The sequence below is a fragment of the Solea senegalensis genome, linkage group LG4, assembly GCF_019176455.1.
Source record: "Solea senegalensis isolate Sse05_10M linkage group LG4, IFAPA_SoseM_1, whole genome shotgun sequence".
NCBI lineage: Eukaryota > Metazoa > Chordata > Actinopteri > Pleuronectiformes > Soleidae > Solea > Solea senegalensis.
Window position 1 is genome coordinate 1,902,971 of NC_058024.1, and position 70,772 is coordinate 1,973,742.

At 43.1% G+C, this 70,772-nt stretch overlaps 5 protein-coding genes and 1 long non-coding RNA gene across 7 annotated transcripts; 3 read left to right on the forward strand and 3 right to left on the reverse strand.

The window, feature by feature from the left end:
• The first annotated feature begins 3,136 nt into the window (after positions 1-3,136).
• On the forward strand, positions 3,137-6,205 carry dynlrb1 (dynein, light chain, roadblock-type 1). Its single transcript, XM_044024291.1, has 4 exons — positions 3,137-3,262; positions 3,529-3,604; positions 4,571-4,738; positions 5,413-6,205. The coding sequence occupies exons 1-4, from the start codon at positions 3,260-3,262 to the stop codon at positions 5,454-5,456; spliced, it is 291 nt and encodes a 96-aa protein (XP_043880226.1). The 5' UTR covers positions 3,137-3,259; the 3' UTR covers positions 5,457-6,205.
• Positions 6,206-6,787: 582 nt separating this feature from the next.
• Positions 6,788-16,386, forward strand: map1lc3a (microtubule-associated protein 1 light chain 3 alpha). The gene is made up of 4 exons (XM_044024289.1): positions 6,788-6,955; positions 8,994-9,049; positions 9,926-10,032; positions 14,850-16,386. Exons 1-4 carry the CDS (start codon positions 6,916-6,918, stop codon positions 15,010-15,012), a joined length of 366 nt encoding a protein of 121 aa, XP_043880224.1. The 5' UTR covers positions 6,788-6,915; the 3' UTR covers positions 15,013-16,386.
• Positions 16,387-17,292: 906 nt separating this feature from the next.
• Positions 17,293-26,324, reverse strand: eif6 (eukaryotic translation initiation factor 6). 2 transcript variants are annotated; one of them, XM_044024285.1, is made up of 7 exons: positions 26,300-26,324; positions 21,655-21,802; positions 19,950-20,035; positions 19,693-19,868; positions 19,208-19,384; positions 18,763-18,947; positions 17,293-17,931 (listed from the first exon to the last, which is right to left on the reverse strand). In XM_044024285.1, exons 2-7 carry the CDS (start codon positions 21,759-21,761, stop codon positions 17,922-17,924), a joined length of 741 nt encoding a protein of 246 aa, XP_043880220.1. In that variant the 5' UTR covers positions 21,762-21,802; positions 26,300-26,324; the 3' UTR covers positions 17,293-17,921. The 2 variants fall into 2 exon arrangements, with proteins under 2 accessions (XP_043880220.1, XP_043880219.1); XM_044024284.1 differs by lacking the exon at positions 26,300-26,324 and adding an exon at positions 22,775-22,890.
• A 2,138-nt stretch (positions 26,325-28,462) lies between these two features.
• On the forward strand, positions 28,463-30,992 carry LOC122768359. Its single transcript, XR_006360295.1, has 3 exons — positions 28,463-28,626; positions 29,841-29,958; positions 30,722-30,992. It is a non-coding gene; the product is annotated as an uncharacterized LOC122768359 (long non-coding RNA).
• A 4,205-nt stretch (positions 30,993-35,197) lies between these two features.
• mmp24 (matrix metallopeptidase 24) lies at positions 35,198-58,136 on the reverse strand. Its single transcript, XM_044024281.1, has 10 exons — positions 57,775-58,136; positions 51,803-51,951; positions 50,931-51,047; positions 49,419-49,518; positions 49,100-49,304; positions 47,292-47,453; positions 43,392-43,597; positions 39,782-39,920; positions 38,119-38,385; positions 35,198-37,523 (listed from the first exon to the last, which is right to left on the reverse strand). The coding sequence occupies exons 1-10, from the start codon at positions 57,922-57,924 to the stop codon at positions 37,159-37,161; spliced, it is 1,860 nt and encodes a 619-aa protein (XP_043880216.1). The 5' UTR covers positions 57,925-58,136; the 3' UTR covers positions 35,198-37,158.
• A 7,604-nt stretch (positions 58,137-65,740) lies between these two features.
• LOC122768352 lies at positions 65,741-67,023 on the reverse strand. Its single transcript, XM_044024286.1, has 2 exons — positions 66,302-67,023; positions 65,741-66,096 (listed from the first exon to the last, which is right to left on the reverse strand). The coding sequence occupies exons 1-2, from the start codon at positions 66,948-66,950 to the stop codon at positions 66,083-66,085; spliced, it is 663 nt and encodes a 220-aa protein (XP_043880221.1). The 5' UTR covers positions 66,951-67,023; the 3' UTR covers positions 65,741-66,082.
• Between the last annotated feature and the right edge of the window lie 3,749 nt (positions 67,024-70,772).

Genomic DNA, 70,772 nt, shown 5'->3' on the forward strand with positions numbered 1-70,772 from the left:
TCAGCTGTGCCATATGTTGGTCACCTGATTACAGCTGATGGGTTAAAGCCACACCCAGCGAAACCTGGAGCAGTGAGGAACATGCCTCCGCCAACAGACAAGGAAGGTGTTCGTCGCTTCTTAGGGTTTGTGACATACCTGTCAAAGTTCATACCAAACTTAAGTGAAGTGGATGCTCCACTGCGTCAACTTGTGAAGGGCGATGTTGAGTTTGCATGGCAACCAGCGCAACAACAGGCGTTCGACAAGCTCAAGCAGCTGCGCACACACCCCCCTGTGCTCAAGTTTTACGATCCAGAAAAACCTGTGGAGATATTTTGTGACGCCAGCAGTATGGGACTAGGAGCCGTGTTACTGCAGGACAACCAGCCTGTAGCCTTCTCATCCAGATCCCTGACTGATGCAGAGACGCGCTATGCGCAAATTGAAAAGGAGATGCTCTCTATCGTCCATGCCTGCATCAAGTTTCACCACTACATATTTGGTAAGCACGTCACAATATACAACGACCACAAGCCACTTGAGGACATCTACAAAAAGCCGTTGCTGTCTACCCCGATGCGTATACAAAGGATGCGCCTGCGACTACAGTGGTATGACATCACAGTGAAGTACAGGAAAGGAAAGGACATGGAGCTGCCTGACACCCTTTCCAGAGCACAGCTAGCAGACAGCGTGCCAGAGGCAGCTGGCTTAGAGTGTGTTTCCATGCTCAACTTTGTATCAGTGAGTGATCAGAAATATACTGAACTGAAAGAACGCACACAAGAGGAGTTAAGCCTTCTCCAGCTCACAATTCAGCAAGGCTGGCCAGACAACAGACGGGAAGTACCTACTCTGGTTCAACCCTATTGGGACTCAAGAAGCCAGCTAGCTGTGTCTGATGGCATAGTGTATAAGGGACTACGCATAGTGGTGCCCCCCTCCATGCAAAAACACATGTTAGAGCTCATACACCAGTCCCATTTAGGAATAGTGAAGAGCAAACAGCGAGCACGTGAAGTGTTATACTGGCCAGGTATGAGCGCTGAAATTGAAGACTTGATCAGAAACTGTTGCAAGTGCGCCGAAATCCAAAACAGACTTCCCAGGCAACCACTTATACCAACAGAAACACCAGAGCTGCCATTTGAGGAAGTTGCCTCTGATCTGTTTGAGTTTGAAGGAAAACGGTACATTGTACTTGTAGATTATTATTCAAAGTACATTGAAGTGGATGAACTGAGAGATCTGTGCAGCCGCACTGCAATAGAAACACTGAAAGTTCAGTTTAGCAGACATGGAATCCCTGTCACCATTAGGACAGATAATGGTCCACAGTATTCATCTGAAGAATTCAAGGAGTTCTGTGAGAGCTATGGCATCCTGCACAAGACATCTTCACCACACACACCACACTCTAATGGTGAAGCAGCGCGTGCAGTGCAAACAGTCAAAAGGCTTTGGAGTAAAGCACCTGACAAACACCTTGCCCTGCTAGACTACAGAACTACACCGCTTGAAGCAGTAGGCCTGTCACCAGCCCAACTGCTCATGGGCAGGAGGCCGTGCAACAAACTGCCCACTGCTCGTGTACTACTTACACCCATAGCTCATGACCCTGTTAAAGTCAAGCATCTACTAGACAAGACTAAGCATACTCAGAAGCTTTACTACGACAGCAAAAGAGCAAGCAAACACAGATCTGCCCTACAGCCTGGAGATGAAGTTAGAATGGCTCCACATCCTGGAAGCCGTAAGTGGATGCCTGGAATTGTAGTTCAGCCACACTGTGCGCCACGGTCCTACATCGTGGAAAGTAGAGGTGTAATGTTTTGCCGTAACAGCCAACACCTCCGTACCAGCACTGCAGCTGCCAATCAGTCACGTCATATGGTGTGTGATGAGCCTTGGCGTGAGACCTCTAGACCGCCCACAGTGAGAGAGCAGCAGCCCCCACCAGCTCCACCAGAACCACACCCTTCATCACATGAGGTAGCACCATGCCCCCCACGAACCCGACCAGGTGAACCATATACCACCAGACGTGGCAGATTGGTGAAACCCCCTGATAGACTTAACTTGTAATTTGATGGACTACTATGTCGTTCAGCTCCTTCCTAACACACAGGGACAGGTGTGGTAAAGACAAAGTTGTCTTGTTATGTTGAAAGAAAAAAAAACTGTAGAGGAAGTAAATTTATTATCATTATGTTATAAGGACAAGAGAAGTTTGATGTAATTCACTGTTACATTGTTAATACTAGTGAAACAGCGGTGGTAGCAGTTTTCTTTTGTTGAGGAAGGGAGATGTAATGTATTGTTGTGAGTTCGCATTTGCCTTTGAGCTTCCGTACTGTTTTACCTGTGTGTCCCTCACTGCATACTGTATTGTCGTGTGTGTGCGCGCCAACTAGTGAGTAGTAAAACTCAAGTTCTCTGCATTACCGCCTCGTTATTGTGTCTCCACATTATATACTCAAAGTGAGTATATCACACTCCGACAAACGTCGCTGCCAAACTATAAATACGTCAGATCTTCATACACAAACCACATGTTTAAATGACTAATTTCTCGCCTCAAATGATGTTAAAACTTTTTATTCCTGGACACAGAAAAATATTTATTTCAGATTTATATTTCTATTATCGGCTGCTATGCTCCGCCGAAATGTATTCTGGGATACATGGCCATCCCAAGTACGCTTAAGTCACCTCCGATGCATACTTGGTAAAAATGGGCGGAGCGAGAACACTCCCGGGTTTGAGAACCGTCCTCGCTGTTCGCTTACTTGAGAATTGGAACAGAACTGGGACTGAGGCTGATGACGTTTTCACAAGCACGGGAGTACGCAAGTACGCACAAGTATGGATATTGAGAAACGGCCTTGGTTCTTAGTTTGTTATACATGATACAGGTAACATTTGTTTCCCCCGTTTCCCGTGATTGGATTTCCCGGTACACGGGGAAGTGGTTCTGATTGGATTTCCTGGAAATATCCGTTTCCCAATAAACACTTGTCCACACCACTTTTCAGTGAAACCGGAAACATTTTTGTTGACTGTTACACGGAAATTGACATTGTTCATGTACTCAAATACGATTTAAAATATTATTTTTAAAAGATTTTACTACTTTTCTCCCACATTTTGTCTTCGGCCATGAACGCAACTGTGACCCGGAAGTTGACGACATCGCTTGTCGTCTTTTCGCAGCAACACAAACAGTGCACCGTTAGCCGTGATTTATTCGGCCCTTTGGAACAGACACACTTAAAATATGGTGAGAGGAAACGACTCAGTCACGATCTTTTTTAATTAAACGTGTTCCCGCTGTGAACGTGCAGTTTTAAACGAGGGATCGTAAAGAAGATGCTAACGGAGTTAGCTCGACCGTGTTAGCCGGGCGTTGTCATGGTTCTCTCACTGTGTGTGTGTGTGTGTGTGTGTGTGTGTGTTTCGACTCGTCTCGTCTTTTTTCTGATTAAAGGTTGATTTTGTGTTTTGAGACTCGGCCGATGTTAACGCTAATGCTAACTGTGTTTTCAGGCTGAAGTCGAGGACACCCTGAAGCGGATCCAGAGTCAGAAAGGAGTTCAGGGGATCATCGTCGTCAACTCAGAGGGCAAGTGTGCTTCACACGTATTGATTACTATCTGGATATTAATGATTAAAGCGTCAGTTTCTCCTGCGGTTCTGTTCACATGTGGCGCTTTTCCATTATACAGTTCTAGCACTACTCGAGTTCTAGCACTACTACTGCTGGGTTTGTTTTAACTACCTGCTCTGACGAGGTTCCAAGCGAGCTGAGCTAAAATGTGATGTCGACAGACTGCCGGCCACTGATTGGTCACGATTGCAACATCCGACACAAGAATCAGAATTAGGGTTGTGCGTTTATATCATCTACAACAGTATCTTAATTGTTGCATGCCTTTTTGAGAGGCCACACATTTACTGCATGATCAAACCTAGTAGGACAGCCTGCAGCGCATTGAGAACACATGTTGTGTCCACGCTTCACAACAACAAACCAAGCTAACGTTGCTGCATGTATGGTTGAAGTTAAGTGAACAAACAGCGCCAGGAGACAAAACACAAACTCTCCCAGCCTCGGAATCGACGTTGTAGCTAAACGTGGATCATTCTCACTCGCATGGAGGTTTGGCTTCAAAAACACTGATGTCGCCCAAAAGACGCCAATCTGCAAACTGTGTCGGAATGTGGTTGCCGTCAAAGACAGCAAAGACGTGTATCCTGTCCCTATTGGGTAGAGTATCTGAATTAATTGGGAGATGTTAATCATCTCATGCATTAAAGAAGGAAATGTTTATTTTCAAGATCAGATTTTTGTCCCCAGTGTTTTACAAACCAGCACCTGAAATGTTTAGATGCTAGATCTGTACAGATGAACTTGACCTGCTCATAGCTACTACTGTCTTACATAAACATGACAAAATGCATCCTGATCTGTTAGGATGCCACTGAGATATACACATATGAACCTTGTTACATTTAAATTGCGGCAGAAATCTGTAACAGGATTTATTTGACATGGAAATGAACCTGCTCCTCCTCCGTCTCACCTCAGGAATCCCCATCAAGTCGACTCTGGACAACTCCACCACGGTGCAGTACGCCGGACTCATCCACCAGCTGGTGACGAAGGCCAGGAGCACTGTACGAGACCTCGACCCCCAGAACGACCTCACCTTCCTGCGGATCCGCTCCAAGAAGAACGAGATCATGATCGCTCCAGGTGAGAAACTGGACAGGGAAAAAGAAAAAGACTCACAACTTCAGATTAGGAACAGTTTAAAAGGATTATTCTGTTTAAGTAATGATTTTTTTTTTAGTATCTGGTGTTTTAAAGTGTGGTTTTATGTGGTTCTGACTAGGGCTGCCACGATTAGTCGACTAGTCACGATTATATCGACGATTAAAATCGTCGACAACTAATTTAATAGTCGACGCATCTGGGTTTTTTAAAAAACTTTCTTTTCTCTCTCAAAACTGCTGCGGCACTTTCCACTGCCGCGTCTGCCTTTCTGTCCTTGACACAGCTGTGCAGTAGTGGTAATCTAGGTCAGCCGTGATGTCACCGGAAGTTATACCAGACGGGCTCTCTGGTATCATGGCTACCTGGCGGCAACGGAGCTCAATAGTGTGGGAGCGTTTTAAGAAAACAAAAGAAAAAAGTGTGCAATGCAATGTCTGCAAGACACGGCAGCACACATTTGTGTCACTTAAATCAATCAAAATGTAGACTTTCAAACACGGAAGTTACAAAATGATGCATATGAACTTAGTAATGGAGGCAGCAGTGGATCAATAACCCCTGTGTGCTGTGGTGTAAAATCACTGATTTTCTCCATGGGCTTTTGTTCGTCACATGACCTGCTTATTTTAAAAAGTGTTAAATTGTTTTCGCAGATAAGGACTATTTCTTGATCGTCATCCAGAATCCGTCAGACTGAAGCAGAGGAGCTGCTGCTGATGCCTTTCTTTCTGTCTGTCTCTCTGTCTCTTTCATTTCTGAATAGCTACACTTTTTTGTCTTGGATGAAAACAAACATCTCGTTGACCCGACACTTTGATGAACTCGCTGTAAAAGAAGTCAGGAGTTGAAGGTGGATCTTACAAGTGTCTGCGCCTGACAACGAGCTGACGTCTTTCCCCGTGATTTAGCATTCCTGACGCAGAGTCAATCTCACATGTATTCAGAAACGCATATGTATGGCAAAGGCTTTTTTTTTTGTCCATCTAAATGACAAATGATGGATTATTTATTGTCATTATTGTTTTGTTGGCGGGAGTATTACAGTGGCGAGCAATGCGACAAACATCGACTTCCTGTTGGGTATTTGTAACAAATGATATTAAAACAAACACGTGGAAATGATCTGATGTCTCTTCTGTCACGTATTTGTGCCACTTATTGTCAGTGATTTAAAGTGTGTGCAGACACATCCAAAAATGATGTAAACACAGATTATTACGCTGCTGTCCATTTACATCGCAAGTCTGAACTTAGAGTGACGTCACCGCCACATACGACTGAAACAAATACGACACAAGTGCTATTAAACCGCAAACGAGTGCTTGTATGGCGGCAGCCTTCTTGGAATCCCATGCGAGTTAGAAGTTCAAATTCAGGAACCCGGAAATTTCTGTGTTGCGACTACGTAATGGAACACTCCATGTAATAAAACGATGAACAGAAGAAGTGTCCGAACACTAGTTATTGCTCCAAAGAATATTGTTGCCACAAAGCTCTATATACTGTAAATACAGACCATAATACCAACTCTTTATTTGATAGTAATGAGTAACAAAGATACTAGTACAGATTAGTGAACTTTGTACTTCAGTAAAGTTACGAAGTACTGGTACTTGCATTACAACGCTGATAAATAATAGTAAATATCATTAGTAGTAATAGTATTTAGGTTTTTTGTTATTCAATTCATATTTTCTTTCAGTCGGTCACATGATTTTCTTTTATATTTAATATTTAATATTATATTTCAGCATATCTTTGGATACCCGAGTATCGACTGGTATCCCTAACGAAGACTAGCACGGTGTGTTTGTATTTACGACTTGGTGGTTCCCAGCTCTGATGTAAATGGCACTTCAAAGGAGCCTGGAGCATTACGTCATTCACGTCAAATAACGGCGTTAATAACGTCACTATACATATATATGTTTACAAAGTCGGAGAACCAATTGGTGCGCGTCCCCTTTAAGAGCAGCTGGTGACGTCAGCGCTTTACTTGCTTTTGTTTTTAGACAAGCCAGTTTTTTTTTTTTTTGTTTTTTATGTGTGAGCTTCAGACTCAGCGGAGAAACAGTAACCGTCCAGCACTCAAGACACCACGGCTGCCGCACCGGAACACTTACCGGGTTATAACCGCGTCATAACAACCCGCAGAGATGCCGTCCGATAGACCCTTCAAACAGAGGAGGACGTTCGGTAAGAAAAGCACCGGGGGCTGGGTTGCGTTTCTGTCTGCCTGGAAGTCGCAGCTGAGCGGCGTAGCCGCGGAGCTAGTCCGGCCTCAGTTAACCACCTAGCTTAGCGTTAGCTTGAGCGGAGGTTACATGGTGTTTACATGTTTGTGGCCGGGGCTGTGGCGGTTTGTCAGCGGATTATAACCGTGTTTTATGGATTAAAATGATCAAAATGATTGACAGACAGATAAAACAAAGTTTTAAAATGTACAGTCGGTTACTTGATGAACATATTAAACGTGTTAAAGTCGAATACAACTCTGACCACGTTCAATAAACAACATTAATAAGCAGTAACAGTACTAAATACTCAAGTAAAACCACTTACAGTTAATACAATTAACCCCAATTTGACAAGTTAACGATTTACTTAGCTGCTGAGTTTAATGATTGAATTTTGCCTGGGTTTGGTTCAGTCAATAAAACGCATAAATAAATCTTCATTTTATGGACGCAAAACCTCTCAAGAACAAAGTGCCAACATCAATTCCCCTCATTATCAAAGGCAACACCTAAATCTCCAGTTCAGAGAATATTTGCATCACTGGTCATCAGTTATAACTAGTAATAATAATAACTAGTAATAACTAAAGATTAAGTGATAGATTAAGCCAACTGTTTTGAGAGTCAATTAATCTACATTATTCACATTTTCGGCTTCTTACATTCGAACATTTACTGGTTTCAAACTACAATTAAATATGAACATGACTTTATTTTTAGAACATCATCGTTTTTGAGACTCGGTGATTAATTGGAGTGGGGTGGAGTGGCTCAGTGGTTAAGACCGATGCTCTGTGTGCAAAAGACTTCATGGTCGCAAGTTGAACTCCACCCCTGGCAGGTTGTATTCCCTTGGAGGTCGCTTTGGATAGAAGCGTCTGCTAAATGACATGTAAATGAGTTGATGAGAATAATCTACAGATTATTTGATTATGAAAATAATAATAACAGTGTTCATATTCTGTAAAAATATATAATTATCATTAGTATGTATGATTAAACAATATTGTTACAGGACAGCAGCATCTAGGCTGTTTTTTTTCTCTTTTTCTTCTCCATCCATCACTTTTCCCTCTGGGTCACTCGGTCACGTTAGCCCCATTAGCCTTGGAGCTAGCCTGGGCTGTGTGTGTGTGCAGTTAGCAGCTCACAGGAAAACAACATGTGCTGACACTTTATCCCAGTTCACGTGTTGTGTGATTTATGTGGTAATTTGACACCAAACCATGGCCCCTTGTGCTGCCGATGGGAGGAGACGGAGGCTGTTGCATAATCCTGCCTTACAAAGCAAAAACATGGCAGAAGCAACTGAGTCATGGAGGGGAATCCGTAATTAGGCTTAAAATTTAAACATTTTCAAAATATAATTTTGTTGATTACACATATTTTCTAATCAATGATGATTTATAGTGCGTTGTAGGGCTGAAAAAACTGTACACTATAGTGGCGGTGATTCACTGAACATCATATGTTGGGTGCACATTTAAACACAGGATCCAGGCAGCTTTCCAAGTTCCAATATTTTATTTTCAAGTAACGGTAGCTGGTGATGAGGGGTAATGGTGGATGATTTGTCTATATGAAAATGATAAAGGAAATATTTCAATCTAGCAAGTATCAAATATACAATAAGAAATTAGGTTGTCTTAGACTTACATCAATAATGCATCCACTCTTACTTTCCTCTCTTTAAAAAAGGATTAAATTCAGGAATCTAGTATAATGAAACACAAACAATAAGTAAATCTTCAAACAATATGTAGTATCAACCAAATGAATCATTAAATGAGTAAACGTCCATAAAACTCACAGCCAGTGTTCCTTTTTCTCGTGGATTGTTTGGAGGGAAAATAGGGGGGTCAAAGGGCGGAAGGGGCGGATTATATAGGATTAGGGGTGTGGTCCAGGTAGGTGTGGCAGTGATGAGGCAGGTGAGGTGGAGACTTGGGATTTTAACAAGGGCTTTGATGTTGACTTATCATTTCTGTTGTTCACAGTTGACCGATGCAAAGAGGTCCAGCAGATCCGTGAGCAGCACCCCAACAAGATACCTGTGAGAGAGACACACACGCACACACACACACACACACACACGCACACACACACACACACACACACGACACACACACACACCAAATCAGCTCAATTGGCTAGACTCGGCCTAGCAATGTGATAGCATTAATCAGCATGGCTGAAAGCAAGCCACATTTGATTGGCTGTGGTGGCCGAGCGAATTTGAAATAGAAAAATCCATCTAGATTAGTTTTGTGAGACCTGGTCTGAAGATGACCCGTGCCAAGTTTCGTTCAGACTGAACAACATCTGTTTGAATTTGAATGGGTGCATTTAACTCGGCGTCACTGATTTGAAGGACGCATCATTTGTCTTGTGATTTTTCAGCTTCTTAAATGTGAATATTTTCTGGTTTCTTTGCTCCATATAACAAAGAAATCATTAAAAACAAAACAAGACATTTTAGGTGAAGTCTGAAATATTGATCAGTTTTCCAAACCTTTGAATGATTTTTGTTATTTGGAAAAATATTCAAATAAAAAAACCCATAAACTAAAAAGAGACACATTTTTTATTGCGTAAGACTGGATCGCAAAGACTTTAGTGTTGTTCAATAACTGGTTACTGAAGTTAAGCAATGTTTTGTCTTAATTATCGTTAAACCGTTATATTTAAAAATCGTCCAGAAATAGAAAATCTGCATTCATTATCGGCTGCCCCATTTTCTAAAAATTCTTGGCATTGGTCATAGAAAAACCAAAGAGTAATGGACAGAGTCATCGTCCGTCCATCTTCATTTTCCGACAGTGTATGCAGCACATTTCTAAAAGGAACTTAACTCTGCGATTATTCTTATTGGCGCGCTCATGTCGGAGGCCGTTGACTTACGGCACGTTTTGCTTTGTGGCTGCTGCAGGTCATCATCGAGCGCTACAAGGGAGAGAAGCAGCTGCCCGTTTTAGACAAGACCAAGTTCCTGGTACCCGACCACGTCAACATGAGCGAGCTGGTCAAGATCATCAGGTGAACACACCGAATTATTTCATGGTGCGCAGGAGGGGCACAATTTCCAAAACGATGCAAACGTCTTCTTCCTGGCGTGAACCTGTGGGTCAGGCTGGGTCTTTGAGTTACTCATGGCATGGTCATCGTTGATGACCACACTTCAAACATGGACATGTCAGAGTATCTTACTGAAGCACTCCTCAGGGATTAGTTTTACATGGGCAGGCGGAGTCGTGTAATTTTACCATAGGACATGTACATACTATGCTGCTTCGTGATATGACAAGCGCAGACAAAAGCTAAAACGCAAAGCTGGACCAGGGACTAGCTTACTTGTTTGACGTTTTATTAGCCACATAGCCTTGACCGATTGCATCGCGAGGTGCTGATGTAACGGTTAACCTAAAGCAATCATTAGTCCCGTGCTTCTGACAAGTACTTCTGACCTCTTGGTTCGGAATGGTGTTTGTTGTTCACCGAAAAAAAGCAACCGCCTAATGTGAAACTGAATGCTTCATCATGCTTTAAAATCTGCCAAAAACTGCTTGTATCTAGGGTGTTCTTCAGATTACCAGGAACTCTAGAAGAACACAATTTGCAGCAGTTTCAGTGTTGCCAATTTAGCGGGTATTCAACTAGCTCCAAAATCGAGCGACTTCTGGTGTTAGCAGAGGGGCTGCTGCTGGTATTCACAATGAGAGCTCAGACGCTGGTTTAACATGTTACACGGACAAAGCAACTTTATTTTTAACAAGACAGTGAAGACATGGAGCAAGGCAGCAATCTTCAAGTGGTCGTACTGCTTGACGCTGGGGGAACCGTCGTGCTCGTCGGGGCAGCCGTCGTGCTCGTCGCGGGAGGCGTGGTGCTCGTCGGGCCGCAGGCGCGTCTCGGGGAGGCGCCGTGAGGCGGCAGCTCGCCGCCGCTGCGGCTTCGGGAGGCGCCGTGGCTCCAAGCTGCTGGCGCGCTGCCCGTTGCCGGGCAGGAGGCGTCGGGAGGCGCTGCTCGCGGGCAGGCGCGAGTCGCGGGCGCAGCCGCCGCTCGCTGCCGGGGAGCTGCGTTGCTACGTGGCGCGGGCGTCCGCGGTTTCGCGGGCGATTGCTGGCGCTCGTGGGCGGCAGCGCTGCGTTCGTGGCGGCAGCCGTCGTGCTCGTGGCGGCAGCCGTCGTGCTCGTGGCGGCAGCCGTCGTGCTCGTGGCGGGAGGCGTCGTGCTCGTGGCGGGAGGCGTCGTGCTTGTGGCGGCAGCCGTCGTGGTGGTGCTGCTTGTGGAGAGGAAGAGAGATTTATTTATATGTTTATTTCGGTCATGACATTTAGATCAATTCAAATACTGATTTAATCCGATGTCAGATCTGTTTAAGATCACGTCACCTTTCATTAGGTTTGTAGATTTAAACTCAGAAACTAACCTCGGACTGATGCTTGATGGGCCAGCAGTTATGGTCGTCTGGTCACCAATGGTTGTTGAGGGTGCCATTGTGGTGCTGGGAGATGTACCTCCGGGAATATCGGGAAATTCCCACAACTCATCGATATCTTCAAAAAGTGTCCCATCCTCTCCCCCACTTGGAGCCTCTGTTGTTATCGGGGTCTCGTCTAGATTTGGAAATCCCCACAACTCGTCGATATCTTCGTTATCCCCGTCCAAAAATGTCCCCCCGTTTTCTTCCCCGCTTGGAGCCTCTGTGGTTATCGGGGTCTCGTCTGGATTTGGTGGTAGAGAATCGCCCCCGAAACCCCACGTATCAAATACTTCTTCCAGATCTCTTGGGTAACGTTTCTGCCCACTTTGAGCCAATGCACTGAAACAAGTCGCCAGAGCTGTGGTCATTTCTCCCTCTGGGTCCTGATAAATTATTTCAAAGAAGGAATCCTGCAAAACATTTTGGCATTAATCACCCTAAACTGAAGAAAGGGATAGTGTGTCAGGCCATCCTTACCATCTCTGCTGCTATCTTCACAAACACGACACCTGATATAGTTCTGTGTGCCCTCCAAGTGACGCCATCTTTACCCAGAGCCTTTACCCTCTTTATTTTTGTTCCTGGAGGCAGGATTACTAAAACATCTCTTGCTCTGCACGCCACCAGTGGCGTCATTCGCAGCGGAGGAGGACGTTGACAGGTGGCCACGCCAGTCATGGACGTTTGGAGTAAATGGTTGAAGTAGCGCAGCTTCAGCTGGTGAAACCTGGTCCCGTTTGACGTCTGAAGAGAACAAGTTTTAACCGTTACGTGACTTGGGCGATAGCAGATTTCAGATGCAGTGATCGGCGGGGGGTTCACTTGGAACAAGAGCCAATTACCCATGATGCAATGTGGCAGCTAGCATACGGAAACTTCAGAAACAGCCATGGGCCCATGGTTTGAATGGTCACGTGACAGCGGTTCTGTCGCAACAGCCTCCTCCCATCTGTAAACAAACATTCTGGTCGGTCTCAAACAGTAACACTGGTTACAAAAAACCCTCAAAAAAAAAAAAGCAGTCAACCTGCAAACTGGACTTCACAAATGCTCAGCACAAAAAAGGTAAAGAATTAGATTTGCGTCAATATTTTCAAACAAATAAAACACAATATTTTTGAACGATTAAATCCATATTTATTGAACAAAACCAAACGAACTCACCGTGCAGCCGCAGGTTGGCGTGATGAATTCGTGAGAAGCAAACCGTCATGGATCCGTTGCCGCAGCCATACCGAGGAGGCCCGAATCCTGATGCCTCACCGTCATCCCCACCATCCCTGTGTTCTAAGACAGAAAAGACATTCTCAGGGTTTCCTGGATTGATCAATTTTGGTTTGTGTAAGATCTTCACATATTTAATGTGTCATGTAATTAAACACGTATACAAAAATCAAAGATTTTACATCTACGTTTGCAGCAGTCCCGTTATCTTTGGGGAATAATTGTCACCCAACACTCCGAGAGAACCAACGATATACTGGAGACTTAATTAGGGACCAAGCCACGAACGCTAGGGGCCCAAACGGCTCCTTTACATCACATGTCATTTAGCAGATGCTTTTATCCAAAGTGACTTACAATGGAATTGAGTACAATCAGCCATGGGTGAGCCACTCCACCCCCAAATTTGGCTCCCTTCTATTAGTCCTTCAGATTACTATTCCATCTGTGGCTTTGCGATCATTTTTGAGGGCGTTAACGTGCATAAAAACTCTTGAAACTTGGAGGTCAGGTCTGGCGAAAATGCGATATTGGCATAGTTCCCGGACCTGTGCGTTGCACAAGGGCTCCATTTTAGCAGCCCCTCAGGTGAAAACAGAGGCAAAATTGAGTTCCACCGAATGTCCCGAAACTCAGCGGGAAGATGTTATAGACCAAGATGAATAAAAAAGTCGACTGTAACCACATCGCATTTTGTCGTGAGCTAGACACAAAGGCAAATGTTGTCGTAAGGTTTTGCGGATTCAAAAGTGAGGTCAGGAAACTGACGCGAGGGTCCTAAGTTTGTGTTGGGTTAAAATGTCAGGACCAAGGTTATAATAGTTTGATATTTCAGTTTGTTTTGATTAGTTTTAAAAGCAAGTTTGCTAGTTTTGATTCATTTTTATTTTTTGTAAATGTTTAGTGCTGGTTTTTCGTAACATGGGAGCATTTGCCGGGTGCAAGATGCGAAAGGTCCTCAAAGTATTCTGTGTCATAAAAACCAACAAAAGATGCCACTTTAAGAACGTACGAGGACAAATGAACGACCCTCTCTGACTCAAGTGTTCAAGCTGGTCGGAATGGGTGTGAGAGAGGCGGATACAGAGAACAGGGTGAGATGGAGGAGGTTGATTCACTGTGGCGACCCATGAAGGGAGCAGCCGAAAGGAAAAGAAGAAGAAACACAATGCAGCGACTTCAGTGCTGTGATTTATTTTCCTCCAACGTCTGCTTATTTTTTTCCATTAAAACAAATCAAAACGAAGCACAGCAGAAAAGTGTTTGTCAGCAACACCTGAGTCAAAATGACAGGTGACCTCAAATAACCCGGGTCGGTGTCAGCCTCGGTCACATGGCTCCTACACCTGTGTTTAAACTCTGATTTGATTCCACGCTGAGACGTCAGAGACGACGTTAAAGCACATTATATTTACCTTCCACAAACTTCCACACCGACACGGGGGAGAATCCTCGGACGCCCCGGGGCTCGGAGTGGGAGAGCAGCAGGTTCAGACCTCCTCCATGTGCCTCCCAGGTTGGCTCCTCCGCTGTGTTGAGCCGGGCTAGAGTCACCAAACTGACCCAAACCCAGGCCATCATCGTCCATCCAGGAGCCACAGACATGGTCCTGTCGCTGCACAGAGACGAGAGCGACGAGAGCGTCGAGGGCGGAGGCTGCTGCTGCTGCTGCTGCTGTTTCTTCTGCTGCTGCTGCTGCCTCTCAATAACACCTGCAGCTGCTGCTCATTAGCTTTAATTAGGAGCAGAGGTGAAGCCTCCACTGTGTGAGCGTGACTCCGCCCCCACACCTGTGCGATTGTTTCACACAGGTACACGGACAATGAACTCCTCCCACCACACGTTTGTGTTGTTTTTATTTATTTATTTGTCCAACATTCAGACTTGGACGTAGAACAATGGCGACTCTTTCTGGTTTCTTTGCTCCATGTAACAAAAACAGCATTCGTAATCATTATTTAATCAGAATGATTGTATTTTTATTTGTTTGAAAATACACTGGAAGTCGTTTTGTAATAATGTAAAACTCTAACGTTAAGATATGTACAAATGGTGCATGTGAACACAGCATTTGTGTGTGTGGGTGTTATTTTATATATCGTTACTGAATTCATGTATCGTTTTTTGAATTTCTGCCCCTCCTCCAGACGCCGGCTGCAGCTGAACCCCACGCAGGCGTTCTTCCTGCTGGTGAACCAGCACAGCATGGTGTCCGTGTCCACGCCCATCTCTGAGATCTACGAGCAGGAGCGAGACGAGGACGGCTTCCTCTACATGGTCTACGCGTCGCAGGAGACGTTCGGCTGTTAGGGAGGGATGGAGGGTGGCGGTTGAGCAGGGAGGGGGAGGGGCAGGGGGAGGGATCAGCAGAGAACTGACCACAACCCACTCAACTCCGTGATCCTCCCTGTTCCATTGAAGTAGCTCCGCCCACTTAAGTCTGTCTGTATACATGTGACACACCTGCCCCCCCCCAGTAAAAAATGGTCAGTAAATGCAACACTAGCTTCTGAAGCCAGGGGGCGATTCTAAGCGCTTTACTTCCTCCCCCTGCTGCTTCCTCTCCTGCGTGGACCGAGCACTCTTATTTTGAAAGACAAACTAGTCAATGACAACGATTGCCCCCCCCACCACCACCCCAATCAATTGAGAAAAAAACGTTGATTAGTTTAGGGTCACTTTGTCATTTTGAAACAAAATAATTGATTTAATCTTTTAAATTTTGTCGTCATCATTTTTTTTGTTAGGTTTTGACGTTGTGGTTTATTTTTGCTTTGATCACATGGTTCGTCATAAACCCGACGCTCCAATCGGGTGGAAACGTGACCGTGATTTGTACGTGTGCAATATTTTCCCCGCCCCCTCACTCAACAGCAACTGTCCAAATTTGCAATTTACTTTCCGAAACGCTTGTCTGGGCGCAGACCGATGTAGCCGCCGAATCATGAGCAGCGGCAGATTCTTCAGTTCCGTACGAATGAAAACTTCTCCTCCAACAGCTAAACACGCTAAAAAATAAGAAAAACAACTAAAAATTCACCGTCTCCCCCCGCCACTCTTGTGATTCTCAGTTTAAGTCTTTTGCCGTGAAAAGATCGCGTTTGAAAGTCATGACGTAACCACATTGCGGTAACGTTGGGGCACGTGTCACTTCCACGCTGTGCGCCAGGTGGCGCCACCATCTTCAGCCTCACGGGGCCATGTTAAATTGTTGTCATTGTAGCGTAGAATTGAGCTTTAGACACAATAAAACAACAAGTAATGTAGGTAAAAAGAATGAGGGTTTTTTTGCACATAAATTAACGCAAATATAAAAGTCGGATGTTTTGTTTTTCCTTGTTTTTACGAATTTTACTGAACGATAACGCTAAACGCTGTACGACTTCCTTCCTCGAATGCGTCACAGATTGTGATGCACTACAAACGCTGCATGTCGGAGGGTTTTATAACGTTTCTGTTGATTTTTACACTACAATTGTTTGTTTTTGTTTGAATTTTAACGTCTTTTTCCGATGTTTTTTTTTTCCTCCAAACCAAAAAGTGAAAGTTTGTGTGTGTGAGACGATATAAAGGATCATGTGTTTTCACTGTTTGACGGCTGTACATACACACGTCGCTACAACCTGATTCAAAGCGTTTGCCAATAAATAATAATCCTAATAATAATAAAACGTTACCTTTAAACTGTCTTGTCTTTTGTGCTGAAGACGTTCGTTGATTTGTCTTTTACCAGTAGATGGCGCTATTGACACGCTGACACTGTCAGAAACGTTTTGCCAAAGACTTTGAATGAACGGATGTCAAGGCTTAATGACCGTCGTGCATGCGTCTCATTATTGTAACTCCTGTACACCCGCCTTTCATTGACACAGCACAAGGCAAAATTCAAGCACTTTCAATGACCCACGTCTATCAAAGAAGTTTTTCACAACCTTTCAAGGGCCTTGAAATTATATTTGCCCAGAATTCACACTTAATGATTTCAAGGACAGATGAAAAAACTTTCCAGGTCTTGGATTTGTTTTTTTCACATTTACAAACGTTCAAGGATCCATGAGTAAAACTTTCAAGGGCTTGGACTTTTTCTGATTCACAAAATGTCAAGGATTTTAATTACCCATTTCTATTTAGGGCATTTTTCAAAATTCAAATTCACTTTTAATCATTTCTTTCAAACTTTCAAAGGCTTTTTTTTTCAATTTCACAAACCTTTAAGGATTTCAAGGACCATGAAGGGGACACCCATGGCAGGAGACATTAACCTAACTATCAACTTCTTTCTTGCATAAAATTCAAGCGCTTTCAATGACCCATGTCGATTGTGGCCAATTTTCAAAAACTTTCAAAACCCTTGAAACTTCTTTATCCACATTCACATTTTCAATGATTTAAAGGACCCATGAGGAAAAACTTTCAAGGGCTTCGGATTTAATTTTTGTTCCATAAAATGTTAAGGTTTTCAATGACACGTCTAAGGGGATTTTCAAAAACTTTCAAGGACTTCATGTGCCATGACTGATTACTGATGAATATAAATTTGAATTTTTCCAGATGTTTTGAAAAGAAAAACAAACAGATAAAAGAGGGTGAATGATTTTATTTTACAAAAACATGATCAGGTCGTGACTGACAGGCACACACACACACACACCAGCTGTTTGCGTGTGTACTTCACGGTCAGTCACACAGACAGGTAATAAGAGTTCCCTCCTTCAGTAAAGTCCTTCCTCTTAAATCCACATCGTCCGTTTTCCTCGGCATAATTCCACGTTCGACCATCGTCAAACAGAAGCAAAAAACAAACCAAAAACATACAGGAGTGACAAATGCACTAAGCCTGCAGGGGGCGCCATCGCCTTACTGTGGACTTGTCAAGGCAGTGTCAAGGTAAGGAAATATTTCAGAACATGTGTTTTAATGACACGCTTTTTCTTTTATTTCTTTTAATTATTTCGAACTTTGAGGTTAAAAAATGTAAATGTTTCATTTTGAAATTTTGTAATTTTTTTAAAAGGACGACCAATCATCTACTGACGTTTCACAAGTGATTTTTGAAATGACAAAACCGTATGTGTGTGTGTGTGTGAGAGTGAGGACTGGTCACACAGCAGCAGGTGGGAGGTGGAGCTTCTGTGATGAGGCGGAGAGATGAGGTCCAGCTGTGCGAGACCACGAGAAAATGCAGCAGAAATTTCTTCCTCCACAGAAGCCTGTTTTTTTTACGCCATACTGAGGAAAACAGGACAATTTGAATAATTTATTTTATTTAATTAAACATAAAATACACTAAACAAAGTTAATCATAGAAGAGTTTAGGACAACATGTGACAAAAAAAAACTATTGAGATTTAATCAGAATTCCAGGGAAAAAGTAAAAAAAAAATTCCAAGAAATATGTGGAAAATTCTGAGCATTTTTTTTTTAATTCTGAGAAAAGTGAACATGTAGGAGAAATAACTCGGCACTCAAATTCGAGAAAAAAGTCACTATTTTGACATTTAAGTCAAATATTTGAGAATGAAAAAAAGGAAAACCAGAAAAAGTTAAAAAAACTGAAAAGTTAAAAAAATTCAATTCAAAAGTACAAATTCTGAAAAAGACAATTGCAAGAAATTAGTGAAAAATTTGGAGAAATAATTCAGAAATATAAGTGAAAATTTGAGAACAAAAAATCAAAAACTGAAACTGAAGTGAAGAGTCCAAATGATGGTGAAAGTGTGAATAAATGAACCCACTTGACGATGGTGAACGTGTGAATGAATGAACCCACCTGACGATGGTGAACGTGTGAATGATGGTGAACGTGTGAATGAATGAACCCACCTGACGGTGAGCGTGTGAATGATGGTGACGCGTGAATGAACCCACCTGGCGATGGTGAATGTGTGAATGATGGTGAGCGTTTGAATGAATGAACCACCTGGCGATGGTGAATGTGTGAATGATGGTGCTGAACATGAATGAACCCACCGAATGATGGTGATGAATGAAACCCACCTGGCGACGTGTGAATGAATGAACCCACCTGACGATGGTGAACGTGTGAATGAATGAACCCACCTGTCGATGAGTGAGTCCCTCATGTTAGAGGCGATGTTGGACGGCTGTGCGGTGTCGCTCAGTCTTAGCACGCTTTCGATCACCGACAGCTCCGTGCTCGTTGTGTCCAAACCGCAGAACGCGCACCAGTCGTTGACCACCATCCCTGCCGCGATCACCTCACTGCCCCGGTTCACAGTGCCGGCCTGGCCAGGAAGTCAGCGCAAATATAGCGTTCTTAGATAACTCTAGTTCGAGGATATATTTTTTAATAAGATTTGTTGTGATTGAACTGATTATTAACAGGCTAAGGCTAAGTGGTTAGCCCCTGTGCTAATCAAGTAGCTCAGGGTAAAGTTTTTTTTTCTTTTGATTCTCTGAAATTTAGTGCTAATTAGCAAATGCTAAGCTATGATGAGCAATTAGCTAGTTTAGCCTGGGAAAAGAGAGAGGGGGAGACACTCACCACCAGTGGGACCTGGAGCAGAGAGGACAGTTCGTCCTGGTCTTCGATGGAGGTCTTGGGGTGGACCAGACCGCCCTGGTTACTGAACGCACAGTAAGAACCCACGAGAACCTGCTCAGCAATCGTCTGACGGAAAACCTCCACCTTCAGTGTGTCGGCCAGGATCTCCTCTGTCTCCTGAAACTCACATTCACAAACTTTCAAGGACCTCTTCCGCCTCCTGAAGACACCGACGCAGCACAGCGCTAACATTTTATGTAAACGTCAGTTTTACGTCATAAACTGAACTTTGCAGAAATATAAAAAACATTGCACTTTCAATGACCCAAATTCACAAACTTTCACAAACAAACAAGGACTTTCATGTACCTAAATAACACTCGAGCACTTTCAATGACCCATGTCTATTTAGGACAATTTTCAAAAGCTTTCAAGGCTCTCAAGGACCTGTGGGAACCCTGTGTGTGTGTGTGCGTGTGTCTCACCCTGTCGAGGTCAGGATGCACCAGCGCCACGTAGTCGTTGCAGGCGACGACGTTGCCGAGCGCCGACAGCCTCTCCTCGACTCTCTGCAGCCTCACAGTGTCGGGCAGACTGTTCCTGATGTGCTGCAGCTCCTGGTCCGTCGTGTTGTTGGGAACCAGAAGACCGTGACGGTTTCCTGTTCGCCACACACACACGAGTTAAACACAGTGACGCTCGTACAGAGACTCTGCGCCTCTCACGGCGTGCGATGACTCACCCACACACATCCTCCCGATGATGCGACAGCCTGCGATGGAGGCGTGAACCACGGGGATGGTTTCTGACAGCTCACTTTCAAACACACTGCAGAAACACAGTCAGTCAGTGTGTTTACGCGCCTCCATTATTATTATTATTATTATTATTCATAATAATAATCCATTACTTCTAATCATCCGCTATTTTGATTGAGTGTTTTTCTTCTCTCCAAATAATTAAATCAAGTGTCTGTGATTTTTCGGCTCCTTAAATGTGAATATTTTCTGGTTTTCTCATTCAAACTGAACCATTTTAAAGGTTAGAATCCAGCGATGAGCCGACAGACACTCAGAAAGTCAAAAATGTGATGAGCATAGTTTTTAGGTGGAACGTGAAGTTTCTCTCAAATCATTTCTACGATATTTTTAGGCTTTTAAAAAAGTTTGAGGAAAGAAAATCAACAAGGACATTTACCTCAATATCAACTTACTTCTTGCACAAAATTCAAGCACTTTCAATGACCACTGTCATTTAGGGCAATTTTCAAAAATCTTCAAAGGCCTTGAATTTTTTTCCAAATTCAGACTTTCAAGAACCTGTGTGCACATCAGTTGTGGGACACATTTATCTCAATATCAACTTCTGTCTTTCACAAAATTCAAGCACTTTCAATGACCCACATCTATTTAGGGCAATTTTCAGGATTTCAAGGACCCCTGGGAACCCTGTGCGTGTGTGTGTGTCGCCCTGTCGAGGTCAGGATGCATCAATGCCACGTAGTTTTTGAAAGAAAATCAACATGTTATTGATTATTTCCTGATCAGTGAACGGCGGCTTAACTAAAAGTCAATTTGGCTGTTTTTTCTCCAAATGATTAAATCTGTGATTCTGTGATTCTGTGACGTCTCCGCTGACAACAACAGTACCGCAGTCACTACGTCGTCTCCTTCTACTTCCAGGTCAGGAGGACATTTAGAACACCAAGTCCAACGAAGTGCAAACATGCTGGATTAATCCGACTGTAGTAGTCGGACTAAGACGAGCTGGATCACAGTCCGACTAAAAGCGGACTTTTAACACGCATGCAGCGCTTTAACTAACTAATTACTTTCATAATCGATCAATATGTCGACTCATTTCTCGAGTAAATGTTTGGACCATTAAATGTCTGAAAATGTTTCAAAACAGAAAATGTCTACATTTAAATCAATAAAAAGGTGGACGCTGTGGTCGAAGATGCTTCTTACAAGTTGCCCTCCCATCTCAAGCTGTGTCAGCACATTCGGCCCTTGAATTTGAGTGGATTGGTCCTGGAAAGTCCTTGAATTTGATGTCACACACCTGGTGCCTGCGCTCATTCACGTACAAAGTGGATCGAGAAAACAATCGAGTTCGAGGATGATCGTTTTATATTTAACAAGCTGAAAAATTATTTTATTTTTATTTATTTATTTATTTTATAAAAAACAGTGGTTATTGAACGTATTATACCACGTACCACAGCAGTAACAAGACATAAGATTCAGATGGAGTAAGACGGAAGGTGACTTTAATTATTCTATTTTCTCCACTCTTTCTTCCAAGTACCAGTAGAGGGAGCTTGTGTACCACTGTTTGAGAACCATGGGCTTACAGAATAATGTTGTACAACGAGTAAATCATCCTTGATGACAGTGACTCATGTGACCTGAGATGACACCGTGATGACAGTGTCTCAGACTCACCTGTAGAAGTTCTCCGAGCCTCCGATCGCCACCAGACAGTAGGTGTTGGTAAGTTTGGCGAAGCAGCCGATCTCGTTGTTTTTCTCGAACGATGCTCTGACGGCCATGACGACAGAGATGAGGTTTCACCGCTGACCCTGAAAATAAACTGGAAACAAACAAAACACAAATAAACAAACTTCAGACACGAGTTGCGCCTGATGAGCTTGACGCAGCTAAGGGGCTAAATCATTACGTAATAGAGGCTAGATCTGAAACAATTACTCAATTATTAATCAATCACTTATTTATCGATGAATCGGTTTTAAGCTTTTTTTCATTGTTAAAACAGGATTTCTGATTGTTTTAGCTTCTTACATGTGAATATTTTCTGCTTTCTTTGCTCCATAAAACAAAGAAACCCTGAAAAACTGAATCACTTTTGTTTGTAAGACATTTGAGAACATCATCATTCCCAGGTTTGACAAACACTGACCAACATTTTTCAGCATTTTCTGACATTTTATGGACCAAACGATGACTCGATTAATAGAGAAAATAATCGACAAGATTACTCCATTATCAAAATGATCGCTAGTCGCAGCTCTCGTTATGCTACATAATAATCTGACCAGCTACGTAATAAACTGACCACTGACCGGCTATGCAATAAACTGATAAAAAACAAGTAAATATGTATGTTTGTATATCTATGTAATAAACTGATCAGCTATGACTCAGCACTCAGTCTCATATCGGTATAATATCGGTATCAGTCACAAAATAGCGGTATCGTTCCGTCCGTAATAATAAACTGACCTGCAACGTAATGAGCTAACCGGCTAAGTAACGCGTAAAACCGACTACGTAACAAGTTAACCGGCTATATAACAAGTAAACTGGCTACGTAATGAGTTGCGCGGTTAAATTGCGAGCTAAATGACGGTGTGACCGACTTCACTGTAAGCTGTCAGACTGAAGCTAAATGACTTATATACGCGGCTAATTTATGAGCTAAAGAAGGAGCTACGCGGTTCGAGGCGCCCGAGTGAGGCGACGAACAGCAGCGACTTCACCCGAAGTTAAGTTTGAATTCAAACCGATTTAAAATAAACGTCAGTGAAAACGGGAAAACATTTACCGGGACGAGTTTTGTGGCCTTTGAACAAGCGTGTGTGGCGTTCTCTCTGCTCCTCTCTGCAACCACACGTGTTCTTTTCCGCTTCCGGATTAACGTCATTACGTCATGATCACCACGCAAAGTGAGAACGGTCTGGCTACAGACCCGCACACCACTCGACGACCCCCCCCACTCAACGACACGCCCCACTCAACGACACCCCTCACACTAAACGACACACCCCCTCACACTACACAACACTCTGATTGGGTCACAGAAGAGACTGCGTCTGAAACATGATGACGTTTACTATAACGTGATGACGTTACTTTTATTGAAACTTTATTTACACACGCGTATTTCACAGACACTTGTTGACAAGAGACTTTTATCCCGGTGTGCGACAGGAATAGAGAAGAATAAACACTCGTGTTGACTTTTATGAACACAGAAATGTTCTTTCTGTGCAATTTGTGAATAATTAATGTCACTTTGTAAACTATGAAATGTTATAGCCAAACTGCTAAAATATATAAATGCCGATTGGAAACAGGCACACAGTTCTTTCAACATTTAATTTATATAATTATATATATAATTACCACGTTGATACAATATAGTACACGTTTATATAATTATCACGTTGATACAATATAGTATCACGTTTATATAATTATCACGTTGATAATTATATCATTCTTCTTCTTTTCCTTTCGGCTGCTCCCTTCAGGGGTCGCCACAGTGAATCCTCCATCTCACCCTGTTCTCTGTATCCCCCTCTCTCACACCAACTAACTTCATGTCCTCTTCCACTACATCCATAAACCTTCTCTTTGGTCTAACTCTGGACCTCCTGCCTGGCAGTTCCAACCCCAGCATCCTTCTACTAATATACTCACTATCCCTCCTCTGTACATGACCAAACCATCTCACTCTGGCTTCTCTGACCTTATCTCCAAAACATCTAACATGTGCTGTTCCTCTGATTGACTCATTCCTGATCCTATCCATCTTCGTCACTCCCAAAAAGAACCTCATCTTCATCTCTGCTACCTCCAGCTCTGCTTCCTGTCTTTTCCTCAGTGCTACTGTCTCTAGACCATACAGCATCGCTGGTCTCACCACTGTCTTGTGTATTTCCTTTCATTCTGGCTGATACTCTTTTATCACACATTACCCCCTGACACTTTTCTCCACCCATTCCAACCAGCTTGAACACGTTTCTTCACCTCTTTTCCACAATCTCCACTGCTCTGGACTGTTGACCCTAAATACTTCAAATCCTCCACCTTCTTTATCTCCACTCCCTGTAGCCTCATGGTTCCAATTGGGTTCCTCTCATTCAAACACATATATTCTGTCTTGCTGCGACTAACCTTCATTCCTCTACTTTCTAGAGCATATCTCCACCTCTGAAGCTTTTCCTCCACCTGGTTTCTGCTCTCACCACAGATCACAATGTCATCTGCAAACATCATAGTCCATTCCTGTCTAACCTCATCTGTAAGTCTGTCCATCACCACCACAAACAAGAAGGGACTTCCTGATGTAGTCCCACCACCTTGAACTTCTCTGTCACACCTACAGCACACCTCACCGCTGTCTCACAGTTGTCATACATGTCCTGCACCAGTCTAACATACTTCTCTGCCACTCCAGACTTCCTCATACAGTACCATAGTTCCTCTCTCGGCACCCTGTCATAGGCTTTTTCCAGATCTACAAAGGCACAATGCAGCTCCCACTGACCTTCTCTGTATTTCTCCACCAGTATTCTTAAAGCCCACATAGACCGGAAGCTCCAATTAACGCTGCGTTTGTGTGTGTGTGTATCTGCGTCATGACCTCGTTTATGAAACCCTAAAGTTTCAGAACAAACAGTTCAGCTACTGCTGAGAAAATAGTGTTGTATTGTTTTCCTGGACTCTGCGAAGCGGATTGGCACTTCCTTAATTTGATGTCGTCATCAGAAATCCTCACCACTCCTCTCACCACCGTAGCGCCTCCTGGTGCGGGCACTAGTCCGGGCACATCCGGTTGCGTACATTCAACCGCAGAAGAAGAAGAAATACTCTCGTTGTAGCTGCTGAGATGCAGAGCATCCACCGTGCCAGAGGGGGAGCTGTGTATCTGAGAGCTGGCCTATCTATTATGTCACTTCCAGGTACCTGGTCAATCACAGGACAGTGGGAAAGCTCTCGTTGGCTGGCCAATCACAACACAGTCCACATTCTAGGGGTGTGGTTTTGGTCTGAAACAGCGCGGCTGACGAGAGCGTCAGTGAGGAGATATTTTGATCGGCTCGTTTGCAGCGATTAGGAGGTTTTTAATCATGAAAACAAGTTAATATACGTACGTAGACCTCCATAACTAACATATATGTGTGATACAAGCATTCTATGTCACCTTTAAAGCAAATACTGCATCTGTAGTACTCTTTCAAGGCATGAAACCATACTGTTGCTCACAAATGCTGACTTCTGCTCTCAGTCTAGTTTCCACTACTCTTTCCCATAACTTCATTGTATGGCTCATTATTCCTCTATAGTTACTGCAATTCTGAACATCTCCCTTATTCTTAAAAATGGGCACCATCACACTTCTTCTCCATTCCTCAGGCATCCCCTCACTCTCTAAGATCCTGTTGAATAGTCTAACCAGAAACTCTACTGCCTCCTCTCCTAGACACTTCCATACCTCCACAGGTATATCATCTGGACCAACTGCCTTTCCATTCTTCATCCTCTTCAATGCCCTCTTTCCATGGAAAGATGGAAAGTACTCTTTCCATCTTCCCATTACTTCTGTGGCACCTGTCAACACATGTCCCTCTCCATTCTTAATCACCCGAACCTGCTGGACGTCTTTCCCATCTCTATCTCTCTTTTTTGCCAACCTGTATAAATCATTCTCTCCCTCCTTACTTTCCAACCTAGCATACAAGTCATCATACTCCCTTTGTTTGGCCTTTGCGACCTCTACCTTGACCTTGTGCTGCATCTCCCGTACTCCTGTCTGCTCTCTTCAGTCTCCTCAGTGTCCCACTTTTTCTTTGCTAACATCTTTCTCTTTATATACTTCTGCACTTCCCCATTCCACCACCAAGTCTCCTTATCTACTTTCCTTCCAGACGACACACCAAGTACTCTCCTACCTGTCTCCCTGATTACATTAGCTGTAGTTGTCCAGTCACCTGGGAGCTCTCCCTGACCATCCAGATTCTTTCTCAACTCCTCCCTGAAAGTCACAGAACAGTCCTCTCTTTTCAGCTTCCACCACTTTGTCCTTTGTTCTGCCTTTGTCCTCTTCGTCTTCCTTGTCAACAAGTTCATCCTACAAACCACCATCCTATGCTGACTGGCTACACTCTCACCCACCACTACTTTGCAGTCACTAATCTCCTTCAGATTACATCAAGAGAAAATGTAAAATAAAATTGTATTTTGTATTTTTAACATGGGAACATTTTTAATCCAGAATCAAGTAGTAATGATCTGGACTGCATCCAGTGTTCAATATCAAAATGTGTTTTTTATCCATTCTTACCTTTTCCTCCGTCATTTTGTACCGTTTTTCCCGTGTTTTCCCGACTCTCTCTCTTCTTCTGTGACCCAATCAGAGTGTCGTGTAGTGTGAGGGGGTGTGTCGTAGAGTGTGAGGGGTGTGTCGTTGAGTGGGGGGGTGTGTTGTAGAGTGGTCTGCGGATCTGCAGCTGGACCTACTTGCGCAAAGTTAACAAAAAAAGAAAAAAAGAGAAAAAAAGAATAAAAGAAATGAAGTGTGTTGTAATTGATGTTTCAAAGTATTTTTATGTTGTTATTGTTGATTTTGTGAACGCTATAAAGAGCCGGGCATTTTTTGACGCACAAACCGATTAAATAGTGATGAAAAACAAACAAATAAACCAACAAAAACGCAGAATATTATGTAGATCCGGTTTAAAAAATTGATAAAAATAGCAAAAAGAGCAAAAGCTTGAAAAACTAAATAAAATATAAACACGATCATGTACTGTAGCACAATATTATCTACACAATTAATAAAAAAAAATAATGCTATGACTACAACAAAGATAATTATGCTAATAATATAAACAATCATTACAACAATAGCATAATAAGAGCAGTAATAATAGGTTTTATATTTTTTTGGATGTTTATAAACACGTATTTTCTCACACCTGTTCTTTATAGATTTTATTTATTAATATTAATAATTATATTAAAATTATCATTTTACATTGTATAATGAGAATTGCAAGTGAATTTCAACTCTAAAGTACTTCTAATAATGATATAGTATTGTTTTGCGAAGTCACTTTCAAAAAAATGTAACAATTAACACACTGATTCAATGACATGGATTGTGTCCGACATAAAATAATACTAAAATATGAAATTGGTTCAAATTAAGAATTTGCTTTACATTGAATTTGGTGAATGAAAATCTTTAAAATGCTTTTTTCTTTTTGTTCTAGTTCTAATGATACTCCAGCTCTTTGCTTACTGTGTATGAGTGTGCGCGCGCGCGTGCACGGACGTCTCCATGAAAAACAAAAACAAAAGAAAACCTGCATGGCAACTGCGCTCGTCCCCGCCTCTGTCCTCGCGCAGCGGCAGGATCGACGCTCTGAGCCAATCACGTCGACGCTTCCATGTGTCGTCTCGGTTTGTTGGCACTTCCATTAGCTCGCTGCCTGTGTGACGTCACTGCTGAAGGCGGAGGACGTAGACAAAGAGCGTGTATAGCATGTGAGGAGGTATCACACTGATGTGTTTTTGAAAGTCTGTTACAAAAACACATGAAATCACGATGGGGCTTGATGACTTTCATCGTTGATGTCACTTCTGTCGTATTTGTTGCGCATTCGTATGCGTAGTGCTGTTTTATTTTTACATGTAAACTTGTTGCTACGCTGTTAGCCTGTGCAGAAATACCTCGTCGGGAGCTGACATCGACTGCTATTGCTAAAACTGGCTAGCCTGAGATTATCATTTCATGTTTGCTAACGCTTTTAGCATTGTACATATAGTTTACAATTTAAATTTAGCAACAGCTAATGCATTTAGCATTATATGTCTGATTTACTATTTCAATTTATCATCAGCGCATACATTTAGCATTTTATAATTGATTTACGATTTCAATTTAGCATCAGCTAATGCATTTAGCATTTTAAATTTAAGCAAAATACCTATTGCCGACTGCTGTTGCTAACAATGACTAGCTTCATATACATATATGTATGTTTATATATATATACAAACATATATGTATGTATATATGTACACACACATGCCTCGCTTCGGCGATCGCTCTGATACCGCATTTGAATGAACGTCCACGCTGTTCCTTGAGTTGCGACACAGTGGTTTTATTGCTGTGCATTGTCCATAAACAAGGAAAATCAAACAAACAAACAAACAAAACAGCTTCATGAAGAGTGCCTCCGCACCACAGCGATCGAAAAATGTTTGCCCTTCCGGGTCAAAACCTGACAAGGACATATATGCACCTGAGCTCCCCCTCTGACAGCACAGCGACCCCACACACACACACTGAGTGAATTACACCAAACCTCATCACACAACCAAGCACATTCAGCTCCTACGTATATATATTTACATATATATCACACTTTGCTACATTACTAGCTACATGGTGATGGAAAAAGCACATGCGGAACAAACAATCGGCAGGGAGTGAGCCATCCTCCAGCTCACATACGATCTCTGGAGCGATCTCTCTTTGACAACACGTCTTCGGGGAAACTCTGCCTGGAAACAGGGGCAAAGAAAAACAGCGCGTGCTTACCGGAACCAGCGGCCGACAGAGACAGGCGTGTCTCACAGGCAACGAGGGGTCGATATTAGGTGGGAGACAATTAATTAATCTCCCTGACAGGGACAACTAATCACACACACACACACGTCTGTGCTGTTTCCTGTGTGTGTGGGCGGAGCCTCACTGTCGTAAACATGACAGTTATTTTCAGTCACATTGGAAAACATAAGTGAATTAAAGGTCCTGCGATGCAGATAACACTGACACACATAAACACAAGTTTCACACTTCTCTGTACATTCTGCTCTGGAGTCCCCTGTCGTTCACACTATCCTGATATTATCCGGATAGGTTGTAAAACGGGTGAAACGGTTTCGCACACCTACTTTGTTCCTGATTGGTTTTGTACGGTGGCCCTGGAGTGCCAAACACAAGAAAACACAACAACATTAACGAAGCAAAGAGCTAATGTTGTAGTGTCCAGGGCCACCATAGTTTGGTATTGAAAAGCTAACATGTACAGCAAAACCTGACACCACCGTCATAAATTAGAAGACCTTACTTCAAAATATAATATTTCATTTATTTTATGGTTTAAATTGTGTAAAAAAAAACAAAAAAACAAGCTCACTCTGCCTCACCAAAGCCCAGAGAGAAAATCAGTCATTTTAGCTCATGGGGACACAGGAGCCTGGTCCTCTGCTGCCTCGTGTGGTCACTTTGTGTCACTGAGGTCAATCTGAACAAAGGATTTCATACACACAAAATAAGACATTTGAACTTAGCGATGGAGACAGCAGTGGATCATCTCCTGTGTGTGTGATGTTGAAATCACTGATTTTCTCTGTGGGGTTTGGTGCAGAGAGAGTGAATGTTTTTACAAAGTCAAACAAATCTCATCAATCAAAGTGAACGACGGCAGTGAGGAAGAAGGAAAACAATATGTGACACAAAGAGACAGAGGAGCTATATTTAGCCTCCCTCCCTCTGTGTGTGTGTGTGTGTGTGTCTCACAGCTGTAGAGAGGAGGTGAGTTGATGTTCTGAATGCTGATGAAGATGCTCTGAAGTTCATGAATGAAGCTTGTGTCGCTCTTCAGCTCCAAGCAAAGTGTGTGAATAAAAATAACACACAAGTGCTTTGAATTCACCTGTATATGAATGAATGAATGAGGTGCATTTCCTGTACATAAATAAATAAATAAATCTTAGTTTTCAGGAGGTCAATTATTCTCACAAAAGAATAAAATCTACTCCACATCTCAAAAATAGGCTTTGTGTCACTGTCAGACCGAGTTGTCCAGGTGCGACTTCCTGAACCAGTGATGGGCGGAGAGCAGAGCCGCGAGAAGACGATAGAGGACACGGGAGACGAGACAGAGGAACACGAGGACACTCCGGCCTCTGCAGCTGCTGCTGAAGGTCAGAGCTGAGACTTTAATGTTTAACCTTTGTGAATGTCCACGTTAAAAACTGAACCTGCTTAAGAATTGTGATATTTTTAAGTTTTTTTGAGCCTCACAGAAAAACTGTGCCATTTGCACGTTTGTGCACACGTGCACCGCAAACTAAACAAAGCCAGCTCCTAAGTAAGTTTCGTGGCGATCGGTCAGTGTACGGCAAAGTTACAGGGCACTTCCTGTTTCGTGGCGAATGGTCGAAATTGGCCAAGCTTCTGATGGTTGCTGTGGCCACGCCCTTTTGACTCGATAATGTTTTGCCTTCGATGTGACGAGTGCATACCGACACGTGTTTTAATGTTGGTTACGACAAATGAACGAGTTTGTTCATTTTACGTAGCATGCAAATTTTCCAAAATGGACGCCCAAAATGCCAAAATGGCCGACCTCCTGTTGAGTTGAGGCCATTATTGCGATGGACTTTTGTGTTCGTCTTGGGCTCTTACAGGTTCCCACCAAGTTCTGTGAAATTCGGTGCAACGAAGTTTTGGCTTGCTCCATTTAGTTTCTCCTCAGGGGGGCACTGTCGAGCCCTGATGCAACGCACAGGTCCACGCCTGACCTCCATGCCAAGTGTCCAGAGTTTTTATGCACGTTAACCCGCTCAAAAATGACCACAAAGCCACGGAATTCTAATAATAATCTGAAGGAAAACAACAGGTTCCTTGCGGCCCCTGATGTTCATGCTCGGGCCCCAATAATGACGCTCAACCATTCCTCGACAGACACCACAGGTGAGCTGCCCCAGTGCATGATGGGAAACCGGCAGGTTGACAACATGTGTTTCATGATCTCCTGCACCAACTGGTACTGAACTGGTCGCAGCAGCAGCAGCAGCGACGATGTGGACGTGAGGACGGAGACGTCAGATCCCCAGAGTTAGACGAGGAGCAAGAAGATGTCTCCTGCTCCGAAAAAGTTAGTACTTGTAGAATTACTGTCATGTTCTGTAAAAAAAAAAGCTTTGTGTCTATTAAAACTTCTTTTTCCTCTGAACTCTCCTGCTTCGTTTCTTTAACACACACGTGTGTGTTCATGTGACTAAATTACACGCACTGGACAGAAAAAGACAGATCACCTGGGACTCTTCTGACTGGAAACTGGTGTTTTCGTCTTCCTCACACCAAACCCCATAGAGAAAATCAGTGATTTTAGCATCACAGGAGGAGATCCACTGCTGCCTCCATCACTAAGTTCAAATGTGTAAAGTTACAAATTTGGCATTTATAACCCTTCGTTCAGATTGACCTCAGTGACATAAAGTGACCACACGAGGCAGCAGTAGACCAGCAGCTTCTGTGTCCCTGTGAGCTAAAATCACTGATTTTCTCTATGGGGTTTGGTGCGGGAGAGTGAGTGGTTTACAAACTTCAGTTTCCTGTTGGAAAAGTGTGTCTGACAGTGAGATAAAGACGTGAAAATGTTCTTAAGATATCGTAGACTTCAGCTGACATAGTTTTGAACTTTTGTTTAAATGGCTAAAATCTGTATTTCCTTGAATAATCTCACTAAAATAATCACCAAACAAAGAAAAATGCAGCTAAGACAATGAAAATGCTTTTATTGACATTTCTTTGTTAACAGAAACATTGTGTTATTTGTATATAATCAACATGGGACAATAGAACCTTTTAAATAAAAAAACCCCCAAAACTTCATGTTTTAATAAATAATAAAACTTTAGCAATTAAACTATAGAGTCAATGTAAACATGCCTATATTTCTGCATAAGCGTCGTCATAAAAACAGTACAACATCATGTGCAAAGAAGGAGAAAAGGTTCATCGTCGTGAGAGAAAAGAAAAAGAATTTTGTAATAAAAAAGAAAAAAAAACAGTTTGTGATGTAAAAATGTGATTTTTTTTAGATTTTAATAATCAACCCTTTAAAAAAAAAAAAAGACCCAGGAAAAGAATTCAGAACTTTATTTACACAAAACGTCTCTTTTTTAATAAGAAAAACAAAATTAAGTGAGTCGCCGTTTTTTTTTTTAAAGCTATTTCTGATAAAACGTAATTGTGATATTAACCCCAAAGATTTTCACTTCAAAAACTCTGCCCAGACTAGCTCTGATATGTTTTTATTCACCTACATTTATCGTACATGTTTACGTATGTTTAAGAGAAGAGAACGTGAGGAACTAAAGGCAACATGAGTTCACACACTTCCTATTTAGATAAACGTCTCCTGCTGCAAGATGTTTCCCACGGGTCCTTGAAATCCTTCAAAGTTTGTGAACAAATGAATTCAAGAGCATTCTTCATATTCACAAACCTTTCAAGAATTTGAAGGCACCTCGGGAACCCTGCATGGTACCGTCAAGAGAACCATGTTGTTGCTTGAGAAAGTTAGCGGTGAAACTGGCCTCCGTGTGGTTGTTGACGGACGGATTCTCCTCTGCAGGGTTGCTCTCTCTGCACAAACAGAGAGAGCAACAGTGCTTTGGGTGATGGCGAAAAGAAATGCTAAGCCACTTCTGTTGGCGTCACATAACGCACAAAATGATCCTGCGTGAACACAGCAATAAAGGACCTAACTCTAACCCCCAACACATGCAGCAGACAAGAGTTCCACTCCAGGCCAATTATCCCAAATTTCCAGTTAATTATCATGAATTCCCGTGGAAAGTTTCTGGAAATCGACCCCTTTGCTCCTCACAATTTTCTTTTTCTTTCTATGATTGCAAAGCTACATTTTCAGGTGTTTTGATCCAACAGTGAAGAGGAGAAGTTATTGCTAATGAAAACCATCATCATGAGATTATTGTCATCATCATCGTTTGGTCCAAAATCCCAAACGCCTCCTTCAGAGACTTTAACGTTTCTGCTTCGATATTTCCTCAAACGCTGCAGCTTTTGTTCTCGCGCCGGGGGAAAGGACAAGGACAAGGTTTTTGTGCGGTAGGCAATTTTCCTTCTGAAAACATTCCGTGTTCCCACAGACGGAGGCGGGTGAACCATGTTCACTCACATCTCCACTCTGTGTCAACTGTGAAAAACCCACGGGAGGAATGGAGACACTCCATCGATTTGTGCTGAATTGCTCTCGACAAGTGGCAGCTAATCTGCGAGGCTGTGTCGCAAGAACACATTCAATTACTGTGGGATGGCGCCGGTCGTGGATGAGGTGCAACTACCTCCCGTGTTCTTTTAAATGTACGGTAAATGTACTTTAATACAAAGTTACGATGTTTTTGGACAAGATTAACTTTCTGTTTTTTACCAATACTTTATCAATAATTACTGCACATCATGGTCGGGGTCCCCACACCTTGGTTGACATCAAATTCTAAGACTTTTCAAGGACTTTCCAGGACCAATTCCCTTAAATGTAAGGACAGTGATTGTCCTGGGGATCTTGGTCAAAGTCAGTCTTTGTTGTTTGTCTTTGGTGAGACTGAAATCTCACGGGATCACGTCTTCATTTTCTCAACTTTACTCGCTCATTGTTCTGCGCGGAATCTCATGAAACGCATGAAAACAGTTTTCAAAACTTTCAAGGGCCTTGAATCCCCAGCCCCATTCACAAACCTTCAAGGATTTCAAGGACCTGTGGAAACCCTGAAGGGGACATCTTGCAGCAGGAGACATTTATCTAAATATCAACTTCTTTCTGGCAGAAGACTCAAGCATGTTCAATGACCCATGTCCATTTAGAGCAATTTTCAAAAACTTACAAGGGCCTTGAATCATTTTTTCAACAAATTTGTATAATCTTTGCCAATTCAAAATGAGGTAAGTTGTTACAGGTATGTCTGTAAATGATTGGGGTCCCTGGTCTTTGAACAGCAAAGACATCGTTTTCCGTGTGAACGAAGCGTTCGATCGTCGAACTGTGAAACTACAACAGACGCAGCCAAATGAGAGGCGAGTGTGGGCGGGGGGACAGACGGACAGATGAAGAGAGTGACTCAGCACAGAGACGAGAGGTCAGAGCTGGCAGAGACAATTACAAGAAGACGGTGAGTGAAGGCGAAGGGAGGACAGTGGGATTAAAGCGAGAGATGTCGTTTCGATTAAAGCTTTGTGAACAGAAGTAACTTCATTAAGGTCAGCTGATGTTGACGGAATGCTAATACAGACCCACACGTGTCCTCTGTCCACCTCCTCCTACACGCCAGCTTATCGTCCTCCATCCAAACCCAGCTGTCCTCCACCTCTCTGTCCACTGTCCTCTCGCTGTCCTGCTTCACTTTCACCGCAAGACAGAAATATGAGGGTAAACAACAAATGAACCAAAAAACAAGCTCTGCGACGCCTCCTCTGCCGGTGAAGCTAACAGCTACGCTAACAGGGGTGAGTCAGCAGATTTGTTATGGAATTAGTTTTGTGTCAATGTCATCAAACAATAAAGCAAGCTTAGCTTAGCTTAGCTTATTGTATTGTATTTGTTTGAAAATACACTTTTTGTTTGAAATTATCGTAATTTTGCTTGATCACTCTTTTTATGTATTTTCAGGCAAATAAAATACAAAAAAGCTACACTTAGCAAAGCTAAGCTACGCTAAGAGGTCACCGGAAGCTATAAGTTAAAACACCCCAAAACATGGAAAAGTAATGAGGCTACACTTTATTACATTTTATCTATATTATTACAATTTTATTTATTTGTATTATTACAATTTAACAGCTTCCTGCGACTCCAAAAGGGAAATTATTGATACAGTGAAATATCGCAATATTTCGTGTGGCGATATTAGACACCATTTTGCACATCATTTTTAAACTGACGTTACAAATAAACATTCAAGTGTTAGTAAATTATCATTAAAAAAAGAAAAGTTGATCAACATTTCCGTCCACTAGATGGTGCCAAGTGCTCGCTGGCGCTGTTGTGAGTATATCGCAATATGAATTAGCAAATACTTCTGTGATATCGTGCTAATATCGCATTGTGACTTAAATATCGTGATAGTATCGTATCTCTGGTGGTGTCTCTGGCAATTCCAACCCCAAATAAGAATACATTTATTTTATTTTCCTTCAAAGAAATTTAATAAATGAAAATGTTAAAGCTAAATTTTAAAGAAGAACTTAAAAGTTCCTGTCAGTTTTAAGACACATTTACCGACTTCGCATTTAATACGCCGCAATGTTGGAGTAACGTCAAGAGCAGCTTATAGGAAAGACTTTGCCCTAACCTGGCAAACTATAATTTAAATAAAAAAAAATAAAAAAAAGTTTACTCAGTAATACGTTATTTGCAAAAAAAACACGTTGGTTTAATTATTAAGGTTTCATTCATGTTCTTCGTGTGAAATCCAATCTCTTTAAAGTAGCAATAACCATGTAAAATGACACAACACATTATATTTAAATGTCTATAAATAGGAAATAAATAACAAGTTGTCTGAAATAGAAACAAAGGTATAAAAAACATGTGATGTAACATTCATGAATAAAATGCAAACTGTGTGATAGAAACCCTTATGTATGTATATATATATATATACATATATACTGTATACACATATATATGTATATATACATATACCGCCGCCTTCATGACCAACGAAATGGTTGTAATTTTTTACAACATGTTGATGAAACTGGCGTCGTCAGGCAGAGTTAAAAGTCTTTTTTTCCACCTGCAGCAGCATCGTAACTCGTGCCGTGTTCACGCCGGACGTGTCTATCGCACAATCGCGACTGATGCTCGAGTTGCAATTTTTCAACTTTTGTGGAAAACCACGTTGACGCGACGGCCAATCAGCGCTGAGATTCTCCGGATGACGTCACATACTCGCCAGCGTCCAGACTAGTTTCTGTGTGTGGACACTCGGAGCTGTACGATACTTTATCTTCTGTGGAAACATCTGCAGAGAAGAAACCGTTGTCTTGTGGTGGATTCACAACGGCCACACGGAGCCGACACAACATGGAGATCTTCACCGTTAACTTTGGGAGCTTCACCATGTTGTGTCCGTCTCCGTGTGGTTGTTGAGTGCAACAATGCTTTGGTTGATGGTGAAAAGAAATGCCCGACTATGACGACTTGCGGCCAGCGCTCCCATCGCGTCACAAAATGATCCCGTGGTGCGATAGATGCGATAAATCGTGTTCGGTGTGAACACATCATGAGGCGGTGGTTATGTTGAATGTTAAAGTCTGCTGGGACAGAGTTAAGGCTTCTGCACTGTCACTGTACGCTGACGACTCACTCTTCTACGCACAGTTCTGGGCCGCGTTTTGTCGATCGACTCAGTTTTTAAAAAAGTGTTTGACTCTTTAAGATCTGAATGCTTGGGAGGACGTTGTTGTTGTGTGCGGCGATAAAAGAGAGACAGGACCTCTGTGATGGATTTATAAACCTGTTCCGCTCCGTTGTTGTGAGGGCAACAGGCTTTTCAAAGAAGCCCAGATCAACCTCTCCCCAAGCACTTCCACCAGCTCCTCTGGGGGATCTCAAGGTCAGCTGAGAAATATACTCCCTCCAGCGTGTTCTGGGTCAGCCCAGAGGTCTCCACCTGGGAGGACATACCCGAAAGGCGTATGTCCTCGGTCATTACCCAAAGCTCATGACCGTAGGAGAGAGTTGGAACGTAGATCGAAAGGTAAATTGAGAGCTTCACCTGTGCCGAGCCGCCTGTCGATCTACTGTTCCATCCTTCCCTCACTCGTGAACGAGACCCCGAGGTAATTAAACTCCTCCACTTGAGGCAGGACCCCTTCCCCGACCCGGAGAGGGCACATATAGATCCATACAACTAAAAACAAACTAATCCACAGAGAGATCCTTTGTTTTCTTTTTGTTATGGCCTTTCTACCTACATTTAACTTCAAGTTTTTTTTTTGGAATTATTACATTTTTTTTTCAGATTTTTTTTCCCAGACTCCCAAGTTGAAGTTCACACTAAAAAGCTGTCACTGGAGAACAAACTTGGACGTGGTATCTGGCTTAGGAAAGTCTCTCTTTCCTCTTTTGTTTTCACTGAGAAGGAGATTTATGTGTTGAGTCAGTCGATTAAGTGAGACTGAAGACATTCAGTTCCTCCTCCACTTTCTTTTACACATCTTCAAAAAGATAAAGTCAGTAAACTTTGTGTTTTACACAGACAGGCACGAGTCTCTGGCCAATCAGGGTTCGACTCCCACAATCCTTTGGCCATTTAAGCCAACGTTGGCTCGCTAACAGTGTGACCTCTTGGGGGCAGAGTTGCCTGTCATACCCACTCCTGCACGGGGTATTTGTAGAAGTGCGGCGTCATGGTATTCTGCTGCACTCCTTTGTTCTTGAACTGGAAAATCGTGTACACCAGCACCAGGATGCACAGCGACAGGATGCAAGGGATGACGACGGCGATGGCGTTGACCGTCGTTGGGACATCATTGATGGTCACCATGATGTCCACGTCGTCCAGCGGCAGCTGGCGGTCTCCACGGTTACCGCTGCCGCCAGAGCGCTCCATGTCCGACTGGTCACAGCCCATCCAGTCACGCAGGATGGACTTTGGATATCCGGGTTCCACTGTCAGCTTCTGGTTGTCGAACTTCCAGTATTCCTTCCCTTTGTAGAAGTAAGTGTAGTCTGAGGATGGAGGGGAGGGGGCGAAGAAGAGTGATGGGGTGGAGGAAAGTGGGTAAATATTTTGTAATATCATGGCACTTTTCAATTCTAGAAGTTCTAGCTCTACTCTTCCAGTAAAGTACCGGTCTTTTATAGAATCTGTTTGTCTGTAGGAACTCTCTCGTCACTACCACAAAAGTGAAATGTTGCTTTGAGCCTTCCAGTGGTTTTTAAATTAGCAGTTTGTCTCGACGCAGTGCAAAAGCTCTGTGTCATAATCGCAAAACACGAAATTCCTCCAAATTCATCATCCGATTGGTTGTGACACCAACACAAAATATTAACTCCCTATAATTGGAAAATAGTCCTAGAATGTCTGTAACTTCAAAGTTTCCCTTTCTGTACTCAAATTTAACTACTCATACGGAATAAAGTGGCCGTATAAATTGACAGTAGTTGTGAACGTTTGTTCATCTCTGTATGTTGGACTGACGACCTGTCCAGGGTGTGACCTTTCACCCCGCGTCAGCCGGGATTGGCTCCACCTCCCTGTGACCCTCATGTGGAGGACAAAGCGGTAGATGGAGAGAGTAAGAAGACGAGTAGTGACACTTACATCCCTCCCGGCTGATGAAGGCCCCCTGTGGTGAATCTGGGATTCCCTTCCACACAGTGACGGGTTTCGGGTACCCTGGGTCCACGGTGCGCTTGTCCTCATTGTAGCGCCAGTACTGGTCTCCTTGGAAGAAGTAGGTCTTCCCGACCGGCTCCCAGCGCAGCGCCGTGTCGATGCCATCTTTGGGCAGGCAGCTGCCCAGCTCCACCAGGCTGTGAGGGTAACCCGGCTCTGCCGTCACCTCCTTAAACACCCAGTACTTATCACCTGGAAGACACAAGGAGAAAAATACACTTCTTCATATTCTCCAGAGCAGGTAAAATAACAGATGTAAAAAAAACTCATCTGTGATTGGACACTCGTTCTGCGGGGGTCCTGAGGTTTTACCGTAATGACAAGTATATGGGTGCAAGGCTGAGTCACACCCTGGACAGATCACCGGTCCATAGTTTTTGAACTTTCTAGATATCATAAATTCAATTCCAAAACTACCAGAAAGCAGACAAATGGAGCTTTGTACCCTTATACTTTAGTCATTACGGTAGAACCTCAGGACTTCCGCAGGAACGAGCGTGCAATCACAGGCGAGATTCACTGGCACGTCACACATTTGTGACGTCAGCATCTCAGTGCCGTGATTCCAAAACGGTTGAATATTTCATTGAATATTTTTTTGACAATTCTACAAACTCTTTACTTTGAATTTTTTTCATATGTTGTATATTTTATATTTATGTTCTAACATCCTTTCTCAGACCTACAACTCAAACTCGACACAAGAAAATCCGCTGCAGCTTCATCTCCACTTCCTTGTGGGGACAAAAATCAAGTTCCCAAAGTGTAAATTATCACATTTTAGGGTGGAGACGTGTTGACGTAAGGTGAATTTAAGTCAATGTAATGTCCTTTGAAGCCATGGAAACCAAACCAGACTGTGTGTGTGTGTGTGTGTGTGAGAGACAGAGAGAGAGCTGAGAGACCAAAGCTATTAATACCTGCTGGCTAGCTGTGATAGCAGGACGCCATCAGACCATGTGTGTGTGTGTGAGAGACAGAGATGTTTCCACAGTGAGCAGGACATGACGCTGGTCTCACAAATTCATCAGTAAACTGAATTAGTGATTATTATTTTGAGTTCATGCTCCCCCACTGCTCCACCATTCTCCATTTCACGCTTTAGTCAATATTGCGGTAGAGGACGAGGACGAGGACGGAGCCTGAAAACAGCCGAGCAGATGGTGGACACAGATTTGGACGTCCCTCGTGTCATGTTGCAAACTTTTCTCCACGGACTCAGCTGATTTCAGATCCGGTCCAAGAGGAAAAACTCAAAAAGAAATTTAAAAATGCTAAATCACAAAACAGTTGAAATTTTGATCATGTTTTGTGACATCATCAGTGGACAGATTCTTACCAAAATCGAATGGGAATTTTCAAAATCATGCTTGGGTATCAAATACAAAGGAAGATTGAGATAAACCCGAGCAGAACCTGCTTGGTGAAGAAAAACATTTTAAAAAAAGAGAATAGAATTTAAAAAAAAAAATCTTCAAATGGGAAATAAGGGGGTTATTTCCCATGGAAAGTATCCAATTAAGTTAAGGTTAAAAAGAGTTGTTAGTCCCTTTGTTAGGGTCCTACTCGCATATTTCTTTTCTCGTACCTTTGAAGAAGACAAATTTTCCGTCAGATCTCTCATAGGCAGCGTCGATGCGAGGTGGTAGGCCTTTCCAGAACTGATCGATCTGCATGGGGTAACCCTCCTGCACCTTGTTGTTCCTCAGGCGCCAGAACCATCGGTCCTATGACACAGTGAGGTCAGAAGGTCAATATCACTGAAGGACCCAACACAAGATGACTTTATTAAAGAAAATTCAGAATGAGTCACAAACGTTCTGAGAAGAAACATCTGGTTTCATGAGGGTTTGTTTGTCAATGGCTAATTTATATGTGGAAGTGTGGTCTAGACTCAAATCTCGATGGGTCGGTCGACAAAACTACCAAACAACCAGCCAACAAACTATTAAACCAAACAGCCAACCACCTGCCTACCAAACAACCAGCCAACAAACTACTAAACCAACCAAACAACCACCTGTCTACCAAACAACCAGCCAACAAACTACTAAACCAACAAACCAACCACCCACCTATCTACCAAACAACCCAGCAGCCAACAAACAAACCAACCAACCAACCAACCACCTGTCTGCAAACAACCAACAAACTACTAAACCAGCAAACAACCACCTGTCTACCAAACAACCAGCTAAAGCAAACTACTAAAACCAGCAAACAACCACCTGTCTACCAAACAGCAGCCCATGACACACTAAACCAACCAACCAACCAACAAACTACTAACTTAACCAACCAACCACCTGTCTACCAATCAACCAGACAACAAAATCTAAACCAGCCAACCAACAAACTACTAACCTAACCAACCAACCAACCCAACCACCTGTCTATCAAACAATCAGCCAACAAATGACTAAACCAAGCAACCAACCACCTGTCTGCAAACAACCCAGCCAACACACTACTAAACCAACCAACCAACCAACCAACCACCTGTCTACCAAACAACCAGCCAACAAAGTACTAAACCAACCAACCAACCACCTGTCTACCAAACAACTAGCCAATAAGGGAGCAAACAAACAAAAACACTACAGCAGTTTGTTTTACTTCCATGTTTAATGTTCAGGTGTGTGTTCATGTGACTGTATCATGAAACTGTCTCACTTTCATGACTCATGTCAACAATCCTTGCTGCATAAAAATGTGTGTATACACACGCACACACACACACACACCTGAAATGATCCACACCATCATCCTTCAGCTGCTCTAATGTTTTTCTGTCTGAAGAGAGAGAATCAATGCAGCAGTGAAAGACTCTTTCTCACTGTGGAAGCATCCCATAATAAGTGTCTTCTTTCAAACACCCACTGCTCTGTGTCCTAATGTAACCTGCTGCTATTGCTACTACAGCTACGGCTACTGCTACAGCTACAACTAATACTGTTACTACTAACACTGCTGCTGCTGCTACAGCTACTAATGCTGCTAACACTGCCGTTGCTACTACTACTACAACTATTACTGCTACTACTTCTACTAATGCTGCTACAACTAATACTGCTGCTGCTAATTCTACTACTACTGCTACTGCTGCTACTACTACTGCTGCTGTTACTACTTCTACTACTACTACTACTGCTACTGCTACTGTTGCTACACTACTGCAACAGCTACTGCTACTGCTGCTGTTACTACTTCTACTAATGCTGCTACTACAACTACTGCTACAGCTACTGCTACTACTGCTGCTGCTACTACTAAAGCTATTGCTACAGCTGCGATTCAGTGCCTTCCTTATGAAACATAAGTGAAAAACATGAGTTTTGGGTGACAAGTTTTGGCAGTAGCAGATGTAGCGCTGTTGTTTTCATTCGTAAAGGCAAATCTGAACGTGTTTCAGTGATGATCATGGGATACAAAAGATGAAAACAGCGAGTGCATCTGGTGTCAAAGCGATAAAAATGATCCATGGTTTGATCAATATCATTATCAACGACTGCTGTGCTGACTGTGCAGAACAACACAAGGTCATCGATTCTTCCACACAATTCACTACAAGACAAAAACCCACTGTAAAATGATTAACATTCATGCTGATCGTTTCTGAGGTTTAGGATCAGAGGGACAGAGTGAGACAGACAGGAAGGAAGAGCAGAGAAAAGAGAGTGAGACAGACACAGTGAGATAGGGACAGACAAAGGAGAGTGAGACAGAGCATAGTGTATGAAAGACAAAAGAGACAGAGCGAGACACAAGGTATGGTTAGATGCATGAGCTGAGAAAGGAAACAGATGGACAGACAGAAGGAGAGTGAGACAGGTCTGTGACCTTTTCTAACATTCAGTTTAAAGATCAGAGACATCAAAATGATTTTTCCTTTCCTTTCTTCCTTCACACACGTAACATTTTAAAACTCTCCTCACTCTGTCATTTCAACAGTTGTGATGCTTTTACGTGTGGACATAAATGGACACTTGATCACGTCCTCTCCTGCTGTGTGTGACATCACTAATGGAGTTGAACACGCGTTAATGATCTAGGAACTCGATCACACCATATGTTCAGCACATAAGATTTTTTCATTTATTTTTTAAGCTCAGTTGTCTCCCGGTAAAAAATCGATGGGTTTTGCTGTTGGAGCTCCAAAGTGACCGCTCCTCACTCACAGCTGCTCTGGTTCCTGTTTCCTGCCCACTTAATGTGCAATTATGCTTCTTTCCCCCTGTGTCTCTATGAAACAACCACAGCTGTGTGAGTCACCGTCAGCTGCAGCTCACATCGAGCTTTATCACGCTCTGCGAAAAAGACATGTTTTTCATAGGACTGATCCACACCCGATACTGATATCACAACCTCGACTATCTACCGATATCGATATCAGTCTGAATTCGTCCTATGTGGGCTAAAGTCTGTCACAGGGCAATAGGACAACTTTATGTAAAATCTTGTTTCCACCAAGCGGTGCAGGTTGGAATGGTAAACCTTCATTTGGCTCGTGTTGCCACCACGGAATGTGTGGGCCGGATATGTAAACGATGTAGCTTGGCTTACACTCCATAAGTACCCACGTATATCATAATGTCATACCAGTGTGACACGGTGTAGCCGGCCAATAAATTCCATGAAGAAGAACAACACGACACAGTGAGCAAAGAGCAGCGATGGAGGACATCCAGCATTCCATGTCGTTTCTTCTTGGAATGTGGCTGTTTATCGCAAAAGGGACAAGTCTTGTTTGAGAGAAGCTGCAGAAAAAACATCACAATTTTTCACTACTGTCGCACACAAGGGATGATTTGATTTCACCCAATCAATGTACTGCAGTATTTGTAGCTCCGCCCTGCAGGAGCCAGACCACTGTTTTTGGTGCCAAACACTTATTTTGCTACCCTTCTAAACATTTGACAATGGAGCTGTGGAGTTCCTCACATTCCTCTTCTCATCCATCGTTTCCCACTTTTTCTCAGTTCAGTGAAATGTGAAAGCTTCACTGAGGTTTCAGTCACGTGATTCTATTTTACTGAATTCATTTCATCGAAACTCCAGTTCCTCAAACGCTGACTTTCCCACCTCACTAAAGGGTAAAAAAAAATCTGAACTGACTGGACCTGAATATTTTAAAACGCATGAGAGGAGTTCACTGACATTTGGCTATCACTGCACTGCCCTGACGGCTCTCCGCTCACCTTGAAGACAAACATTTCTCGTCTGAAGAAGGCCACAGTGTTGAAGTTGCCGTCACAGATGTTGGGTTTGCCATTTCCGGGTAGTGCGGGTCGGTCACCCGCTGGACGTGCCGGGCGGGAGTGCTTTCGCTCGGATGTGGAGTGCGTTCGTCGAGAAGGTAAGGTGGGTAATGGTCTGGTTGGTTCCAACAAGGCTGTGGGGATACCTGGGGTGGGGGGAAAAACACAATTAAAACAACATTATCTTATTTCAGGACCACAGGTTTATTTTTACAGTTAGGAAATGAAACGTCCACGATGTGCTTAAAATGAGGACTCCGAGGTTTACTTTCTGGGAGTGAACAAAAAGAATTGCATCGGAACCGTTGAGGAATTCTAAGCATTTTTATACCCGGACTTAATTGTACAACTGACTAAAAAGCAGTTTCATGGCCAGATGTGACTTCACTATTCCAGTCAGAACACGCAGATAAAGGTCTGCAGCTGATTGCAAGAGTTGAATTTGCATTTGGTGGCTCTTTCAACGTGAGGTCCAAAGATAGAGAGTAGAGGTGTTGGTTTTATTGACCTGTAGTGACAATGCCGGGACGCTAGGGGAGCTAGTGCTGCTCGAGATCGGTGAGTTTGGCTCGAGGGGAGAGAGAGGAAGAATTCCAGCGATCGTCAGCTAAAGTCATTTTTTGAGATATCTGCTGTTCCCCAGAGATATGTTGGGAGCATTGTCTTGCTATTTGGGGTGATGTTGATTTGAGCCAATCTTAGCCTAGCCGCTGGCCTGTAATCTAAACGTTAAACGTCATGTCCCCTCAACACAGCTGCCAGAGTAGAGGTGGTGTCAAACCAGGTCGTCCGTCTATTCTGTGTTGCCAGGGGTTACTGAGGACGCTTACTCAGCCAGGGGCGAGGGAGGAAGAAAGTACCGGCAGTAAAAACGGAGTTGCTGGATCCTCTTACTCTGGTCGCTGCAGCTGTGCATGCGAGAGCCCTCGTATTCACCGTGAGCCGTTGGAGCCGGCTGTTTGCTACCAGTGACAACCCTCCATACACCGAGCTCCTGACAGAGGTGATGTACCAGCAGAGGAGGAACCTTCTATTTACGTTATTTATTAAAAGACTGGTCTGACCGTTTAAACAGGCAGCTCATGGCTGATGTGAAAGGAGAGTATATATATATATATATACTGTATATATATATATATATATATATATATATATATATATATTTGATTATTTGATATCATATGATTTGATATATTTGATTTGTGGACAATTATGTGCATGGACATCTAAGAAAATGAAAACCATTAGGACTGCGACTCAAACTGAATCTATAAATATAAGTATCCTGTGTGAGAGTAGAGACGTTTTGACTGCGAGGAGGAGCTCACATTCTGATGCAAATTGTGTCTCACGCTTCACATCTTTCCATTTTCCTCACAGCTGGAAAAACCCTCTGGTCCAGAGAACTGAGCGCAGTCCTGAAGTGGAGCAGCCGAGCCACAAAAAGTTCCCTCTATTTAAAACTTCACAAATCTACCATGGCGATGGTTTTTTAGGTCAAACCAAAGACACCTGTCTCACTGAAGACGCCCGTCTCACTGAAGACGCCCGTCTCACTGAAGACGCCCGTCTCACTGAAGACACCATCCTCACTGAAGACACCTGTCTCACTTAAGACACCTGTCTCACTGAAGACACCTGTCTCACTGCTATGTTCAAGATGCTAAGAAGCTAATGAAGCATGATATGTTCCAGATGCTAAGCACGTAACGAAGTTATGCTGTGTTCCAGATGCTAAGAAGCTATGCTAAAATGCTTAGGAAGATGTGCTTTGTTCCAGATGATGGGAAACTACTGAAGCTGTGGTATGTTCTTGATGCTAAGCAGCTAATAAAGCTATGCTAGGCTGGTTTTATGGGAGTTTGCTGCTGGAGGAAAAAAGTTGGAGCACAAAACGACACTGAGCTCTGAGCGGACGAGTGCGCTATTGTTTTTACTGTATGATGTAAGCTTTGTTTTTCCTGCTTCTTTGTGTCTTTGAAACACAAATAAATGCTCTACACTCCACAACAACAGGATCTGTCACAGCTGCTGCTGCTGCCGCTGACAGGCCAGAACTCTGTTGCTGCTTATTAAAGGAGGAAAAGAAAACCACCAAAGTAACATCTTCTCTCGCCTGAACGGGAACAAAGCGTCCTCGGCTGTAAAAACACGAAAGAAACAAACATGGTTCTGTTGTTTATCAGCTGCTGTAGATTCTCTGTCTGCTGTTACCTGCTCTCCATAATTCAGCTGCACTCAGGACACAACCATCAATATTTCATATGCAAGCTGTGGGTTGTTTTTTGGGGGCTTTTACAAGCTTTAGCTTTCAGGTCTCAGGTGAAGTTCAGGCAGTGAAGTCTAAAATACCGACCGCTTTCATCAGATTTTCTTATGAATGACTGAAAGACTGGGATCACACGTTTTAAACTCGTCAGCACTAGTTGGGGACAGTCGGGCACAGAAATCAGTTAGTGTGTAAGCGTAACCCCCCAAAATACACAACGGAGGGAGGTTTTCTCGCGGTTCTTCTCACACGCAAATACGCTGTAAATGCAACAAACACTGGGCTTCATCCTGTGACGTATTTGAGTGAAATACGATGTGGTGGATGTTTCATTCTGAAAAGTAAACTGGATGTTTTATTTTCCTACTTCCTCTCCCACTCGTGCTGAATACTGCTGAATTTACGCAGAAACAGAAGTGCTGCGCATCCACTCCGACCTTCCGCGACTGAGCAGACCCGATACCAGGCTTTTTGCTAGCAGGGCGTCCAGTAATGTACAAAAGAAATTAGACGCCGTACTTCTTGCCGTACTATTGTTTCCTCCTCCCCGGTTTTTGCTGAATGTGATCAAAATTCGCCAACCCAAGCCTTCCGAGCAGTCGCTTCACCACCGCCATGTTTGTTTGCCAATGAAATCTCGCGTAATCACGCTTAGCTCACATCGTGCATTAATTTTTTTTACAGCTAATAATGTCCTTTATAATATGAAAGCTATCTAAAAATAAGGACTTTTTACTTTTTTGCTTCAAGATATGAAGTTACTTTTGGAAAATTTAGGAAAAGAGCAAGAAGACAGGCAGTAATCTCCAGAGTTATGTAAGAATAGTTTTCTTGTGTGAATGTTCAGAAAAGGTGTGAAAGGTCAGAAAACCATCACAAACACACAACTGTATAAATATATGAGATATTAAGTAGACCATAAAGCTGGTAGTCAGGGAAGAGAGAGTAAGAAATTTATAAATTGTAATTATTATTTTTTTTTTTTTTAAATCAGGGTCAGCCAAGTCTACCACCTACCACCAAAATTTGCACCTCAAAATGCAGGAAATAGTGTTTCAGAGACTTATGAATTCCAACATTTTACGGAGGGGGACTCCGCGGGACCCCCCTACAATACTTGAGCCTTTGGTGCTACACAGACATTCGCAACCAGTGACCTTTGACACATAGACTAGAATGGCTGTGCATCAGCTCCGACGCCGGATCGGATACACAACACAAGTCGTAGTCAATCAACCTTGTTTGAATAGTTTGTTTTGAGGATGCTGTGCACTGACAACCGACTCAACTATAAGCAAACATTGCCAACAGCCAACGTTGTGTAGCCAAATGCCAAAGTGTAAGTGGGACACAGGAACAAAATCGGAGCTGTGGACAATGCCCACCAAGACAAAGTCGATGCCCAGTTTTTGTAAAGGGCTACGATGCCCTGGCTGTAGGATACAGAGGAGGAGGACCACCTTCGTTCCAAAGCTGTCCTGCTCTTCAACTACTAACCCTGAAACCAAACCTTGAATCTTTGACCCAAACGCCTTTAAATCAAAAATAGATAAATGGAAAATTCTGTTTACCGTAGATTTTCTGAATTCCCTGCAGGTCGTCCAGAGGCAGTTTGAAGTTGTGCGTGTCCATGTACTGGTAGAAAGGAGCCATGATGGCACTGGGATCGTTGGAGTGTTCCAGACCCAAGGCGTGACCCAACTCGTGGACCGCCACCAGGAACAAATCATTGCCTGGAGAGCAAGAACACAACGATACGGTGAGAGGAGGAGAGAGGACAAGAGGAAACACTGACACTGTGACACTGAGATCAACAATGAACAAGAACAAAGATCAGTCAGAGAGAGCCTGAACCTGAGTTTTACCAGCCTGGGACGACTTCTCCAGTGATACGTACATCAAGCAATGCATGAAACAGTAGATGGCATCACAAACTTCTTTCTCGCACAAAATTCAAGCACTTTCAATGACCCATGTTTATTTAGAAGGTTTTTATTTTCAAATTCCCAACTTTCAATTATTACATTACATGTCATTTAGCAGACACTTTTATCCAAGGTGACTTACAATAAGGGCATTGTAATTATTTCAAGGACCCATGAGAAAAACCTTCAAGGGTTTGGATTTCTTTTTCAAATTTGCAAACTCTCAAGGATTTCAAGGACCCATGAGAAAAACTTTCAAGGTTTGGATTTTTTTTTCCAGATTTATAAACTTTCAAGGATTTCAAGGACCCATGAGAAAAACTAAGGGCTTGGAATTTGTTTTCCAGATTTACAAACTTTCAAGGATTTCACAGACCCATGAGAAAAACTTTCAAGGGCTTGGATTTTTTTCCAAACTTACAAACTTTCAAGGATTTCAAGGACTCCTGAGAAAAACTTTAAAGGGCTTGTTTTTTATCCAAACTTACAAACTTTCAAGGATTTCAAGGACCCATGAGAAACCCTCCTGCTTCCTCCATATCCCACAGCCAGGGGGAACAGTGTCATTCTGAACCGAGCGGGTCAAACTGACCCACACAAGGCAGCAGGAGGGTTAAATTTTATTTTTACAAAATTTCAAGGATTTCAAGGACCCGTGGGAACCCTGAAGTGCACATCAGTGGCGGGAGACATTTACTTTTTGAAATAAAGTATTTTGTGAATTTTTGTGAAATAACGTCTTAATAAATTAATAAGATGGTGATTCTACTTTCTGCTTCATGTTTACGTTTGATTATTTCAAGGAATGAAAGGGAGATAAATAAATAAATGAACGTAAGATGACAGTGGTCCTGCAGGTGTCCACGCGTCACTAACAGAAATGACCCTCAGTAGGACGAGATGGAAACTAAGCTCTTTTGTACTCGTCTCTGTCCTTCTGATGCTGACGCCACAGAACTATTCCGTCTCACTATCTTTGTCTGTCATCTTTCAATTACCGGGTGTGTGTAGAGATAACGACACATCACACGCACACACACACACGCACACACACACACCGGGTAATTGAAAGATGACAGACAAAGATAGTATATATGTAAATGTAAAGTGCTTTTGCCTGTTTTTTTCCAGAATAACTTTCAAAATCTGGCCATTATTTTACAATTTACTGCGTGTTAAAGTAGTGTATTAACAATTTAAGAGTTGTATTTCTTGTAAATGTCCTCACTTTCTGGCTAACCTCTAATAGTACTAATAATATGATGATTATCAATTCAACAGCCTTTAAAAGAAGGAAAAGACATGACAGGACCTTTATCACGATATAACGATACCCAAAAATCATGTGCGCAGAAGACGCTGCACGTGAACGGCCTTCTCCTGCAGTGGCAACACACTTCAGAAAAAAATTATAACTTTAATGTTCACGTTAACGGACGCTAAAATAATCTTACCGTCGTTGTTGGCGTTCCCCAGTGTCCACGGCTCGTCGGAGTCGAAGTGCGTGTCTCCTCCGATGCCGGCGCCGGGGAAATAGGCGTGGGCCAGGAAGCCGCCCTCGCCGTCAAACGGGGAGCTGTCGCCGTGGAAACCGGAGGCAAAGAAGATCATGATGTCCGCCTCCTTACCCTCGTTTTTGATTTCCGCGTATGGCACCTCCTGGAACGGGACAATTGTACCAAAAAACATGACAATTTGAACATTTCAAACATGTCAGAGTCGGAAGGGAAAATTTCGTAATCGTACGAAGAGAAAAATGTCGGTGTGTCGGACCTGGAAGGAGAGCGGTGTGACTGTCTGCCACACGTTGAAGGCTTGCCGTATCGCTCTCTGCGTGTCCTTCTCCCCGACTTTAGGGGTGAAGTTAGAAATGCTGCAGGAAACGGAAAAACACGATCAGTCTACAGTCTACATCCACAAGAAACTGACTGCCAAATAGTGAGCTATTCTCTACATCCACCAAGAAACTGACTGCCAAATAATGAACCGTTCCATACATCCACCAACAGACTGCCTGCAAAATGATGAGGTGCTCTAAACATAACCAAACAAATGTTTTTGTTGACCAGGAGCGCTCTTCTTCTTCTCCTTTTCAAGATGCTTTAGTTCCAGTTTTCTACATTTTATTTTTCAACTTAAACCAGATTCATTTTAAATGAAAAAGTATTTTAATGTCTCTTCACCCTCTCCCCTCACTCTCTCACTCCTTTTATCCCTTCTCCTCCCACTCAGAGCTTTGTAGGTCTAATGTAAATTACAACGCTCCCACGGGACAGTGAATGCATCGCGGCTCTGCTGCATCACAGCTGTGGAGCATCGGATAAAAGCCCAGATTGTGAGAGTGGTGTGATCTGGTTACGCTCCGGCGTGAGCGAGTCTCCTCTTGTTTCGCCACAGCGCCGTGTGGCCGCCACATTACTTCACTCTACTCTTCGTTGTTTTTTTTTAACTCTATTGTTCTTCTGTTAGCGCCGGGTCCGTCTCCTGTGAGTCACTCTCACCTGTAACTCATTTACAGCGGCGTGGGCGGAGCCTTCCTGGATTTTATGATTTACGGCACCCGTCTGGAGGTGGTTTCGTTTCGGGTTCATTAAACAGGTTGATGGTTTCAAACCACAGAGGAGGTCGAGTGAAAACGACCTCACACCTGCAGTGATCAATGATATCAATATGAGTTGAGGTGATTGTTTTTAAGTGTTAACAAAATGCTGACAGTGTTAAAACAAGATACATTACAATTCTCAGTTCTGCGCTTTTCTGTATGTACACCAAGAAACAGACTGCCAAATAGTGAGCTGTTTATATCCACCAACAGATTGACTGCCAAAAAGTGAGCTATTCTACACATCCAAAAACAGACTGACAACCAAATGAGGAGCTATTCTATACATCCACGGACAGACGGCCTGCCAAATTATGAACTGTTGTTTATGTCTACCAGTAGACTGCCTGCTGAATAGTGAGCTGTCATCTATATCCATCAGGACACTGACTGCAAAGTAAAGAGCTATTCTATACATTACAGACTGCCCTTAAATGTTTGTTAGTTTAAATTGCAGAGGAGGAGAGTGAGGGAGGGCGATGGAGAGAGAGTTGAGCAGAAAAAAAAAATATGATCAAGAGGAGAAGAGGAAAGAAAAGAAGCAACAGAGAGACAAGTGGGTGGAGGCAGGGACATGAGACATCAGACTGAGGGGGAGACAGAAGGAGAGAGGAGGGAGGAGACAACCAGGGAGGAAGAGGAGGAGGAGGAGAAGAAGATGGATGGATTTGTTGACCGATTACCTGTACGAGATCTTTTTATCTCTCCATTTCTGTCCTGTCAGTGCGTAGCGTTTGTTTCTCTGACGGCGGCTGGTGTGAGGATGATCTGGGACGCCACAGCGAGGTCTCCTCATCCACCTGAACACAACACGGGGCGTTCAAATGTCACTGTTAAGTCACATTTCTCAGAGTTTAATCAAGCTAAGAATCGGACATCTTGCAGAGTCCGAGTGTAGATGCACAAATCTGTGACGTGTAATGCTGCGTTCACACTGCTCCAATGCTCCAGTTGAACATTTTCAACATTGTTTGTATGTGTGCGGACACCCGGAGCTCTACGACTTGTCGCCAAACGTCCCGGAAGTCGATGACGCTGGCGGTTCAGGCTCCGACCGCCCATCTGATGATGTTGCACAAAAATGCAGCGATCCATTCATGTCAAATTTACTGCCTGCAAAATAATGAGCTGTTCCAAAAAGTCAGCTGTTCTATATATTTACCAATAGACTGACTGCTAAATAGTGAGGTGTTCTATGTGATCAGCGTGTTCAGGTTCAGTCTCTGAATGCAGAGAATCCATTTGTGGCGAGTTTGGTGTGAAAGCAGCATAATGTTGACACACTGGGGCATTTTTTTATGTCTTACATTTTATGTGTAAAAGTTTGTTTGCGTTTGTTGAAAGTGCTGGCTGTATGAATTGTTGTCTTCCATTGTGATGGAATGAGTCTTTTACATAAATGTATATACATAAATGTAAAAATATGTATACATACATATACATATATATATACATGTATGTATATATATATATATGTATATATATATATATATATATATATATATATATATATATATATATAGTAGAGTATATGTAGTATACCCAGAAGACTTACTCTATGGTGGTCTCGTCCAGGACTCCGGTCACAGGGATGCCGTAGAAGCGCTGCATGGCTGCCACAGCCGACTGCATGGCCTTTTCCTGCCGCAGGTCTGACGTACGGAGGTCGTGAGGAAGCAGGTAGCCGTAGTTCTTCAGCCACGTCTGAAAGAGAGGAACCCAGGTTAGTTCACAGCTTACAGTTCAGCTCTTCTTCTCTGGACTCTATGGAGGGTTCTTTTTTACCCTGGGAGGTTTTTATATATATATATATATATATACACACACATATATATATATATATATATACATTATATATAATATATATATATAGTATATAATATACATATTATATACATAGATATATATATATGTATATTATTTCATCAGATTGTCGAGGTTGTGCTGAAGAAAAGGATAAAAAGACACTCTGCATTTATGTTTTTAACACAGTAATATAAAAAAGCAGCCTAAAGGCTCTGTGTTCCAAGGGTTAATACGACATCATGTTACCGTCCTTCACAGAGACAAGAAGACGGAGACGGAGGAGGGGTGAGGACGGGGGGGGGGATTTGAGCTTGTCTCCACAGTCGCTCATTAATATTTCAGCGTGTGTGTGTTAGTCCACAGCCAGCACTCAGCTACAATATGGACGCCTGACTAACCACCGAGACGAACGCGTCAAGACTCGTCGTCTCGCACCTTCACGTGTGAGGATGAGCGTTATCTCCGCTCCTGTGTCCTACATGTCTAACAACACTTTTCTGGGGCAGTGAAAGTAAAGTTTCTTTTAAAGAAAATGATTTCTTTAACAAGTGAGGGAGCGCAAAGAACAAGTGAGGGAGTGTAAAGAACAAGTGAGGGAGAACAGAGTGAGGGAGTGTAAAGAACAAGTGAGAGTAAGACAAGTGAGAAAGAACAAGTGAGGGAGTGTGAAAACAAGCAAGTGAAAGTGAGGGAGCAAAGAACAAGTGAGAACAAGTGAGGGAAAAGAACAAGTGAGGGAGTCAAGTGAGGGAGAAGAACAAGTGAGGGAGAAAAGAACAAGTGAGGGAGTGTAAAGAACAAGTGAGCAAGTGAGGGAGTGTAAGAACAAGTGAGGTAGTGGAAAAAACTGAGAGTGGTGAGGAAAGAACAAGTGAGGTAAAGAACAAGTGAGGGAGCAGAACAACTGAGGGTAAAGAACAAGAGGTAGTGGAAAGAACTGAGTGTAAATTACAAGTGAGGGCCAAAGAACAAGTGAGGGAAGAACAAGTGAGGGAAGGGAGCGTAAAGAACAAGTGAGGGAGCACAAAGAACAACTAAAGGGGGAGTGTAAGAACAAGTGAGGGAGTATAAAGAACAAATAAGGGGCAAAGAACAAGTGAGGGCACAAAGAACAACTGAGGGAGTGTAAAGAACAAGTGAGGGAGTGTAAGAACAAGTGAGGGCGTAAGAACAACTGAGGGAGAAGCACAAGTGAGAGTGAAGAACAAGTGAGAAAGAACAAGTGAGGGACAAGTGAGCAAAAAGAACAAGTGAGGGAGAAACAAGTGAGGGAGTGTAAAGAACAAGTGAGGGAGAGTAAAGAACAAGTGAGGTAGTGGAAAAAAACTGAGGGAGTGTAAATTATAAGTGAGGGAAAGAACAAGTGAGGGCAAAGAACAAGTGAGGGAGAACAACTGAGGGAGTGTAAAGAACAAGTGAGGGAGTGTAAAGAACAAGTGAGGTAGTGGAAAGAACAACTGAGGGAGTGTAAATTACAAGTGAGGGAGCGCAAAGAACAAGTGAGGGCAAGTGAGGAGGCAAAGAACAACTGAGGGAGCGTAAAGAACAAGTGAGGGAGCACAAAGAACAACTGAGGGAGTATAAAGAACAAATAAGGGAGTGTAAAGAACAAGTGAGGGAGTATAAAGAACAAATAAGGGAGCGCAAAGAACAAGTGAGGGAGCACAAAGAACAACTTGTAAAGAACAAGTGAGGGAAAGAACAAGTGAACAAGTGAGGGAGGGAAAAGAACAGGTGAGGGAGTGTAAAGAACAAGTGAGGGAGTGTAAAGAACAACTGAGTCACCGTAAAGAACAAGTGAGGGAGTGATATCGTATTTAACACACACACACACACACTTACTCTTTGTTGTGATTGTGTAACGTGACACTCATTTGAAGAAGGCCCGGGTGGGACTGATGGACTCAAACCTATGACCTCATGTCTGTCGTGTCATATAACACACACACGCACACACAGGTTGGCGATCAATGACTACCAGGATATCGATGATGTAAGGTGTCTCTCACACACACACACACAGATGTTATGATGCGAGTTTTCATCCAAAACAACTCAGTGAGAGCACCAGTCTCACTGATGACTGTTTGTAGAGATAAACGCTGTTTCTCCAGCGGTTTCTGATGCAAACGATGTCTTTAATCGTCTTTAATCGCCAATGTGTTACAAGGACTCTTGTTAGACACAAACGTATCACACAAAAAAAAGGCTTTTTGTCAGAATCAAAGCTCGGAATTCTGGTTCTGTGTGAAAAATCATTTTGAAATCATCTGCTGGGCCAGATAAGGACACTGGGCGGGCCAGTTTTGGCCCACAGGCCGCCCGTTGCCGACCACCGAAGGTTCTGTTGAGGCAGCGGGATAAAGAGCACACGCTGTAATTAAATTGACATGTTGGTGTGAGACGCTTTCTTCTTCCTGAGCCGTGGCGGCGATCAAACATAATCAATGCTGCGAGTTTCCAGCACCTGGAGACACAAACGCCGCTCTGCCCCAAATTCAGTTTTAATTAGAGCTGCACTTCACATCCAATAATTTCACTCCAAAATTCCACTCTGTGGTAAATAAGCACCATTTCTAAAGAAATTGCTCTTATATTTTTCTTTCTCTGACTTTGTTTTAATCAATCATCGTTATTATTATTATTATTATTATTATTATTGTTGTTATATTAAATACATCTAATTTATATGTATATAAATACATATAATTTATATGTATATATATATGGTATATGAAGATGTGTATTATTTGTGTATATATGGATAACTTTAGCTACGTTTTGGCTAATTTGACCAAAGTTTTGGCTAACAAGCTACATTTTGGTTAGTCAAAACGTAGCCAAAGTTAGCCAGAACAGGTAAGATTAGACTTTAGCTAATGTGGTTTCCAAGAATTCACAGGACTTTACATTGACTTTCATTCATTTTCTGGAGACTTACTTTGACCTTAACCATAACTACTTCTGACCTAATCCTAACCCTGACCCTAACATTAACCTAAGCCTGACCTCAGCATATCTTTAAAACATGTCTTCACTTTAAAATGTAGTCATTTACATCAAGGAAACAATTTTGTCCCCAAAATGTGACCGTGTAAACAGATTTAGGTCCCCACAACATAAGGAATACCAGGCACACACACACACACAGACTAGGACCAAAGTAAACAGTACACAACAGTAACGACTGTAATATCCTCATTGGGCTTCTTTTCTTAATCGGAGCCGTTTCTACCTCTAATTTTGGACCAAAACAAACAGGAAATAATGAGCAGAGGAATAAATCATTAAGAAAAAAGAAAAAGAAGGATGTGTTGTGAAAACCTGTGTGCTTTCCTCACTGGGCTGAGAACACAACCAGACAAAGGATTTCCTCACCACAGATCTTCATGTGGCCAAAACTCTACAGCACATTCTTTCTTTCTCTTTTTTCCCCCTTTTCTTGTGAGGCCACGTTAGCATGACGACAACGACAACGACAACAACAACAACAACAACAACAAGAACGTCGACGACGGAGGCGACAGCACAGGGAGGATTATGATTTCACAGCAGCCTGGCTCGGCACAGCCACGGGTGCTTCCTTTGTCTCCGTGAAAGCGTCACACGACCAGTAACACAAACATCACTGAACGCCACTGATCGTCGCGTCTCCTGAGCCGATCCAACGACGACGACGACGAGGCAACTGTATCACACAGTCACGCTTTCACGTCCACAAAGACGTTTCCATCCAGTCCATGTTTCTGTGCACATTTTTAATCTGTGCGTGAATAATAAACACACACTGGCTGATATCAGTCTTCTTCCCCTGAAGCTCAACAACAACAAATGACTAAAAACCTAAATATCAGTTCTCTGCTGAAGGCGGGTCGGGATCTACTCCTGCATGTATACGCTTAGTCAGACTAGAGTGAGACTAACCGGAGTAGAAGGAGACGACACCGTCGTGCAATACGATCATCGATAAACCAGAGCAAGTATCGATATTTTATTAAATAAATGAAGGTGCACGAAGGTAAACTGTCCCGCCACTTTCACTCGCCGGGCGTCGCTACTTCATGTCTCCTCAAGGGGGCGCAAGTAGATTTTGGAGTTATAAGTACATTTTGGAATTATCAGTAAATCTTGGAACTATAAGTAGAATTTGATTTGATAGAGAGACATCTAGTGACAGAAATGACACACTGTTGCCTTTGAAATACACAAATTTATGCTTCAAATCGACTTTCAGAACGTTAACATGTTCAGATCTCGAGGAAACACACGCACACGGCGTCTTTTCTTTTCTTTTTTTTACAGAATTTGAGCTCTGCCATTGAACTTCTGTTGGTTTTAAAGAAAAAACAGCTTCTGTCTGCACTTCCCCCTCCTTATTTCTACCATGTCCATAATTTATGGAGGGACGCTATATTTGGACCCAGTGAAGAAGAGCAGAGAGTGTGTGCCTGTATTTGTTACCTCTTTAGGTAAAAGTCCGACTTTAGTCAGACTGAGACAATAATTCTGTTTTCTTAATGTCCTGTAAACAGGTTAGTCAGACTTAAGTCGAGCTAGTCTAAGTCGGACTTGACTTCCCGCAGATCTTTACCCTGAAGTAGAAGCAGACGACGTATAAACTGCGACGGCGTCTTTTGTCGGATAACGCGACAACCACAAGAGACGTGTCCGTCTAATTTAACATGAACAGCAGGTACGAAACGTACAGAAACACAGCGTCGTCCACCACACAGCGCCACCTACAGAGGCGGAGTCACACGTACCCAGTCCATCCGAGTTGTCCGGTTCTCTGTCTTAGTCGTACTATGACCTCAGCTTGAGTGAACTGTGCATGTGATCCTACTGAGTGACCTTGTCAGGACCAGTAGTCATCATGGAGACCAAAAACCTGGTCCTCATGAGGCAGAACCTCATTTCTGAGGAACAGGTTAAGGTTGAGGATCTTTTGAAGGTTTGAATGGTTGAGGTTATGGTTCGTCAATGACTGGTTTCTGGTTAAGGAAGGTTAGGGATAACGATCATCTCTGAGCCGTGTCCTTAACAGGATAGCTGCGCCAACCTGTGTGTGTGTGTGTGTGTGTGCTTTGTTCAGCAGCACCTTCACACACAGTATGACTTGAGAGGACATCACATTCATTTCATATAGACTCAGTCTCACTTTAACCAAAATTACTACTGACCTTAACCCAACCTCTGACCTCTGACCTCAGTCTAACTTTAAAACACTGAAATGTAGTTATTTACGTCATGGGGACTTGATTTTTGACCCCACGTGACTGTGTAAACAGGTTTAGGTCCTAGGCACCTCCTTATTTCCTCCTGATTATTTACAGCTGCAAGTCAATTCACCATCACTTTGAAGCGGGTCATCCATTCATGTGTTCATTTGTGTGAAAAACACGAGAGCTTGGTGAAGCAGCGCGGCTGTCTCTCATTTATTCATCTCCACTGAATCTTTCATTTCCCTCCTTCTATTATCCTCCACTGAGAGAGAGAGAGGGAGACGGGGGGAGAGAGAGACAGGGAGAGAGAGACACACAGAGAAGAATGAAAACATCCTGGCGCGCGCGGCTCTGCTCCAACCTGCGCGCGCTAAGATGGAAACTGGACTGATGGAGAAGACGAGGATGATGATGATGAAGACTATGTCTGTGAATCCACAGCTGGACATAAACAAATACGCCTGACACCTCCTCCTCCTCCTCCTCCACTCTCTCTCACCTCCACGATGAATGTCTTCTCCTCCCCGCACGCGGACACGACCCACAGCAGCAGTGGGAAGTAGCAGGTTTTCCAGCAGAATCCCGGGAGAATCCCAGTTCTCCTCTTGCACCTGCTCCTCCGCCGCACTCCTCCTCCTGCCGTCGCCATGGCTCTGTCCCCGGTCTCTCTCCCCCCCCACCCCCACACACACCCTGCTCGTTCCGCCGCAGATTTCCACGCTCGTGTTTTGCGCCTGTTTAGCGGAGGAGGCGGAGGAGGAGACGCGGCGTGTTCTCCAGCTTCATGTTTTCACCTCCGTCTGACTCCGTCTCCTCCCTCTGACTCCTCACCACTGAACACTCTGCTCGACTGCTTTCCTGCAACTTGACGAGCGCTCATTGCGCACGCGCGGGAAGAGGCAACAGAGAGAGAGAGAGAGAGAGAGAGGGAGAGAGAGAGATGTTGTTGCAGTAGCGCTGTGAAACCACTAGGGTCTCCTTCTATTAACACACGCGCGCGCACACACACAAATAAAACCACACGAATTCTGAGAAAAAACATTCACAGAATTCTGACTTGCAAAGTGAGACTTTTGGGTGAAACTGAATCATTATAAGTAGATTTTGTAACTATAAGTACATTTTGGAATTATAGGTAGAGTCTTTTCCCCCCTTTAGTGGTCACTTATAATTCCAAAATGTTCTTATAGATTTTGGAATTACAAGTAACCTTTGGAACTATAAGTAGATTTTGGAACTTCATTTAGATTTTAGAACTATTACTATTTTAGAACTATTACTACTAACGAAATTTCAAAGGCAATAAAAACAGTGAAGCATACGGAGCCCCTAAAGGGACATGAAAAAAGTATTGTATCTCGTGCTCACGAGAAAGTATCTTGTGGGCAAAGTATTGTATGCGTGCGTGATGTCCCCAAACGCAGTTTTAAGACCATTTGAGGCGTGAAATTAGTGTTTTATTTATTTTGACTTTGAATGTCAGCTGAGATTGGCACAACATTTTTGAATTCTAAATGACTAATTTCACGCCTCAAATGGTCTTAAAACTGCGTTTGGGGACACCGCGCGCATACAATACTTTCTGGTGCGCACGAGAAACCTTTAGTTTTTTGTTTTTTTCCGATGTCCCTTTAGGGGCTCTGTAGAAGCATGATTCATTTACATACTTATCGATTCATTTTACAAATACTTTTCTGAACACCAGACCCAGAAACCATCACAACAACCTCTGATTCTGACTCATCTGACTGGTGGAGTGATGTTTTACTGCAGGTGGAACCAGAACCACAACTTTACTTTCACATTGACAGAACACTTCACTTGCAAAGGTTATGTAATTTTTCAGCTTCTTTATTGTGAAAACTTTCTGGTTTCTTTGCCTCGTGTGAACAAAGAAACCATTGAAAAACAGCTTGACAATGTCATTATTTTGTGCGCGGCACATTGAAAACATAGCGTTGCGAGATCAGAAGGACCAGGTTGCTCTTGACGTTCACAAAGTGACTCCTCAGGCTTGACACTGGATAATACTCTCTTAACATAAGTCTGACGTAAGTCTCAACCATTTCGTGAGATTCGCAGGGATCAGATGAACTGCGGTGCAATATATTACAGTTGAGCTCAGTGTTTTTGATAGAGCATCCCTTTTGGAAGAAAGATGAAGCCATGTAAGAACCAGAGTAAGTAACGTCAGAACTGATCTTAGTTTTACGAACTTTGTACGACGCATATTGATTCAGTAAAAGATCCAGGTCACGCAGATACACACCGATGAGAGCACTGATGGAGGTGACATAACCTGACGTTGCTTGGCCAGTCTGGCTTCTCAGCCGAGCCTCGTGGATCAACATCTGGATGTGGAAGGAGGCTCCGTTCACCCAGATTTTGAACCCGCGTGAACTCATCTGTTCATCATACAGCAGGGAGTTCTTGAGGATGGTAAGATGGCCGCTCAGCTGCGTCTCCAACCTGTGTAGTTCCTCCAGCAAAAGACGGTTATTGTTGATGAAGGTGACGTGACGCTTCACGTACTCTGCCATCGTGTCGCGGACAGACGAAGCTTTCTCCTCACCAAAGACGCGGCGAAAAATGGCGTAGGAATCTTCGCGCTGTTGTCCTAATGTGCTGAACTTAACAATGAGCTCCAAGATCATGGAAATCACCAGTGCACCGAGTCCAACAGCGTTTGGGACTGAGTTTAATGAGCCGAAGGCAGCTCCCACCGCGCTGACGTAGCGTGGCACATCATTGAGCAGCTCTTTGGAGTACGACTGAAGCTCATAGTTGGAGTTAATGCCAGAAAATTTCAGCAAAGACTCGTCGATGCCCACATCTGGTAAGACACATGACTGCTGTAAAGATGTTTGATACCAGCCGTAAGCAACGCTGTCTATTTTTTCCTGGGATAAATTTGAGCCCATGTTTTCAATCTCGATCTGGGAAGAGCAAGAGACTGAAGATAAAGTTCAGAGTCAGCAGTTATAGTTCTGAGGACAAGACCAGCAACCAACCAGGTCTGTGGAACATTTGGGGCGTTTTTGTTGATTCTACCCTCAGTTGCCAGTAAGTGATCAATTGGACTTTAACCGTAAAGCACTTTGTTTTTTTAACTCAGAGCTGCAGACACATCCACACATCCACACGTCCACTATTTCACGTCAAACCCACAACTTTGCCGAGGGTTGATGATCAAAATCGCACAGACTACATTTCATTTCATGGCTAACACCTCTGGTGAAGAACCTGTGGTGCAGCCCTACCAAATCCCTTTCAATGTTTTTTTTTTCCCAGATTCCATTTAATTTCTCTCATTTTTCACATTTAGGGCTGGAGCTGTTTCATTGAGCAATAACAACACCACCCCATTGACCTGGCCCAGACCAAGGTGGTGCAGAGGAGCAGAGGAGAGTTTGTATACTGTGAATTTATTATTAACCCTTCTCTGACTGTCGTCACAGACAGGATGTACCATTATGTGTATGTGTCAATACTGTAACTCCTGGAGCGTTTGTGATCATTCAAAAATTATAAAACTATGGACTGGAAATCTGTCCAGGGTGTGACTTTAAGATCACATAGCCCGGAAGTGCCAATTAACGCTGCATTTTTGTGTGTATCTGTGTCATTACCTCGTTTATGAAGCCCTAAAAGTCCATAACAATCAGTTCAGCCACTGCTGAGAGCGCAGGGTTTTCATTGTTTTCCTGAGCTCTACGAAGTGGAACGGCACTTCCATTGACTAGTTACGTAACTGGCGAATTTCACCATTCCTCAAAACAGCAGCGCCTCCTAGTCCAGACACTAGAGTCCGGGCACATCCCGTGACGTACTTTCAACCGCAGAAGAAGAAGAACTACTCTCGTTGTAGCTGCTGAGCGTATCGAGCTACAACAAGAGTCAAGCGAGTAGAGCTGCTGCTTTCGTCTGGACCTGATCCTTGGCGATGCTGCTTTGGAACTCGTAAAGTTCCCTTAACACTGGCCTGGCGTCCACAAAGTTGATCCCGTGATCCAACCAATGCTTTCTTGGGTGGCCCCCCTGGTACGCCTTTAAGAATCCATCCGTCGACAGATCTTCCACAATGTCAGCATGCAGTGCTCTCGAGGCCATACAACTGAATACCACGCCCCAGACTTTAATCTTTATTCCCCGTCTTACAGTGTCTCTGATGATGTCGCGGGATGACGTAGGGGGATCTTGGAATGATGTTTCCAGTTCTCTCACTGTCAGTACTGCCTCCCACTTTGCTGGAATAGGGACTCTCCCTATACGAGCCAACCACCTCTTTACAGCCCTTCGGGCATAACTGACTACTCCACAGAGCTTAGCTAGAGAGCTGTACCTTCTCGGACCCACTTGGTCTTTGAGTGTGGCTCCCCACATTGTCTCTTTTTGCTCGATTTTGCTGTTGCTGTTACATTTGTGGTCTTCTGTCTTACTTCCCAGGTTGCTTGAAATAACATCTTTACAAGTGGAATCACCATTGAACCTGACACTCTCTTCTCCTGGGACAGCTGCAGAGTTGCTGCATAGAATGGGGAGACATGCTGCAATTGCATGTGCCCGGACTAGTGCCCGCACCGGGAGGCGCTACGGTGGTGAGAGGAGTGGTGAGGATTTCTGATGACGACATCAAATTAAGGAAGTGCCGATCCGCTTCGCAGATCCCAGGAAAACAGTACAACACTATTTTCTCAGCAGTGGCTGAACTGTTTGTTCTGAAACTTTAGGGTTTCATAAACGAGGTAATGACGCAGATACACACACACAAATGCAGCGTTAATTGGAGCTTCCGGTCTATGTCGCCTTTAAATTCAATTTTTTACATTTGTCCACCAGGTGGCACTACTTTTTCCCGTTCAAAGCATGCAGCAAATTTTCACTGTTTTCTGCACACATTTCTTGCTACTGAAATGATAAGTGTGTTCCACTATTGATGTTGGATAATGGTGTATGTATTAAGAAATGTGTGAGTATGTCTTTTATGTTCAACTTCATAAGAGGTTTTTCTTAGAAGACCATACTCTGCGTTATAAACCTATTCAATAATAAAAACAACAAGTAGCCTCTCAGCACTTCAAAGATACCTCAGCAGCAGGAATCAAAACAAAGTTGGACTTTGTTTTGATTCTTGCTTAGGTAGTTCTAGTATGCAGGTGCACTGCAGCCATGGTTATAAGTATGAGCAGTATTGTAGGAGTAGTCATTTTGGAGATGGAAAGACTTTACATCACACAGGAGACTTTGGAAATGAATTTTGGAAATGATCATGAATGAATGAAGCCTCAGAAGTAGAAACAGACAAGCTGTAGTCCAACTCCAATTCATCTGGAGATGGGTGTGAAGTGGAGGAGGATGATGCTTTTATGAAGATACACACACTGGTCTCTGACATCCCCTGTGGAGTCAAGAATGTGCTATTCCAAGCATTGAAAGGAAGAGAAAGACCATCAAATATTACAACAGATGCAAAGGTGTCGATAACCTTGATCAGGTAGGTGCCATTACGCATCAGTTACACCCACATTTATTTATTGTTAATCTAATTTTCTAAATTATATGTAGGTTTTTTGTTGCAAATTTGCATTTTTGGTATAAAATAAATAATATGTGTATCATGAGAAAGAATACTTGGATACATTTTTTTATATTGTTGTTTTGAGTGTTATTGGGTTTTTTTAGGTTGTCAGCACCAACCCCTGCAGAAGCAGAATAAATTAGTGGCCACTGGCCCTTTTCACAACCTGGTGGAAGGTTGTGAAGGTTGTTTCACTGTACAGCACCTTTATCCTGTTGTGGGAGAGATGCTGGTGACCCCCCACACATCAAGAGGAGAGAGCACCTTCCCTGCTCATCTGCTGCTGCAGGAATGGTTGCATATCTGCAGGGTGCTGCTGCTGCTGCTGCTGCTGCTGCTGCTGCAGGCCCTTTTCTCATGAGTAAATGTGAGGACAGGAAGCAGTGCCATTTGTGCACTGAAAGAAAGACCAGCGTTGGCAGCACCTGCTGCAAATGTGGGGAGTTTACATGCAAAGACCACAGCCTGTCCATTTGAAGTCTCTGCTCCACCTGAGCTGGACTCTCACACAGACACATGCTGCTCACTCACTCACTCACTCACTCACCATCAGCCATCTGTATCTTTTGCCCTCTTCCCAACCTCAACAACACACCTAACTGCCCCATGTTTCATATTCAATGTTCATATTTCAGTGTTCATCATTCAATGTTTGTGTTTGCAAAATAAATGTGTTTTTTTCTGGTTCAAACTATTCTTTTATTTGTTGTTTATCTTGAAACAAAACAGGGTAATAATTATTTAGTAGGAAAGAAAAATATTTTCCTTGTAGTAGCAGGTCTAGTGAAAATCATTGTATATCATTATAGGTTACGATCATTAAATTAGAAAAACTAAAAATGCAGAAAAATCAATGTTTCTTCTAATCTTTGATCCAACTCCGTGTTTAATGATAATAATAATAATAATAACGCTTAAACAGCGCACATGTTTGATCTCAGTATTTTCAATATTACATCCCCTTGTATGGCAAATGAGTCCAATACCTCGAGGGTAATAATGACATTGTTCATTATTATAGATTTTAGTTTTACTGATTTTTTAAATCTTGTATGTATTCAGTAAATAATCCAGTTCCTGCAGATACACATTAATGAAAGTGTTGATTGATTTAACATCGTATGATGTCACTGAGACTGAACAATGTGAGACGGTTCCACGCAGACGGTGCAGTGAAGTCCAGAGACATCAAGGACAACACCAGAAACCAATCAGATTACAGGACAGGATTACAGGATTTACTTAGACTTCTACAACAATAACAACAACTATGAACTTTTTTCAAAAAAGACACACACCAAAAACTGTGCAGGTTGTTCATCATCCAGTAGATGGCAGTATTGCCTCACACATAAAATACCTCTCCGGGAACCATCACCTTATCGTGGTGGAGAGGTTTGAGTGTCCCTGTGATCCTGAGAGCTGTGTTGTCTGGAGCCTAGTGCTCCTGGTAGGGTCTCCCAAGGCAAAGTGGTCTAAGGGGAGGGGCCTGACGAAGAATGGTTCAAAGACCTCATGAAACAACGACAGAGGATACTCACAAGCCCCCAGCTGAGCACCGCTGGGTTGGAGTTTAACCCGGTGGACGAGAGGGTCGCCTCCCTGCGCCTTAGGGTTGCTGGAGGGAAAGCCCTGACTGCTGTTTGTGCTTATGCACTTCACGTTGAAAGGAGCCAGCTGAGGTGGTTCGGTCATCTGGTGAGGATGCCTCCTGGGAGCCTCCCAAGGGAGGTGTATCAGGCATGTCCAGCTGGGAGGAGGCCTCGGGGTAGACCAAGGACAAGGTGGAGAGATTACATCTCCACTCTGGCCTGGGAACACCTCGGGATCCCTCATTTGGAGCTGGTCAATGCGGCTCAGGAAAGGGAAGTTTGGGGTCCCTTGCTGAAACTGCTGCCCCCACGACCCGGCCCCGGATAAGCGGAGGATGATGATGATGTGCATTACTGGACAGGTTCGGTTTCAGAGACACCTTGTTTACATGTTCTGCACTGAATTGTGGTACTTTTCAACTTGTTCATAAATGTGTGTATGTACGTGAAGAGTATACTTCCAGAAGTTCCAGAATTGGTCCATGAGATCACAATAGCTATCAATGGCTGTAATCTCAAAGGGCTGAGTTACGTATATCCATCATAAGTGCTTGTTTTCCCCAATAAAGGGCTCAAAGTGTTATTGTAAGAGTCTGGCAACATTATGTGTTACTCAAAGTCCTGCGTAGTCTCGTGAGGCCCGAGAGTTATTTCAGGACAAAGAACCTGGAAACATGAGTGAGAGTTGGAGAGAGGAGTACAGAAAGTAAATGTGTCCATTAAATAAAAAGAAGCAAAGGTTCGTGTTTGTGCGTTTCCCTACTGTGACGACAATATGTCGCACCGCAATGCTTTCACAGACTTCCATCATTCCACAGGGAACCTGCAGCGAGTTATGACTCACGTGTAAACAGCAAAGATATTACAGAAAAGCAACATATGGTTCTGACTTTTTAACTCAACATTTTGATTTACTCTGCTTAATTTACTCAAATGGAAAATCACCATTAATTTAAACACAGAACATGTAAATGCAACGAGGCTACACTTTAAAATGACGGACACAACACACACTGGTGACATTAATTGGTTTTACGGCTGTACCTTTAAGGTTTCAAGACTGTACCTTTAAGGTTTTACGGCTGTACCTTTAAGATTTCAACGCTGTACCTTTAAGGTTTTACGGCTGTACCTTGAGGTTTTGTTCGTTGTCCATTGGGGTTTCAGTTTCCCCGCGCTAGCTCCTGTTTTCATGTGGACTTGATCAAAATCTCACATTAAATACAATAATTTAAAGACAGAACATGTAAATGCAAAGTGCTACACTTTAAAATGACAGACACAACACACACTGATAACATTAATTATTTTAATGCAGCAAATGTCGTGATCACATGATTCACAGTGCCACTCATTTTTAACATCACGTTCACCTGATCCATCTTCATACAGTGATTTCACTCTGTCATTCTAGTTCAAAAATCACTGATTCATCCACAGATGAGGCTGATTTTGTTTCCTCCTTCACATCACTGTGTCATAAACACGGTGTGAAATGTTTAGATCTCAGTCTATGTATGGCGGAGTGAAAGCGTCATGTTGGTTGATGAGAGAGCCGAGGTTTGTCTTGACATCTAAAAAATTACTCTTCAGCACCGGATTATAATCTGTGAACATGCGATTGATATAAGCTTCCATCACGTCAGAACTTTCACACGGATCATCTAAACTTTCACTTTTAACTTCACACTGAACCTGTTTGTTGTCAATATTTCTGATAAGGCATGCCGATTGCTTGCAAACCACAGAAGTCAAGCCAACATAACACCAATCAGTCAAAGAAGTTGCTTTAGTCATACGCGTTTTGTAAGGTTTGTATATGTCCAGTAAACGATCCAGGTCCTGCAAATGCCGATCAATGAGAGCACTGATTGATTTCACATCCTCTGCCTTTGCTTTTTTCGGCTTTTTACTCAGTCGAGTCTCGTGGATCAACATCTGGACTTGGAAGTAGGCGCCGTTCACCCAGATTTTGAAGCCACGTGAACTCATCTGTCCATCATACAGCAGGGAGTTCTTGAGGGTGGCAAGGTGGCCGCTCAGCGTCCTTTCTAATATCCGTAGTTCCTCTGCCAAGCGCTGCTCGTTGTTCATGTATGTGCGATGACGGTCCACGCAAACTGTCATTGTGTCACGGACAGATGAAGCTTTCTCTTCACCAAAGACACGTTGGAGCATGCTGTATGAGTTCTCGTTTGTTTGCGTGGTCGTGCTCTTCATGACGATCTCCAAGATCATGGAAATCATTAAAGCTCCAAGTCCAACAGCGTTTGGAATTGGACTGAACGTCCCAAAGTTAGATACGAATTTCTCAATGTAGTCTGGGACTTTGTCGGCCAGCTCACTGGAGTAGGCCTGAAGCTCAGTGTTGGAGTTAATGCCAGAAAATTTCAGCAAGGACTCATCGACGCCCACATCTGGTAAGAGACATGGGTGCTGTAAAGACGCTTGATACCACTGAAGAGAAACCGCTGAGACGTCCACGTGTGAGTTTCCAGAGCCCATGTTTTCACGCTCGATCTGTGAGTCTGACCAACGTGAGAAGGTTCCACAACAAACAGACAACGCCGACGGTGCAGTGAAGTCCAGAGACAACAAGGACAACCCCAGAAACCAATGAGATTAAAGGACAGGTCGGCGTGTCTGTCAATGATTTACTTAGACTGCTTAGTAAAGTCTAAGCATGTTCAACAACAACTATTAACCTAAAAAAAAAGACACACATCAAAATGGGTCCAAACCAAATTAAAAGCAGAACGACGTCCTCCGCGATATGCTGAATGCCTTCTTCGTATCTCGACGACATTCTAATCTTTTCCCCTGATCAGATCACCCATACCAACCATGTCCGCCAGGCAGGGCCGGCTCTACCTAATTTTGTGCCCTAGGCGAGATTGCTCTCCGGACTCCAGGAAGGCCCTTCAGCTCTTCCTGGGGTTCTCAAACTTTTACCGCAAGTTCATCCGCAATTTTAGTTCTGTCTCTGCTCCCTTACATGCCCTCACCTCTGTGTTGCAGCCCTTCCACTGGATTCCCTTCCGATTCTCCAAGATGGCGCACTTCATTCCCCTTAGAATAGGAACAAAAATCTAAAACTGTTTAGTTTTGCATATAAACTTTTAAGTCTATTCTTTTTTGTATGTGTGTTCCGGTCGGGGGTGGAGCCTGCTTTGTCCTGGACACAAGCAAGGGGGGCTTCAAGGAAAAAAGGTTAGGAACCACTGCTGTAGACCATCCCCTCCACTTTTGTTGCTGCACTTCTCTCGCATAAATCTCATTATGAGGTGTTATACAAGAGACAGAAGCTCGCAGGGTGTTGACTTTATCAACCTAAAGCAACGCTAATGTTTCAAGACGTTTGTTAGTAGTTGTTTTAGCGGTAGTTTTGTTAGTAGTCGCTTTAGCGGTAGTTTTGTTAGTAGTTGTTTTAGCGGTAGTTTTGTTAGTAGTCGCTTTAGCGGTAGTTTTGTTAGTACTTGTTTTAGCGGTAGTTTTGGTAGTCGTTTTAGCTGTAGTTTTGATAGTAGTTGTTTTAGCGGTAGTTTTGGTAGTAGTCATTTTAGCGGTAGTTTTGTTAGTACTTGTTTTAGCTGTAGTTTTGTTAGTACTCGTTTTAGCGGTAGTTTTGTTAGTACTTGTTTTAGCAGTAGCTTTGATAGTAGTTGTTTTAGTGGTACTTTTGTGTTTATGTGTTTCCCCCCTGGGGGAGGAATAAAGTCATTCAATTCAATTCAATTCAACTTTTGTTGGTACTGGTTTTAGCGGTAGTTTTGTTAGTACTTGTTTTAGCGATATTTTGATAGTAGTTGTTTTAGCGGTAGTTTTGGTCGTAGTTGTTTTAGCGGTAGTTTTGGTAGTAGACCTGAAACGAGCTTCAGCTGTTTCCTGCTGTGGACTCACAAACTCCACTTGACCTCTCATCATCCCAGTAATGTTCAGGCTACGTGTATGGCACCTGTTTTGTTCATGTATGATAAAGTAGCAGCCGCACACCCGGGCGCTGTAAGGGTGGAGTATAGTTTATTCTTAATAAGCTGAGTCTTTGATTAGCCTCTGCTAAGCTGGAGCCTTCTTATCACGTTACAGTGCCTGGGATTTCTCCAGGTTCTGCGGTTTCTTCCCTCAGTCTCCATATGTTTGCCCTGCGATGGACTGGTGGCCTGTCCAGGGTTTGACCCCTTTTAACCTGTGTCAGCTGGGATTGACTCTGGCGCCCCCTCTTGTGGGTCTTTGTAAAACCCTAATAAAGTGCTGAGCAATAGTGTTTGTTGGCACAAACACAGAGACATTTTGGCAGCCATGTTGAGTTAATATTTAGCCAGGACATGTGGACATTGTTCAAGGAAAAGGGCATCATGAAACTTGATCGTGCCTGCTTCTTGCTGCTAATTTGGGTGCATTGAACCTTTAAAACGTAGAGAGACTGACTCACAAGCCCCTCCCCGCCCTATTTCCCCCACTCCCTGTCCCCCTCTTCCAAATATCTAACTGTCCAAAACCAGTGCAAAACTGAGAAAACAACATGTTTTAAAGTTGTCGCACTTCAAGAATGGTTGATGATAGAGAGTAAATGTTTGGTGTGTGAGCGTCAGGAGGCTTTCAGGAGCTCCCACATTTAAATTTGTGGAAAACAGCTGTGAATTGACAGAGAAATGACAGTTTTAAAATCACCCTCGTCTTGATTTTTAAAAAACTCTAGAGCCGAGTTTTCACATCGAGGCAGAACTCTGCCCTTTTAGGTGATTTTAAGAAAAACTGCAAGTCATATGAGAATGAAAACAACACAGAGAGTTAGACGACAACCAGAGCAACGAGTTTGTTCAGAGATCTTTGTGATTATTTTCATGGACCCCAGCTAGAGCGTGCCACTTTAATGGGAACAATACACATGTGAAAACGTAAAAAAAAATACAAAACTGAAACTGTGATTATTTAAAAACCGTAATATGTGTCAAAACTTTGACTTAGGTGAGAAAAGTCTCAAGTCTTGTGACCCATTTAAAGTTTCAACCACGTCTCTACGTTAAAGTACAACAACACTGTGAGGCTCCAAAATGGGCTCGGTTCTGATCTTTTTTTTTCAACCGGCTAAACATGTCGTAATGTGGGTCAGGTAGTTTGTCATATTTAAAAAGTAAGACCATGAAGAGTTGTGCCAACACCGTCATAGGTGACAGTACATGAGGAGTCGGTAGGTTTTAAATCAGAAAGATACAGGATTTATATGCTGATTTAACAGCTGAAGAGTCATTGAAGTGGTTAAATGTCTCCACTGCCCCCTACTGCCTGTAAGCGGGAAACCAGCCTTGCAAGAGTCATCAGAATCAGGAGGTCTCTGGTGTTGAATTGCTTAACACTACACACATACAATCCAGGTACCAGAGCTAAAGGATCACAGCAGCAATAGTGCTGTTTTAGACGTTCATCATGATGGAGCATGAGACAAAGGAAATCTGGTACAAGGAAGTACAGGAAAGTACCTAAAAGAAGATAGCTGGCACAGGAAGTATGCCGTAACTATCGGAGGATTTCCAGCGGTTTCTGAAAGACGACGCGCTGCACGTCAAAGCCGACACGAGGTTATTGCCGTCATTTCACTCGGACCTTTATGTTTTTCTTCATAATAAGTTACATGCACTATTTTAACATGCAGTAAATTGTAAATAACTGCCAGACATGGCAAGTTATTCTGGAAAAATGTGCAAAAGCTCTGAGTTCCAGGACATTCTCTTCTCCTTTTATGGTGAAAACAGGCAAAAGAGTCCAGACGGACATTTTGAGGGTTAATCTGTGTCTTTTTATAGAAGTTAATATCCGTGTGAAATGTCCAGACGAAGCAAAAATCATTAACAGACACGCCCGCCGTGTCCTTTAATCTGATTGGTTTCTGTTGTCCTTGTGTTTCTTTAAGAGACGGATGTCTCTGGACTTCACTGAACCGTCTGTTAGCCGTGGAACCGTCTCGCAGATCGTGAAAACATGGGCTCTGAAACCTCACACGAAGTGGACATCTCTGCGATCTCTCTTCAGTGGTATGAAACGTCGTTACAGCAGCCGTGCCTCTTACCAGATGTGGGCGTCGACGAGTCCTTGCTGATGTATTCTACCACGGACTCCGCTGCCGACCTTCAGGCCTTCTCCAATAACCTGGGCAGCGCTGGGAACGCCAGTGGACTTGGAGCGTTGACAATGGTGATCATGGAGCTCATCGTGAGCGTCACGAACATCACCAACCAAACCAACAACGGTTCCTACGGCATGTTCCGAAGTGACTTCGGCAAAGAGGAAGCTCCGTCTGTCCACGGCACAGCGGCATATGAGTATGCG

What these genes read in the sequence shown, in the direction of transcription:
- eif6 (XM_044024285.1), bottom strand. Translation starts at nt 21,761, where the DNA reads ATGGCCGTCAGAGCATCGTTCGAGAAAAACAACGAGATCGGCTGCTTC. An exon ending in TGCATCCTGACCTCGACAGG is followed by an intron (nt 19,385 to 19,692) that starts GTGAGACACACG and finishes TGTGAGTTTCAG; the next exon opens with GAGACAGAGGAGATCCTGGC. An exon ending in TGCTCCAGGTCCCACTGGTG is followed by an intron (nt 18,948 to 19,207) that starts GTGAGTGTCTCC and finishes CTTCCTGGCCAG; the next exon opens with GCCGGCACTGTGAACCGGGG.
- map1lc3a (XM_044024289.1), top strand. Translation starts at nt 6,916, where the DNA reads ATGCCGTCCGATAGACCCTTCAAACAGAGGAGGACGTTCG. An exon ending in AGCACCCCAACAAGATACCT is followed by an intron (nt 9,050 to 9,925) that starts GTGAGAGAGACA and finishes TGGCTGCTGCAG; the next exon opens with GTCATCATCGAGCGCTACAA. An exon ending in GAGCTGGTCAAGATCATCAG is followed by an intron (nt 10,033 to 14,849) that starts GTGAACACACCG and finishes CCCCTCCTCCAG; the next exon opens with ACGCCGGCTGCAGCTGAACC.
- LOC122768352 (XM_044024286.1), bottom strand. Translation starts at nt 66,950, where the DNA reads ATGGGCTCTGGAAACTCACACGTGGACGTCTCAGCGGTTTCTCTTCAG.
- dynlrb1 (XM_044024291.1), top strand. An exon ending in CATCGTCGTCAACTCAGAGG is followed by an intron (nt 3,605 to 4,570) that starts GCAAGTGTGCTT and finishes GTCTCACCTCAG; the next exon opens with GAATCCCCATCAAGTCGACT. An exon ending in CGAGATCATGATCGCTCCAG is followed by an intron (nt 4,739 to 5,412) that starts GTGAGAAACTGG and finishes TTGTTTTCGCAG; the next exon opens with ATAAGGACTATTTCTTGATC.
- mmp24 (XM_044024281.1), bottom strand. Translation starts at nt 57,924, where the DNA reads ATGGCGACGGCAGGAGGAGGAGTGCGGCGGAGGAGCAGGTGCAAGAGG. An exon ending in GATAAAAAGATCTCGTACAG is followed by an intron (nt 49,519 to 50,930) that starts GTAATCGGTCAA and finishes CGTTTCCTGCAG; the next exon opens with CATTTCTAACTTCACCCCTA. An exon ending in GGGGAACGCCAACAACGACG is followed by an intron (nt 47,454 to 49,099) that starts GTAAGATTATTT and finishes CTTGCTCTCCAG; the next exon opens with GCAATGATTTGTTCCTGGTG.